This window comes from Triturus cristatus, chromosome 6 (genome assembly GCF_964204655.1).
Source record: "Triturus cristatus chromosome 6, aTriCri1.1, whole genome shotgun sequence".
Lineage (NCBI taxonomy): Eukaryota > Metazoa > Chordata > Amphibia > Caudata > Salamandridae > Triturus > Triturus cristatus.
The window spans coordinates 286,635,705-286,707,793 of record NC_140589.1 but is presented as its reverse complement, the minus strand read 5'-3'; positions in this window follow the sequence as shown (position 1 = coordinate 286,707,793).

The window sequence follows — 72,089 nt, the reverse complement described above, 5'->3', positions numbered from 1 at the left end:
TGAATGGGAGAAGCAAGAGTGACAGGGTGGGGGCTTGCACTTTTGACAATGGTCGGAGTAGGAGTAGGATAGACTATGTCATGTGTAGTTTGGAAATATGGAAGCAGGTTAATGATATGGAGGTTATGCACAGGTTGGAAAGTGACCATGACCCTCTGTGTATTTGTCACAGATGGTGGACCTTGCCTAGCGGGAATGTTCGAACAGAATGGGAAGGTCTCCCCTTACCAGTTCCTTCCAATGATACAAGCCGGTTAAAATGGCCTCGTGTACTGGCCAATCAAGATTCTATGGCTAGTATAAATATGGAGGTGGATAGAGCAATTGAGGCCTTGGAGCAGGTTGCCATTGTTACCCAGGGGTTGCAGGAAGCGACAACAATTCACAATATTCTCTTTTTAACTATTAAGTCACATTTCCAGAAGGTAGGTAGGAATAATAGTAGGTCCCTAAACAAGACTGCGAAGTGGTACAATGCACAGTGCAGGATGGCAAGGCTTGCTTTGGGCAGTGCTATTAAGACTAGGGATCTGGCGGTAATTCGTGGTGCCAGAAGTAATTATAAAGATTGTATAGTCGAGCAAAAAAGGAGTGGGATGAGAGGCACTGGAGAGAGCTACTGGAAGCCTGCGGCTCCAAGGATTCCAGGCTTTTCTGGAGTATTGTTAAATGGGGGAGGGGTGGTGAGCCTGACTGCCCTGATAATAATGTCCAGGAGGAGGATTGGGTCAAATATTTTAAACCTCAATATGCCGAATCTAATCCTGCCAGGGAGATGGACGGGTTTAAGGTTGTCTATCCCAAAGAGCCATCTTTTAGTCTCAAAGAGGTCCTGTTGGCGTTAAGTGTAGCATCGTCGGGTAGAGCCCCGGGAATGGATGGGGTCCCGGTAGACCTTTTTACTAATGATAAGGAACGATGGGGTAGATACATCCTTCTCCTCGCTAATGCAGTCGCTCAAGGAGCACCGGTACCGATGAGTTGGAGGGGTGCAATCATTATTCCCATATTTAAGAAGGGCGATAGGGGGTCGCCTGGGAACTATCGGCCAATTAGCTTGATAGCGACCATACAAAAGGTTGTGGGGAGGATGGTGGTAAACAGGCTCATGGAATGGGTTGATGAGCATAATGCACTATCACCCTACCAATCAGGGTTTTGGAGGGCTACCAGCACGATGGACCAGGTGTTTCGATTCACCCTGGTACAGTGGCGGACTGTGGTACTTGGCGGTGGCAGCTTGTACGCTGCTTTTGTAGATTTGCGGGCTGCCTTCGACCTGGTGCCTAGGTCCAAGCTGTGGTTTGAAATAAGAAGCCTGGGTCTGCCTGACGATCTACTGACTATGGCTATGCGGTTACATGAGGCAAATTTCACCAGGATACAGTGGGGTAGGCAGGGTGAGACTACTGCTGATTTTCCGGTAGAACGGGGTGTGCGACAAGGGTGTGCGATGGCCCCGCTGCTCTTTTCACTATTTATTAATGGGGTAGTAGCAAGAATGCTATCCGCGAATGTGGACGCACCCTCGTTGGCGGGCATCAAGATACCGATCTTGATGTTCGCCGATGATACGCTGATCCTGTCAAAGACTCCCAGTGGTCTGCAAAGTGCCCTCTGTATTTTTGACGATTTTTGTAGGAATAATGGTTTGGATGTCAACGTGGCAAAGACTAAACTCATGTTTTTTAACCCTCACCGCAGTGTCAGATCCCAGTTGTATTTGAGCCAACGCCCCCTAGATGCAGTTAGAGCCTTTACTTATACGGGCATCTACATAACTGATGATTTAAGATGGGCTCAGCACATTGACTTGGCTGCTCTAAAGCATAGGCAAGTGGCTGGAGTCCTCGGGCTCGAGCATAGGAAATCACAGTCGAAACCTATTGCACCAGCTTTGCAGGTGTATGAAGCAAAAACCCTGGGATCTGCACTGTATGGTGCAGAATTGTGGGGATTTGGTAACCTCAATTCGATGCAGATGTCTGAGAATACGTTTTTTAGGTCATAAACCGGTCTCCCTAAAATCACACCTCTGATCCCCCTCAGACATGATTTGGGAAGGAAGGCAGTAGGTGACCTGGCAAGGTTACGCCCGATTTTATATTGGAGGCGGCTCTGGACTACACCTGAACTTAAGCATTATGCCGAGGGCTTTGTAGCAGTGATTAAGGCCGATGTCTTCCATAAGATCCAATGGTTGAGTAAACTTAGAACATTGTTATGTGTGCTTGGGCTAAAGCTGCTATGGGATACCCCATTAGAAGCATCCTTTCCAAGCAAGCAAGCAATCAAGGAGCTGTATTGGGCCCATGTGTCTGGGCAGGCATGGAGAAAATCTGATGCTGGTTCTATGTCTGGTTGTTTCTTGGAGGTTAAGCCCCTCCCTACACTGCAACTATTCTGGGACATTATAACTAACCCAAGGGATAGGAAACTTTTCTTTCAATTGAGGATAGGTGCCCTCCCTTTAAGGTCTTTAACCGGGTGGTGGAGGGGTTCTACCGATACTACCTGTCCTGCCTGTGGAATTACAAAAGAGTCCATTGGGCACTTCTTGTTTTCCTGCAAAGCCTATGCAGCCCCACGACGTATTTGGTTAGCACCGGCCTGTAAAAATTTGGGTGCTCCCAGCAGCTCTGTAGCTATGAGAATTATTTGTACTAGCTCCTGTCTTCAACTGACTGTAGCAATCGCTAAATTTTTGGGGTGGGCATGGTCCATTAGGCAGAGTGTCACTGTTTAGGAGCTATTTAATTAAAAGAACGTAATATTGGTTACTGTGCTAATGCATTGTGTTTATATCTAGCTTTCCGAATTTTGATCGTCTGTACATTTTATGAGGTATGATTAAACAATGTTTTCTAAAAATTATCATTATGTGTACTGCTTTTATGAGAATTTCTCGAATAAAGCCTCTTGATTGATTGGTTATTTAAAACTCATATCAATCCCACAGTGCAAAGTTGCTTATACTATGAAGCAACTAATATTGTGCTTTGTAGAACAATTAAATTTATGCTAAACCTCTGGTGATTCTCACATCTCAATTATCAAACCCACACATTTCAATATATTTATAATATCACCATACAAGTGACACACCTGATCACATACAATCATCTATGCCCCCTGCTGCAAAAGCAGCTATAAAGGTTGACCCACCAGAAATTATGATGATTTATCTGGCCCACCTCATGGGGTCCGGCTCCTCAAGGTGAAGCAACAACAATACAATTTTTTGTTGTATCCAAAAAGATTAAAAAAGACTCTCTCTGTGAACCTAAAATTGGATATAAATACATATTTTAGAATTTCACCCTATAGATTTAAGGTCTGTAATACATAAAGTACTTTCTTAAAAACGCTACCTTAGATCAGATGATGGAAGCAAATGTGCAAATTTTCCTCACGATATTCTGGGATTAAAAAATCTCAAAATTTGTAGATCTTCTAGCTACAAGGCTCTTCTTTAGATAGAGACCATGTCCCTCCGTGTACAAGGAGAACATATATTGCTGGCAACAATTTCTAATCAAAATGTTAACCTACCCCTTCCTAATTCTCTCTCTCTCTCTCTCCCTCTCTCTCTCTCTCTCTCTCTATATATATATATATATATATGTATATATTGCTTCCATTTGTGGCCCACTGTCCCGGTTTACAGGCGCTCTTTGACGGTGCACTGAGGTACGGCAGAGCCTCGCCGTTACGTCTTCTTGAACTTGTGGTTCCCAACTGGGATTCCTCATGCACTCGCAGTTATTTGTCCATTAATTTACAACACTCCGTCATGCTTTTCCATAGATGTTTATTTAAAGCAAGCCAGCAACTGCAAGTGCATGAGGAATCCCAGTTGGGAACCAATATATATATATATATATATATATATATATATATATATATATATATATATATATATATATATATATATATATATAGATATATATAGATATATATACACAACATAAAAAATATCTATGTTTGCTTTTTATTCCTTAATTTTAGAGAACTATATAATATATGGGGCCAAAATATTTTTATATCTCCTTTAAATGAGCAGAAAGCATATATATGCCTCTAATTCTTGCTCACCGACATACAGGTCAGGTGCTTAAATCTAGTATGCAATCATATTGCCCTAGCATTCAGGTATATCAAAATAAATCCATGTTCTGGTGCCTTTGTTACACACCCCATAATGTTCAAACAGTGATGTGCCATATCTTCTTTAGAACGAGCTTCCTGCATGCAAAAAAATCGCACACTGACATTCTCTCTATACACCTCCCAGTGGATGTAACCTCGGTCAAAATGACGCCCTTGTGTAGTGCTAGCTACAAATAGAACAACTCGACATGGGACTCCCCAGGGCCTCACTAAAACAGATTGTATTAAGTTTATGAAATAATACCTATTACAATAATTCATGGCGCATAACCTCCTATGTTTTTAATACTCAATTACCGAGCCTTATTAATCATTAATAATATCACCCCATATACTGAGGGAATGGTATCACAACATTTTTTATTCTTCAGTACTAAATATGTAAATTATTTTAAACATAGGGTTCGGAAGTAATAATTCCCCTTTTGTTTTTAAACTGTCTCATAGCTAGGTAATGTGAAAAGTCTATGGGGGTAAAAAGATTGTTGTACCATGGGGCTCATTTGCTCAATTGGGCCATAGGGGTTCTCCTTAGTGCTAATAAATCCCAGAGGTACCCCAATCTGATTACCAAATTCTTAATAATTCACCAATTTCTCCCATTCTTCTCTTGAATTCAATGCTTTCCCTATTGTATTAAGGATTGAAATATACCATTGTTCTCTGGCCTTCCTCTTACCTTCCATATTGCCACCTCTCTTCCCCACCATCACCTTCTCTAAAATAAACCACTCAAATTGAGTTTCTTTGTGGCAGCACTCTTGAAATGGGAAACTAAATGGGCATTCAATGTATTGGTCTTAATCAATCAATCAATCAATCAAACATTTGTAGAGCGCACTACATACGTGAGGGTCTCAAGGCGCTGGGGGGGGGGGCGCTACTGATCGAACATCCAGGTCTTGAGCAGCCTCCTGAAGGTCAGCAGGTCTTGGGTCTGTCGTAGGCTCAGTGGGAGGGTGTTCCAGGTCTCGGCGGCGAGGTCTTAATAGCCGATTTATGTTCTTGTAACCTGATTCTAAGTTCTCTGCCTGTCTCCCCCAAATAGCCCAGTCCACAGGGGCATTTTAAGAAGTAAATTATATTTTTGCTGCGGCAGCTATTCAAAGTATGTGCCACTATTGTCCTATCATTATATGTGTTATATCTTTTGATATAATACACTGAGAGCACATCGAGCAATTGCCGCAACTTGTATTGCCCTTATCCACAGTCCTATCAAAAGTTCTTTGTCTCTTCCCGGGCTCTTCTCTGTAGGTGTGTACTAACTGGTTACGTAAATTTGTATTTCTTTTATAAGCAAACAGGGATCTTTCTGCCTTGATTTCCTCTGCCTCATTTAGAATATTCCAATGTCTTGATGACATTGCGGGGGTGGGGGGATGCACATGGGGGTACCTATGGTATACCCTACATTGTCACGGACAAGGTGACAGGCACCGTGCGGTGCCTGTCACCTTGTGCATGACAATGCACAACATGCATTCCCAGCATTGTAAAGGGCGGTGCTGTGAGCACCGCCTGCCACAATGCAGGGATTAGAGGATGCCACCGTCCAAGTGGCGGTGGCATCCTAATTGCCGGGGCGGGACCACCGCACCACTGGCGCCGGTCCCTGCACCTCTAGGGTGGCTGGCAGACTAAAGTCCACCCACCATCCTAATAGGCCCCTCAATGTCTAGTTACACTATACATTGTGTCCCTTTATACAAATATACCTCAGGAATCTGCAGTTCATGTAATTGGAAAGATTTTAGAAAATATTGAGATTGAGGAAGGTAATAAGGACTTTATTGTAGAGTGCACCAATATGGTCCTAAAAAACAATATTTTTTTATTCAAGGACCAGTTATTCCACCAAAAGAAAGGGACCGGTATGGGGGCCAGATGTGCCCCCAGTCTGGCCTGTTTATTCTTTGGAGAGTTTGAAGAAAGACATGTGTACAATGAGATGGCCCAGTTTTTTGAGAATGTGCGAGAATGGCATTGTTTTATTGATGATGTCTTTTTTATATGGGAAGGATCCATAGACCTCATCTTGCTATTAGAAATTAATTGTTTTGGGCAACCAACACCGTCAATTGGGCATACAAACAAAGGATAATTAGAGTATAATTAACATGGATTATAACGATAACCGTGGAGGAGATGCTTTTTGATTTATTTAACAACAGAAAGAGTGATAGTGTTGTAAAGCAAAATCCAACAGCAGGTAAAAAGGAAGGATTAAGGAGTAAATTCATGCGCCTTGAGAAACTAAAAAGTGGTTGGATGGGGTCATCCTTAGGAAGGACATAGAAAATAAATGCATACCGAGGGGTTTAAGAATTTTAATCTTTCCCAACTATGAGGATGTGGACCCAGATCTTCTGGAAGAATAGTAAGAGGGCCTGTATGAAGCTTCATACAAAATGATGGGGATATTAGTGACTAGCTCCGAAAGGAAAGTGCACAGGATAAAAGTGGAAATGTTCGTTTTAGAGAAAGAAAGTAATGACACAAATTTAAAAGAAGCTATAAAAAAGAATCTTGATATTCTGAAAAAAGAGTTAAATAACTATCAGCTCTATCTTAAAGACAAAAAAAGCAGAGGAAAATACTGAGGGATGAGAGTGACTATAGAAAGGGACGCATATTTACTTTTGCGAGAAAATATGATGACGTAGTGACCAAACCTCAGATTTCTGAAAGTAAGATTGACAAAGAAGCCAGTGTCGCTTCTTGCAGTACCTCACTGTCCTCATTTGAAAGTGATCTGGGGGAGGGTACTAACAGTGGCCCGACTACCAATACACCATCTTTCTTTTTACAAGAAGTGCAGAGGTACCGGCTAGGGAATCGCAAAAAAGCCACAAACGAAGAACTTGGAGGGGTGGCAAGAAACACAAGAGCTGGATTAAGAGCCAGACAGCAGAATGTGAATATGAAAAAATAGGCCGTGTAGATTGTCACGCCTCAAATACAATCAATACTCTCTCAGCCTCTACTGAATTGAGTGTAATCAATCTGTCGTCTTAAATACTTACTGCTCAAGAAATGTTGGTGCTATGCAGGGGCCTCGGTTATTGTCCAACCAATAAGTGTGACTTTGTAATTGTTCATATAGACCTGTACAAATTTAGCAAAACCAAAGGGGATGATGGATGGAGGGTTGAAAATTGCAAGCACTCACCCCCAGTCAACTGATCTGGCTAATCAGCCGTCAGCAGCCGTCATCAGCCAGGCTAGCTTGAATCCAGTGGATTCAAGCTAGCCTGGCTGATGAAGGCTGATTAGCCAGAAAAATGTCCCAGGATGCTTGTTTCTGGTCCAGGGAAGACATGGCTTTGCAGTTCGGGCTGGACTGTTCCCATGAGGCACAGGGTCAGACTGATTTGCATATGGCCATGTCTGAACTGGGGTGGCAGAGTGAGCTAAAGAATGATGATGGACTAAACCCAGATCAGTTGACTGGGGGTGAGTGCTTGCAATGTTCAACACTCCGTCCATCATCCCCTTTGGTTTTGCTCTGTACAAATGTATACACAAGCTAAAAATAAAAAAAAAACATTTTGAAGAACATCCAGTTGTCCTACGTGTACCATTACTTGGTTGTAATAGTGATACTACTTTATCGAGTGAGGACATATACAATAAGCATTTGCTTGCCACATTATATGATGAGGAAGAAATTGGGAATGTTGTTCAGCTTGCAGGCGAACTAGGCATACATGAAGATTGTACCACTGACAGTGGTTTACGTCTGAATTCTAAATTCATGCCTTCTCAATTGCAGGAGACAGTTATAGATGAATTCTATAACAAAGTCACATGTGATCTTTACAAGTTAGAAGATCAACATCATGGATCAAGAATGTGCAAATATAGCACTAACTTGACTAGAGAGATTGGGATCTTGTAGAAGCACTTAAAGATGATGACAATTTGGTAATTAGAGAAGCTGATAAAGGAGGAAACATTGTCCTTATGAATCATACAGATTATTTAAGTGAAATTGAGAGACAATTAAATGACATCTTATGCTATGAGAAATTTAAATCCAATCCCATATCTCATATTGAGAACAATTTCAATGCCAAACTGTTAGATTGGCATGAATCTTGCCAAGAGTATAGGTTTCTGCAGGCCCACCACTCCAGATACCCATGCATTTATATCTTGCCTAAGATTCATAAAGGGGGTTCATTCCCCTGGGTAGGCCAATAATCTTTGGGAATGGTGGGCCTACAGAACATATTGCTGAATATGTAGATTGCTTTCTTCAACCGGTTGTACAAAATCTCCCCTCTTACTTAAAAGGTAGTGGTGATTTGTTGTGCAAATTAGAGGACTTTAAACGGGATCAGACTGACCTATTATTTGTGACCATGAACGTCCAGAGCTTATACATTTGTATTCAGATGGAACAAGGATCACAAGCCCTAAAACACTTTCTGTTTAAGCGTGGAGCACAACATCTTGAACATACGTTAATGCTCTTAGACATGTCAGAGATGATCTTAACGCAAAATGTTTTTCTGCATGACAACACGTGGTACCTACAAAAGCACGGTACAGCGATGGGCTCCAGGTTTGCTCCATCCTATGCAAACCTTTTTATGGGTGTGTTGAGGTGGAGCATGCCTGGGGTCCAAGAGCTCACATGTGGAGTGACCATATTATATTCTATGGTCGCTACATAGATGACGTAGTGATCATATGGAATGGAACCTTTGAGAGCATAAATGACTTTCATACATATTTAAATACCAACAAGTTCAATGTCAAATTGACTATCAAATATTCTGACAGTGAAATTGAGTTTCTAGATTTTAGACTATTCATAACGGACACAACTATATAAAAAGACCTCATGCAATAGTGTTCTGCATGCAACAAGCTCTCACCCACGTTCCACCATAAATGTTATACCATATGGTGAAATGGTTTGCGCTAGGCACAATTGTAGCCAGGACATAGATTTTACTAACAATATCAATAAAATAAAATAAAATTTCAGCAGAAAGGGATATGATAATGTTTTTCTGGATAATGCGGAGAGAAGAGTTTTGCAATTAAATAGAAAGGAAACACTAAAACCAAGTGCCAAAACGAACAAAAGCCAGAAACAACATACTACAGAAATTCTATTCACTACTGAATATAATTATTACAGTAATCATATATATTACATGCTAAGAAAAAATTGGCATTTGTTAGACTCAGAGAGCATTCCTAAAGGTATACTATGAAAGAAACCGAGAGTGGTATATCACATGGGCAGGACGTTAAAGAACACTCTATGTCCCAGTTATATCAAAGCCAAAAGTAAGATCAATGTGAACGTAGCTGCTGGAGAAACCTGTGGGCTTTTATACCTGTGGGAATTGTTGTATTTGTAAATTCGGACAGAACAAATTGCTGAAGTTCAGTTACAACAGATCCAAAGAATACACCATTGAGATTTTTATCAATTGCAATACTATGTTCACTGTATATACCGTCATATGCTCCTGTAAAGAAGTATATATTGGTAGTAGCACACGCAGTCTCAAATTGTGAATACAGGAGCACGTAAGAGCCATAAGGAATAATGATATGAAATATCCAATCACAACTCATATACACCATGATGACCATCCAAATGACAGGAACATTACGCTTCATGCCATTGATCATGTAGCAGCACAAGAAAGAGGTGGAAACAGAGAGTACTCTTGAGGCAGCTTGATGCAAGATGGATTTGCCGCTTGCGTACTGTCAAATTTGGATTAAATATTAATCATGAGTTTCATCATTTCCTATGATCTGTATTCAATGCTGCCCGTATAGATGTACTCACATTTGATTCTGACGAGTTACATGTTAACAACTAATGAGTCTAAAATATCTGATTTCAGTGTATACATATATATGTTGTTTAGTAACATCTGAATGAATATGAAATTGAGTAATAATCGCCTGGACTGGCCAAACTGTATTGTATTTTGTATTTGCTTTCAAGTATAAACAATTTTACCCAGTTACATAAATTACTCCGATCGTGATAAAAATGTTTTGGACTGCAGTGTATTTTCCACAGTGCTAGATGTATAAATAACTCCATCAACTTTAGTTGTATGCATCACTTAGATCATGTCATAAATGTTTTGGACTGTTGCCACGTTCTGTCATATTACATTTTCTGACGTGATAACGGAATAGAACCAGGAGACTAAGGTGTATTTCGCTCATTCAAAGATGGTGTGCAACATATTAGAATTGGTCTCATAACATAGGATAGATTTTTGATACTTTTCTCACTCAAAAGCTATGTCCTGTATATTAGAAGAATAACATTGATTCTCTCTAACGAATTTTCATAGGGTATATTTAAGCTGAATTGATACACCGCAAATTCAGCTTTAGATATGACCATGAGAACTACTTAAACTATCACTGGTCCATATTGAATCAAATTGTCAACATCCATTCAAAGATGGCGCCTGTTTTTATTAGATCTAGTCGCGCCTTGTGAGAGCATTGTTTACTTTTACACCATTAGATGTTTGACTTTTCTAACTGCCGTATACAATTTCTTAACATTTGGCATTCTGTTTTGAAACGGACGCACTAATAGTTCATCAGTGATTAAACTGCATTATTAGTAGTGGGCAATGCAATGTGATAGGAGTAAAGACTGGGTAACACTGATTTAAATTACAAACATACATTCAAAGATGGCGCTTGTCCTACTAAACGTAGACATGCCCTGTGTGAACGTTGTTTATTTTTACATCATCAGGTGTTTGACATTTCAAACTAACATATGAAATGGCCCGTTCTGTTTCAACACTCTTAAGCAGACGCACTGACGGACCATCGGTTACCAAGCCACGCTAATAGTAAGTGAGATACACAATACGTTAGTAGTATATAGCTGTGTGCCCAACGTATTATATGTTCGTTTTCACTCATTGTATTTACATGCATGAAAAAATCGATTTAAAGTGTCCTTCTTAAAATAGTTTATCTGCTTTCTCTGAGTCTAAATTAATTATGCTGTTTTCCTACCCATATGTCTCATCACGTGTGATGCGCGTCTTAAGATGGCATCTGATTACATATAGTTGACCAATGTAATTTAATTTTCCAGACTCTGCTAATGAATACAAATTTGTATCTTGATCTTAAGAGATCTGCTAGTGAGCAAGGCATTGTAACAAATACTCGTAGAATTTAATTATTAAATGTATTTAAAACGGATGCTCATAGCCGTTATGTTGTTGTCCAAAACATGATGCCATTGCATAGGCGATATTTGCTAAATAAACCCGCAGACACAACACTTTTTGGAGTTTAAACATAACTGGTTCTTTGCACATCAATTCTGTTTATTAAATACATGTATCAATGATGTTCAGGTTCCAGTGTCTTTGAGTATTTGGATATGCACACTTTGTAATTACATTTGCTATGATTTTAAAACAGTAACTGGGAACTATAAGATATTTGATGACACGTGTAACCTTTGTTGTCCTAAACCTCTGGATTGAAGAAGATTGTGTGTCTTTTAGATATAATGTGCTCTTTATACATTAAATTATATTCAATCAATGTATGTGGTAACGAATCTGAAGTCCTCTTTTCAGTGTTAGGATAAAGACATCTGTGAAAGCATACATGCCATAGTTATAAAATTGCAATTTGATACTATATGACGTGCGAGTAAAAGATGTATATTCTGTTATTCTAGGAGATACACACTATACAAAATGTGTGACCTCAGGACTTAAGATTTACCAAAAGAAACACACTTTTATATTGTAGAGGTATGTGGTTATAACAGTATACTCCAAACTATTATAAGAGTATGTTAGTATGTGTTCCCCATTGTTATAAGAAAAAGAACTAAGATGACAATATGTTCAAACTATTTTAACCAAGAAAAATAATGAATTGTTAAATAGGAATAGCTGACTCCAATACAGTTTAACATGTATTATTATAAGAGGGAAAATGCATCAGCGCGTTTTTTTATATGTGTGTATATATTGTATACGCTTCAGCTACTGGATTTGATCTGATCAACTTATCTTGATAAAAAAGAAAGTCCAATAAAGAACGCTTTGAAAAAAGAAAACAACAGTGAATTGGAAGTTCTTCAATGTGCACATAAAGACTGTCTTTTATTTTTGATTCTCATATGATACATTGTTGAGTGCGGAACCTTCTTGTGTTATATGTTTGTTTGAAAAAGAAATTCCAAGTTCAGGAGTAGAGAGAGGTGTACTCCTTGGTTTCCTACACCACTAATCACTTCCCATACTTTAAATTGACAGGTGCGGACTGCTATTGCCTCAACCCTCATCTTGCTATTAGAAATTGATATGAGATGTTACACAATTATTTATTCTGATAAAGTAGTTTCATGATGTTTTTTCAAATAGATTGAAAGATTTGGGAGATATAAAGTTTTTCTTCTTGAAGAAGGTGGTTGGAACAATTGAATCCACCGAAACACGTCGCACTGCTGCAACAATTGAACTAAATCAAATTTGTCCTGGTCAATAGAGGAATATTACATATTAATGGTTTGACCACGGAATGCTGTTGGATTAGTGCCATAAATGACAAAATTCGAATGTCTAAGTATGCTCTCCAATAATGTATTGTATATGTATGATTATATCATTTTGTGTATGTAATTTTTCCATATTGGAAACCAATCCACGGTGCTATATTTGATGTGTTTTTATTTTTATGTATTTTATATGATCTTTTAAATTGGAATTTTATTAATAAAACATTTGTACATTTGTATATTGGCTTTGCTGAACTGGTGACATTTTCTGGTGATAGTGGTATGTCTAGTATGAGTGTGGCATAAGTTACAGATAGTGTGCTTTGAATCCTGACCAGGGGAACCTTTGTTTTTACTTATTGTAATATTGGAGTCCTGTCTCTTTGGTTTAGGAGGACCCCTCTCTTTTGTTGGAGTATCGACATTACAAAGCCAGAGGTCAATCACACCAATTGCTGAATGGTTTACCCAGGATTACCCTGGACTCAGGAAAGTGCAACCTAACTAAACAGTAGTGAAGCTAATCTAAACATGTACTTAACTGCAGAACATAATCACTTGTTCTTGAGCATGACATTCCAAAGAACAATGAGAAAAATCAAACTACATATGTTCAGTCAAATCAAATGTAACACTCCTCCATCATTTATCACCATCAATTTGAAAAGGACTTCATCCTTCACACATTCTTCAATAGAAATGGATCCTGAATTGGCAACATTTTACCAAACGGAAATGGATAAAATGAAAGCATTGATGCCCAAAACTGCCAATATGCTATTTTAGAGAGGCATCAGGCGGGCCTAACCTAGTCTGCAAAAGAACATGCAGATAACCATTAAACTCTCAGGCAAAGTTGGACCCATATATTCCCAGCCCCTTATATACTGCCATAAAAAATTGTTGTCAAGAGATTTTCATTTTTGATGTGTGTTTTTTTATCATTAGAGAAGTAATTTAGCTTGGGTAGACATTGCTGATCCTAGCCGAATTGGTTGGACAACGTTTTTAAAAATGGCTGATGTGTTGCAGTGATATTGTAATATTTCAGGAACCATCATTTTGGTGTCAAAACATAGTTTTTTTGGGTCAAATAGTCCAATAGAGAGAAAATAACTCCTCAGAGCAACCCTTCCACAATTTTTCAAAACAGCGGCTCTATAATGATGCATTTTAGCTATCATATTGGTAATTAATTATAATATTGTTTTTGTTTCAGGTTTTCTGTTGATTCAAATTCATAAACATGAGCATAGCAGGTGGTAGCAGATGATCTTTACCTTCTGACAGAGAATTGCTAACTACAAAATTTGAAGACTCCTTCAACAAAGAAAAATGTGTCATATGCCAAACTATCCAAAAGAAAAGCTAACATCAACTGTGGCTGGACAAAAGAGAGTTTGAGATGCTGCAGAAATACGTCAAGACACAAAGTTCACAAAAGATTGAAACTGGTGGTTGAAGAGGATCAAATATTCAATCATTGTAATAAGTTGTATACAATGGAAAAAAGCCTGGAAAAATTAGTCAATAAATTGCAGAAACCAATGAATCACAAGAAGAATCTGAGTCTTCTGAGAAAGCGACGACAACCAACTCCAATGCTCATCCGCTTTGAAGGATGGCTACCCCTCGTCCATCTCCAACAGCTGATCACAAAGCAGAGGATCTTTAATGTGTTATCTGTGGTTTAACTAGAACAAGAGCCATAGGGATTGACAAAAGGACAAAGTACCGAGTAGGTGAGTCTCAAAGGGCAAACATGTTTATATCTGCAGCTAGTTTCTTCCAAGATAACTCTTTCAGCCGCATAGCTGATCTGAACATTGAGGTGAATGTATTTGTAGTGGATTTGTATGTCCACCTGAACTGCATGCATGCATATATTCGAAGATATGACTGTACAATGAGCTCCCAGTAGCAATGTAACAGCCAGCCTTAAGTTAAGTTGCCACTCTTTGAAAAAGCAAATGAAGTTTTAAAGCCACTCTGGAGTGCTGGCTACGGGTTCACACTCAGTGAGATCAGAGATATACTGGTCAATATTGATGAAACTGTATTGATCCATAATCTTGAAGCATTCCTTCTCATTTAGGTCTTTCCTGAATTTTTAGACAAAGATAGTTGATGTTGCAACCTAAAGGAGAAGGAATGCTTTTTTTCTTTGAACAGTCAATTCATTTAATCCTCCAACACTTCCCTGAAAAAGCATGTGTCATCAATCGAAAGATGAAGTCATTGATTTCTGGGCTGCCCTAGAAGCTCCATTGGCCAAGGCTGATGCTTGCACCACATCGAAAGTGACTTCTGATAAGCACTTAGGGACATCTTTATGAAATAGTGACACAGTGCAGCACAGCAAGTCAAATTGCTGCACTGGACGGCGTCAATGGGAAAGGGCAGGAATGCACCGTATTTAAGGCATATTGTGCATTCCTGACTTTTCCACCTGCACTAGTGCACAATGGGCAGCCTAGCGTGAATGCAGACATCCTTGCACCATGGTGCAAGGGTGCCTGCATTGCATGCAGTATTGTTTTTGTGCAGGAAGTGCTTGATTTGAGCCTGTGGTGCTGGTTCTTGGCACTGACACTTCATTGTTTCCAGTGCTCAGCACCGGCACTTAATTGTCAACTGTGCACTAATGACGGTCTGCCACATGGTGGCACTGCTCTTCTTATTTAGAGATGAGCAGACAAACGGTTGTTTATGAATACAATATACATTAAAAATAACTAATACCTGCCTCCCCAGCCAATCCATTAGCTTTGGGTACCAGAAGTTATTGGAACTGTCGCAATTGCAGGCAAGGGAGATGGTTAGTAGTTGTTTTGGTACCATCACTGGCAGCACTGAAAGGGGCAATGTGTGGTGCAAGATGCAGTTGACTCCTGGTCAGGGCCCTGGCACGTATTATTTTACATGTTAAGCACTGACCTTCCCGCACAAAAACAATCCTGAGAGACATATTTGTCAACCACTGTGTGCTGCAGAACGCTGCACACATAGAAAGAGGAAGAAACAAGGAGAAATAAAGATCTTTCTCCATGTTATGCCTCCCCTGGGAAGGCATATCTTTTTGGTGCATTCTTAGGTTACAAAATCCTGTTAATCTAGGAATGCATCAAAAAGCACCGGAGCCTTCCTAGGGCAGAGTAACTCAATGCAGTGTTTTGAGCTGCGTTGTGTTACTCTGGTTTTTTGAGCCACGCAAAGTAGCTTTGCGCGTCTTCAAAAATACGAATGAAGGTTTGCGTCACTCTTGCACCACATTGCATGGTGCAGGAGTGACACAAACAAGGGTCCTAAATATGGCCCTAAGGATTTAATGATCATTTAAGAGAACACATCTCCGCATAGGATTATTATGGAGAGGTCAGTGGGAAATAGTGCATTTTGAGACAGAAGTCCATAGCAATTTACTTTTTTTCTAGGATTTAAAGATCATTGAAAGGGCTATTATGTACCTCCCTCCAAAAATAGCAAAAATAATTTGAATGATAACTTGGTGTCATGCTACACTTCTCAGCACTTTCAATAATGGACGTTACTATTACGAAATGTAACAATATTTTGGAAAAGTTAGTGTAGTTCTGAAAGAATGTGCAGCTCACATCAAGCAGGCCTAAAATGCATGCAGCAAGACATGCAGGATGCAGCAAAACATTTTGCATTTGTTAAATTATGCAACATTTTTGCAAACATAAGGAAAAATAAACGTTATTATGTAAAATACATCTGTCATTTTGCACTATATTTTAGTAGAAATCCGTCAGTTTTGATGCAATGACGCATTTTGCGCTAAGAACAAAGGTAAAGCGAACAGCATCCACTTGCGCTCTGTTGTTCCTGTGCATTCGCAGTAAACTTATACAGCAACTGTTGCATTCGGGGTAACTTTTTACAGTAAAAGGCGTGCAATTAAGCCAAGTAGTGTAATGGCTTAATTTCAGGAATTTTGCATAACAAGCATAATGCAAATTTCCCAAAATTACGTGAATTACACTGGCATAATTTAAAATGTTCTCAGGTCTAATACTCAGCTATCCTGGGTAGCGAGTTTGCCCTGTGAAATGCTGGGTGGGTCTCAAACCAACTTAGGGGCATATTATCAAGGACAGCGTTAAAAATTATCGCCGGTTATGGGCAGAAAACTGCTGCTAAAGCGGCGATAATGGGCTTGATAATATGCCCTTGAGAATTCCTATAGAAGTCCATGTTCTGGTGTGAACATGGGCTTCTATTGGAATTCTCCAGGGCATATTATCAAGCCCATTATCGCTGCTAAACCGGCGATTATTTTAACGCCGTCCTTGATAATATGCCCCTTAGATTCTGTTATTATGTCGACTCATGAGAAAAGGACCCCAAGTGCTATCAGGCACAGAGGGTTTCTCACTAGTGGACACCTTGGAGGCATTACTATTTAAGGGGACAAGGCCATGTCTTCAGCATTTTGGAGTTCTCCCTTGGAGTAGCAAATAGACGTTGAAAAGATTGTTTTCTTCCTGTTCTTCCTGCTTATTCCTGCTCCAAAGGAATAGGGTGTTTTTTTCAAGGAGTGCTTCCTTGATATCCTTGAAGTGTGTCACTCTAGATTGGGACACCAAGGAACCACTTAGGCAAGGCAGTGGGATTGGCGTTTTTGTTATTCTTTCCTTGAGTTTTTCCAGCCCAGTTGTTTCAGTTAGTTCTTGCTGTTAAAGCTTGCACACATTGAGGCTTGCATATTCTGTTGCATTCTAATTTGGCATTAACACTGAACACTTAATATGACATGATAATTTGCATTCTGATTGCATGCTACTGTTACTTGTGGCAGTGTGATATTGGATACTCTATATTTCAAGAGACTTGGAGACTGATTGGCCAAGTAAAATCTACGTACAGATGTGTCCTCACGCATAGATTTCTGCCTATTTCTAGGTGGAGATCTTCACCCAGATGATATTCACCAATTCCAGGCAGAAATCACCTCATGATAGTTGACTTACCCATCTCCATGACTTCACATGAAAGGGAACCTCCTAAACTACTACAGTAAAATGGCTAGTATTACTTTACAGCGGTAGTAATATGTCATCCCTATTGAGACAGGGAGCTCTCCTGCCACAGCTTAAAACACTGAATGAAAATTAATATGGAAACACTATAAACCGGACCCAAATCTCACACATTTGACAACCATTAAACCTGCAAACATAGGAATATAGGCCACACACCATGTTCTTTCCTAAACCCCTTGGACTATTTAATAAAATGCCACCCACCAGCTCCACACTCCAAGATGAAGCCTTCCCTACTCAAGTGGCCGAGGAACATAATGAGAGAGGAGATAGACCTTGTAGTTACCTTTATTGTAGACCATTACAGGCAACTTCATAATATGCCCCAAATCCTTCAGTGCAGCAGGGAAGGCAGCCATGTGGCAGGAGTTCATTCACTGGGTCAATGCTTTGGGGTTAAGAGTGGGAGTATGCACTAGGGGGGACCTCTAAAGTGAGATGACAAAAGGATATTGATGAAGAAGTTTATAAGGGATCAGATGGCAATGGCTCTTCCTGGAGATGGACTTGGATCCTGAGTCTGCCTCACCCACCTTTATAAGCGTCTTCTCTCCACAGTGCACCCTGACCTGCTATATGGCTGGCAAGTTCCATGAAATCTCAAAGTAAGGCTAGCTAAGAACACTAGGGGCCTGATTCACAAACTTCACTTTGAGGAAGTTCACACCTATGATTAAGTGTACTTCGTTTCTCAGTGCGCAAGCTACATGAAAATGCCCGTTGGGACCGGCACCTAATACTGCCCCGGAGTTTGAAAACTGTTGCTTGCCGGATGCTCCATCCTTTATCTAAAGATGATGTAATGTGGCCCACTTCGGACCAGAGGAATAACCACCCGTGTACCTGGTGTGTGTGCCACAAAATCCTACCGACTTCTACATTACCCTGATAAATCAGAACGTATCGCTGACCACTGGGAGCTCAACTCCCCCACATTTTGAGTGGCTTTGTCCTCTATACAGGCCAGTTATTCTGACCCGGGCCGCTTCTCAGGTGCCCCAATTCTGCTGTTCATCTCCACCTATTTATCTCCACCTCTGCGCTCTGAAGAAGGTGTGACCCACCTCGGGTCACCGAAATGAACGTAGGCGCGGCTGTCCCCTGACTCATACATCTCCATCTTTTAAAATCTGAGAACTGCACACTTCAGAGGCTAACCTGTAGCTTCAAGTGCATTATTCAACCATTGGCCATTTAATATCTATGGGGCATATTATCAAGAAAGGGCGATAAAATTATCGCCGCTTTAGCGGCAGAAAACTGCAGCGAAAGCGGTGATAATGGGATTGATAATATGCCGCAACGAATTCCCATAGAAGCCCATGTTCTGGTGTCAAGATGGGCTTCTATTGGAATTCTCTGCGGCATATTATCAAGCCCATTATCGCTGCTTTAGCGGCAGTTTTCTGCCACTAAAGTGGCAATAATTTTAACGCCGTGCTTGATAATATGCCCCTTGGTCCATTATGCGTTTGCAGCATATCAAGCTAATTATTGTAAAGTTCTGCATATTGAGATGTATCTTTTATACCATTAATCTCTTAGGAGTTTCTCGATGGAGTCAGTGGATGGCCATTGAACTACTTTGCTGTGTGAAGGAGTTTCTGTGAATCTGTGGTAGGTATGCAAGGATCTAGTGAATCTGTTTTGCGCCTGGGTACTGTTTTCACCTATAGCATCTCCTGTGCATAGGGTTGGTTTTTTATTGTGATATTTATTCAATGTCGCCCTAATGGGAAAAATGTTGATACATGAAAATGTTGAATAAAAATTATGTTATTGTTATATAATCCAGGTCTTTTTTATGTTATGTGTTTCTGATTGTTTGTTCTCACATGGCTCCCTAGTTTCTTCTCTTCCAGGGGACTGGATTGACAGTTACCCTTGCTTTTTTATCTCCAACATACTGCAGATCCATTAAATAATTCAGGCAGTGGGTTTTTGTTTTCGGTTTAACTCAGGGGCATATTATCAATGACGGCGTTAAAAATTATCGCCGGTTTAGTGGCAGAAAACTGCCGCTAAAGCAGCGATAATGGCTTGATAATATGCCCTTGAGAATTCCAATAGAAGTCCATGTTCTGGTGTGAACATGGGCTTCTACCAGAATTCTCAAGGGCATATTATCAAGCCCATTATCGCCGCTTTAGCTGCAGTTTTCTGCCGCTAAACCGGCGATAATTTTAACGCCGTCCTTGATAATATACCCCTCACTTCTTTTTGGTAAACTGCACTTTTTTCGTAACTTACACTTTTGTAGTAAGTCCGGCACTGCACATAGCCAGCCACAGCAATATGCTGCCACAGAAAAGAATGGAGGTAGGGACTTAAAAATAATGTTAAATTATGTTACATTTTTTAAAATAGTTCAAAATATTAATAAATATAAATGTAAATGATTTTTTTTAATAAAAATAGTACATACATATTATTCAATTATGGGGGGGCGTGGTTTGGACACCGATCGGGATGGCGGCGTGAGCCTGCAGCTCCGAGCCAGATCCCGTTATTAATCCTGTTTTACCTGCCACAGGGTGCTGCTCGCAGTGCGGGCTGGCAGCGTGGAGCACCGGGGCTGCAGCGGACGGAGGCAGCAGGACCGCAGGGGGCCAGGAGCGGTGCTGAAGCACGGTATTGGAGCTGCAGAGTGCAGCGCCAGGACGGCAAGATGGCGGCGGCCCCGACCACAGAGGCCCGGATGGCGACGGACGGAGGGTCGCGGCCGGAGTGAGGGGGGGCTTGCCCCTGCTGCACTGGGAGGAGACGGTTCTCCGGTATTCCTGCTGTCACGGACACGGTCTCAGTGTCAGGAGCTTTCCGCCGCGTAAGAAGCGAGAGACTGCGCCGCCCCTTCCCCATCGCTGAGCGTGGCTTCCTCCTGGGCTGGGCCCTGCACCTAGCTTGGGGCCCGGGGCGGCAGGGTTGCCGGGGCACGGCCGGCATCGAACAGGGGAAGCCGCGCACGGTGGAGCATAGCGGTGACGGGGCGGCCGGGAGAGTGATGGACCCCGCGCCCGACCTCAGGGCGGATTGATTGTCTCCGCCAGCGACTCCGGGGTAGCGCGGATCCCTGCACTGGGACGTGGCTGGCTGGAGGGGTGCTGGATGCGCTCGGATCGAGGAGCGCTGCGGGCAGGCGCACTGGACTGCCGCGGAGCAGCGCCCCCCGGAGTACAGTGCTGTCCCCTCTGGATGGATAGCGCTGGGACTGACTCGGCGAGGGCCTGTTAACGAGGTGGACCTGCGCTGTCGGCGACGCTGTGTGGGGTGGCGAGAGCGGCCAGCGCTTGGAGAGGGAGGCGTCGGCCAGTGGGCGGCCATCTTGTTGAATGAGGAGGGCCTACAGGCTGTGACTGCGGTGGCCTTCGTGGATGGCGGCCGCGCCTTGAAGCGGACATTGGCACAGTTGAGTGGGGGTCCCTCTCGCCCGAGGTGGTGGGATTGTGGTATAGCCTCATCTGTCAGAGGTGACCCGGCTCGGGCGCTAGCACCGGGCGGATGGTGACTAAGGGTTCCGCGCCGTCGCTGCCTCCTGGGCATGGCCGGGCGTTGGCGCCGGCCACGGCTGGCGGGGCCCAGACTGATTCAGAGGGCTCAGCGCAAGAACGGCGCTTGAACAAACGGCTGGATGGAATACTGGAGGCGATCACGGCGACCAAGGAGGCTCTGCATCAAGATATAGCGCAGGTCGCCACTGGACTGGGCCTCTTGAGGGCGGACCATGCTAAACTGTCGGACCGAGTTAAAGACAATGAGTTGCTGCTACAGGAGCTCAAGCCAGCGGTGGTGGCTGCAGACCACAAACTCACTGATATCCTGGGCCGCCTGGTGACGCTGGAGAAACAGGCGGAGGACGCCGAAGGTCGCAATCGAAGGGTAGTGGGCCTGCCGGAAAATATTGAAGGGGATGATGCGGTGGCCTATATGGAGAACTGGTTTCAAACGGTGGTGGCCCCGCAGGGTCTTTCCCCCTTTTTCTCCCTGGAGCGAGCACATAGGGTCACAGCCCGACCGCCCCTGCCGGGCCGCCCACCCAGACCAATGTTGGTTAGACTCTTGCATTACAGGGACAGAGATCTGTTGATCCAGAGGGCGCGCTCGGCGGGCCCATTCCAGGTGGCGAATAGCCCAGTCACGGTTTTCCCCGACTATACGCAGGAGGTCCAGAAAAACAGGGCTTCTTTTCTGGCTGTGAAGAAAGAACTGAGGACCGAGGGCTTACAATACTCCTTGCTGTTCCCGGCGAAACTACGAGTGATTGTGGGCGGCACGACCCACTTCTTCCAGACTCCTGACGAGGTGTGGTCGTGGCTGGAGTTGTATCGCGCTGGCACAGACCGCACAGGGAAAGGGGAGAAGGAGAGGCGGAAGCCGGTTCAGGTGCGGAAATCTCAACGCATCCGCAAACGTGATAAACTCAGGAGAGAGGTGTGGAACGATCAGATGGCGGATGACAGGCGGGGAGCGCTGGCTGCGACGGCGATCATCACGGGCTCACCACAAGGGAGGACATCGGTGGGCTCAGACTCTGGTGAGGAGGGCGGGCGGTCCGGTGGTGAAGTCTCGGAGGCTGATAGTTCCGGAAGGCCGGTGGTCACCCCACAGACGGCTGATGGCCTCTTTAACGAATGACACTGGGAGATGTGGCACTGGATAGGTCGCATCCGCCCTTGGCCGATTCCCCGGTGTGCCGGTTAGCGGCGCACAGGGCAGACTGGCAGGAGAGGTGGGGCCTGGTGGATGTGTGGCGGGAGCAACATCCTGGAGTTAAGGACTATTCTTTCTTCTCCGCTTTACATGTGCTGCATGTTAGGATAGACTCCATTCTGTGTAGCGGCTCCCTGGCTCCCAAGATGGCGCACACGGAGTATTTAACTAGGACTATTTCAGACCATAACCCGTTGTTGCTGACGGTGCAGTGGCAGAAGCCGAGGTCGGCAGTCCCGACATGGAGGCTGCGACCTGATGCATTAGAAGATTCGGTGTTTAGTGATGCAGTCCTGCAGGGCATCGAACACTACTTTAGGGAGAATGAGGGCTCAACTACCACGAGAGCGATAGAATGGGATGCAATGAAGGTGGTGACTAGAGGCGTTTGTATGGGCCGGTTTTCGAATGTACGGACGACAGTCCTGGCAGACCTGGCGAAGGCGGAGGGGCTGCTGCGGGACTTAGAGCGGCGCAGGCCTGAGCGACCGGACTTACAGGATAGGCTGCTTGAGGAGAAGGAGTTGGTTGCGACTGAAACGGAGCGGCTGCGGTGCTTTGATTATAAGTTGTATGCTACCAGAGTGCATGCGGAGAGGGATAAGGTGGGAACACTACTGGCTCGGCTTGCTAACCCGGAACCTAGAGGCTGTCCGGTCATGAGCATTAGCACACAGACAGGGGAGGTAGTCTATACGCAAGCGGCGGTATTGGAGCGCTTCCAGTCGTATTATACGGGCCTCTATAAGAGCCAACTGGGGGCGGAGGGCTGCACAATAGCCGGCTTCCTGGAGACTATTCATCTCCCGAGGTTGGAGGTCGAGACCGCGAAAGAACTGGGTGGACCCGTCACGCTATCGGAGATTCGGGTGGCTATCAAGCAGATGGCTAGGAACAAAACGCCAGGGGTGGATGGCCTGCCGATTGAATTTTATGCGCAGTATGTGGACATTTTGGCGCCCAGGCTCCTGCTGGTCTACGCTGAGGCCTTGACGCTCGGGCGACTACCCCAGTCGATGAGGGAAGCATTAGTGGTGCCGCTGCTGAAGCCCGGCAGGGAAGCTTCCGATGTGACGTTATATAGACCTTTATCTTTGTTGACGGTCGATTATAAAATACTGAGTAGCATCCTGGCCACTAGGTTACTGCCACACATGACCCGGCTGGTTCATGAGGTCCAAGCTGGATTTATTCCCACTAGGAGCACAGCCATAAATATTCGGCGCCTGGTCCGCATAATAGATAGTGTTTGGGACCCTACCCAGAAGCCGACAGTTTTATCCGTGGATATCGAAAAGGCCTTCGACAGTCTAGAATGGGGATACCTAGACGAGGTGCTGGAGAAGTTTGGCCTGGGAGATGGGTTTGGGCGTTGGACGAGGGTCCTTTACTCTTTTGCTACTGCCAGGGTACGCCTGGGATCGGTTATATCCTCAGATTACCCGGTGTGCAGGGGTACGAGACAAGGCTGTTCGCTGACTCCCCTGTTGTTCGCCTTGGCCATGGAACCTTTGGCGGCATGGGCGAGGACGGGGAGGATGTACGGTGGGGTTCGGTGTGGAGAGACGATGCATTATATTTCCCTGTACGCTGATGACCTCTTGTTGTACCTAGAGAATACCGACGAAGCTCTGGTGGGGGCTATGGGGATGCTGTCGGGCTTTGGTGGGCTATCGGGCCTCAAGGTCAACTGGACTAAAACTTGTGTCTTCCCGCTGCGGGCGGATGTGCCGTACCCCCCGCTCACTATGGAGGTGGTCTGGGAGGCGACGAGCTTCACTTATCTGGGGGTCCGTATTTACCACGACGTCGTGAACCTGTTAGAAGGTAATATAGCGCGTAGTATACGGGCCCTGAAGGGATGTATGACCTTTTGGGCCTCTCTACCGTTGTCGGTGCTGGGCCGGGTGGCGCTATTGAAGATGGTGGCTCTGCCGCGGCTGCTTTACTACTTCCGCACCCTGCCGGTCTGGATCCCACAGCGGATCTTGAAAGAGTTGTGGACAATGGTTGTTGGCTACCTATGGGGGACGAGACGGCGGAGGGTGGCCTTGGCTACTCTGGTGCGGGCCAAAATTGAGGGAGGGTTGGCAGTCCCTGATTTTGAATTGTACTATCTGGCGACACAGCTACAGGTTTTAACGCAAAACGTCGCTAAAGTGTTTAGAGGCCCGGAAAACGAGAGGGGGACCGGCATCCAAAGACACATTTTGTCTTACATAGTCATGCAACAGAAACTAGACTTGAGAGACCTCTCAATAGAGGAGAGAACTCTCCAGCAGTGCTGGCACAGGAGTATGAAGAGAGCGAAAGCGGCATGTCCGTATGCGCCGGAGATCCCGCTGGGGATGCTGACAGCGTTGCCGCATGGAGGTGACTGGTCCCCGTTGGCGGAGTGGGAAGAGCTGGGGTTGCAGATGGTGGGAGACCTTTAAGTTGACGGGGCGCTTGCCCCCTTCGGGGTGCTGCAGGAACAGTTTGGCCTCCCGGATGGGAGTTACCTACTGCATGCGGCAGTGAGCGCGGCGGTACAAAAGCATTGGAGGGAAGGATTGGCGGAACCTACCGTAACTCTGACCTGCCAGTACGTGGTGATGGCGGCAGGAATGATTAAGGCGGTAACCTGCCTCCACTCTAGACTGCTACGGGAGGGACTGGAGCCGCTTACTGCATTGAAGGAGAGATGGGAGGACAGCATAGGCAAACCCATCCCGGACACGGTGTGGAGTCATATTCTGCGGAGGACGTGGAAGGGAAGTAGGAATGCCCGCTTCCAGCAGGTACACTTCTTCGTACTCCATAGGGCCTATCTGACCCCGGGGAGGATTAAACGATATTTTAAGGTGCAGGATGCGGCGTGCCCGAGATGTCTAGTGCTTGGGGCAGAGCTGGACCACCTCTTGTGGGAATGCCCGAGACGAGGGACGTATTGGGCTGAGGTGGGGGAGCTCATGAATGCAGTCACTGACCGGGAGGTGGAGTTCGACATGGCGGCCTGTTTACTGCTCTGGTTCCCTCACACGGCAAAGACGAAAGTGACGAGCAAATTCATTGACTTAGGCCTCATGTTGGCCCAGAGAGAAATTACATGGCACTGGAAATCCCGGGAGGGCCCGTCGTTTGGGAGATGGATGGCTGAGCTGCTGAAGTGGGCTAGCTGTGAGAGTGTGCTTCGAAGGCGACAGGCAACCAGGGCAGGGGACGAGAAGGGTTTGGAATGGGTGAGGGCATGGGAGATGATAGTACAGGCTCTGAAGGACTACCGGCTGGAGAGTACAGAGCACGATGGTCCGGAGGGCGGGGTTCCATGAGGCCTGCGAGGCTGCATGCAACAACTGAGAACTGGAGAACAATTGCGTTAGACCCCACAATCAGGGCCCACATCAGCAGCAGTTGGGGGGTGGGTAGGGTGGTGGGGAGTTACTGGGGTGTTGTAGTAGTGTTCTGACAAATGCAGTTGGGATGGATTGTTGGGGAATAAGGTGGATGGGTATAAAAGCAGATACTATATTGGGCTGTTGACCTGCCACTTTGTGAAATGATCGCTGTGATACTCAGAGTCTCTGTACTGGTATGCCGCCCGGCCTCCGGGATGTGGGCTGAATGGCTGTGTGCATTGCTATAACGATGGGTGTGCTCTGAGATACCAGGTGTGTACAGGTTGGCATCACGGATGCCTCACTCCTAATTCTGCAATAAAAACATTAAAAAAAAATACATAATATTCAATTATAAGCATACTTAATAACCTATTTTGAATGCAAACAAAATTATTATTCAAAATAATCAAATTAATTTTAATTAATTATATACAAGCCATGTCACCCTGGATCGCATGAACACTCTCTCAAATGTGGAACGTTAGTAACCTATAAGGTAATGTTTTTAACATGAATTTTCTTAATTTTCTGACATTCATTCAGACAGTCCTTGTGAATGGGCTGAATGAATTAATAATGAGATATACTTCAGAGAGGCAATGTCAACTTAGAGAGGGGTGGGCAACAAAAGGAAATACTTTCAGAACATTAAGAGACAAAACTATTTAGATCATCAAAGGATGCCGATAGAAAAAAAAAGTTTAAAATATCAAGGACAAATAGTAAAATGATTATTTCAAATGTCCTAAAATAAAGTACATTTCTAAACAAAAAGTCTAAAGGCCAACAGAAGAAAAAGTAATTTTCCAACCCAGATGGTGTGTCTGAATTGTTCACAGATGGTGGTAAATGTTTACGGTCACCCTCAGTCTTGGATGTCACTGGTGCAACAACCCAACCTCAGATGCTGACAGGTGATCTCCCAGGGGAGGACCAGATGCCCCCTGAGATACTTTACACAAGGGGGAGGTGGAAACACAGAAGACAAACATACTGAGTGGCATTATAACAGTGGGTGGGGTGGGATGAAAGATGAGAGGATTTATCTTCTGTCCAAGAGTTCAGGAGCTACAAAGTTCATGATGCTGGTCAGCTTGCTCCTTTCCAGTTGCACTCAACTTATAAATATACTCTTTGATATCCCAAGAGAATGCCAACTGACCAATAATCACCAGCCTCATGACCTTCTGGAAAGCAGACATGGTGCCTTTCTCTGGGGCTCCGGATAAGGTGGGGAAACAAGTTAGAGGGTCAATTGTGGCTGGGTGAATGTTTTCCCGCATACTGTTCTTCTGGGCGGATAATTTTTCACTATTGTCATAGGGTAACATGGGGATTGCCTTGAAATATCCTATAAGTATAATTTCCTATTGGGAGCAGATAGAGATTTGGAATTTGAGGTCTCTGAACTCACAATTTAAAAATACATATTTTGCTGAAGTTGATTTTTAAATAACTATTTTGAAAATGCTGCTTTTAGAAAGTGGGCATTTTTTTGCTTAATCATTCGTACCTCTGCCTATCTGTAGAATTCACGTCTGGGTTGGCTATCAGTTGGGTTCTTGAGCATGCACTCTAGACAGTCACACAAAGGGAGCTGAGGTGTGCCGTGCATATCCTGATGAGCCATCACCAGGCTGATGGACCTTCTTGAGCTACAGTGGTGGGAGGAGTTGTCACTGACACCTGAATAGGGCTGCGCCTGGCCCTCACACAAAGGTGTCCTCACCGTCCTGTAGTGTGTCTGGAGCCAGGTCAGGGAAAGGCAGGATCGTGTGCACTATTGTTTTCATTTATTGTTTATACATTTCTCTATATTATCCATTTCACTCTCTTTTTCTATCCTTATCTCGTATTTCCTTTTCTTACTTCATCTCCCTTGGTCCTGTAACAATATAGCAAAAACCAAAGGAAATGATGGACGGAGTGTTGAACATTGCAAGCACTCACCCCCAGTCAACTGATCTGGGTTTAATCCATCACCGTTCTTTAGCCCACTCTGCCACCCCAGTTCAGACATGACCATATGCAAATCAGTCTGACCCTGTGCCTCATGGGAACAGTCCAGCCCGAACTGCCAGTTTCCGGTCTTCCCTGGACCGGAAACAAGCTTTCTAGGACCGCTTTCTGGCATTTCAGCCGTCTTCAGCCAGGCTTGCTTGAATCCAGTGGCAAAGTGAGCAAGGGACTCATGTCTGAGCATACCCTGCCAACTTATGGCAAACAAAGCAAATACCAAAGGAAATGATGGACGGAGTGTTGAACATTGCAAGCACTCACCCCCAGTTAACTGATCTGGGTTTAATCCATCACCGTTCTTTAGCCCACTCTGCCACACCAGTTGAGACATGGACATATGCAAATCAGTCTGACCCTGTGCCTCATGGGAACAGTCCAGCCCGAACTGCCAAGCCATGTCTTCCCTGGACCGGAAACAAGCTTTCTAGGACCGGTTTCTGGCATTTCAGCTGTCTTCAGCCAGGCTTGCTTGAATCCAGTGGCAATATATTCATATACCTGTAACATAATGTAATTTATTTAATTTTGTTTATGTCACAGAATATTACTTTTTTTTATTTCTTTGAATCAGCCTAATTAATTTATGTTATGGTATTTATCGTATTTTATCTTACTTTATCTTACCTCATACATTTATATATATGTACATCAAATGAAATTACTTAACCCTTATATTCACCTTTTACCTACTCTCATTGCTTTTCTAGCGTGCCTTTTTCTCCTTGGAACATACTCATATTGTATTATGCTTCATATTTGTACATTTTTCACTTCTCAAATTCATTTGTGATCCCTTCTTTCTTTACCCCTCTCTTCCCCCTCTTCCATTAATTCCATCTTTTATGGCCTCAATATAAATCCAAATATTTGTCCTTGCATTTATATGTTTATGTATTTATTACATTATATAATATGATTAATTATTCAGAAAGTTTTACTATATGCTTATATATAACACTGTTCTTATATATTTATTGTATGATAACACATTGAGTTATCATAATATATGTATTACTTCTATTTATAAATTTCAATAAAAAATTGAAACACAAAAAAAAAAAATTGAAAGCCAAAAGAGGCAATCAAATCTACCAAGGGATCAACATAAATATCAAAGAGATTGGAACTGAGAGCAGACCCCTGAGGAACACCACAGTCAATATCTGTCAAATCTGAGAGAAAAGTTGCCATCTGGACTGCATGAGTTCTATTTTCAAAAGGGATTCAAACGATCTGAGTAACTTGTCTCTCAGGCCAATATCAAATACCCTTTTCAGTAAAATTGTATAAAAAAAGGCATCTAAGGTGGCTGACAAATCAAGGAGGATGAGGACCGCCAAACTTCATCTATCCAAGATCAGACAGATGTCTTTGGTAGCCGCTGGATGTACGGTTTCAGACAGGATCTGAAGCCAGCTTGATGCTTCTTAAATACATCATTTTCATCACTGTGAGAAGCTAGCTCTGTATTTATCCAGCTCCTCAGGATTTTTGCAAAACAAAAATGCAGAAGAAGCGAAATAGGTCGGTAATTAGAGGAAATGCTAGAGTCTAGAGCTCCCTTTTTTAAGAGCGGAGTAACTAATGCTGATTTACAAAAAGCAGCTACCACACCCCTCTCTAAGGAGTTATTATACACAAAAGTTATCAAAGGAAAGTGAAAGGGGGCTTTCTCTTTACAAATCCTAATAGGATAAGGGTCGAGAGGAGAGCCAAACTTGATTATAGAAATTTTAGATTTTACCTCCTCCTCTGTGATAATTCTACAATCTGACCAACAATTAAAATGGTGAGCACCTTTGTTCAGTCTATCTTCAGATTCCACAGTTGGGGTGAATGTTGATAAAAATTAACAAAAAGAAAATTCTGAAAGAAATCCGCCAGTTCTGAGCATTTGCGTTGGGGGAGCCTTGGGTGGATTTTGAATACTTTTTACCAGAGAGCTGTAGAATGCAGAAAGTACTTTTATAGGGTTGTTTGCAGAAATAATTTTGTTATAATAATAGCTACTCCTAGAGGCTTCTATAACCCCTTACTAAATTTGAAGTTCTATTTTGTGAGCTTCTGTCCCTGCCTCAGAATAATCTTTTCTCCAAATCTCTCTAGCCTTTTACATTTCCTTTTTGCCCGAGTAAATTCTTGAGAATACCAGGGAGCTAATGCGTTTTATGATGTGTAATCCCGGTTTGAAGAGGCAACATCTCATCTAGGGTCCCTTCAATCCAGAAATTTAACTGATTAATTAATTATCACCATTAGTATTTGACTGGATATCCAGTTTGGAACTTTCTAAACAATCCCTTAGTTCTGTGCTGTCCGAATTTTGCCCAGTCACAATAGATTTTTTTTATGGCTGATGTGTGCCTCCAGCCGTATGCCAGCGTTAAAAGATCACCTTCTGATCGGACCATAAAACCTCCTCAACAGCATCCACAGCGATAAATCCTACTCTGACATAGATGTGATCCAATATATGCCTTGCCTGGTGGGTTAGCGGTTGGATAAGTATTTAGAAGTATAAAGTAACAACAAAATCTATAGTTGCTTTAATATAATTAAAATGATCACAATGGGTACAAATAATTTAAAATACATTTGTATTTATTTGTTAAATATGGCCATGTGCCAATAGTGCTAATATTTCTTTAAAGTACACATTCATTCTCATTATAAAGTTCCCACATCATAAAATATTACTTTTTAATTATTAATAAATTTTTAAACTAAATTATAAATAAATAAAGATTAACACATTCTTTTACAGCACACAAATTTTACAGGACAACATAGGGTACCAGAGCTCTCAAACTGTGAAATTGCATTAGCGTTAGGTTTTTACTTTACATGCTGTAGTCCTGTTACTATAAATTTAAGAATGCTATGAAAAATAAAACCTGGACTAGATGAGTTACTTACACAACAATCTGGGAATATTGAGAGATGTGTGGTACAGTCAGCATGCAAAACACCTACAACAAGAGGCATTACTGGACAGCACTTTCAAACCAAATATGCACTTATGTTTTCAGATACAAATCTTACTGCCTTTCTGCTGTTCTGTGAGTCCAGCTGAGCCTGGGGGGTCAGTCAGGCTGTTTTAGGGATCCACCTGTGCAGTGAGTAGGCCTGGAGTGCCGTGTTTGTAGCTAGGGGGATACCCCCTAAACACCCTGTGCTTTAAGGTGTGTACAGCGACAGAGGTCCTCCCTGTACTTGCAGCACTCCTTAGCTTTCCATGTATGGACAACCACTGCACCGAAGGTGAGTCCATCCACATTTGGGCCCTCTTAGCATGGCTCAATTTGTTGTTTACACCCCTACACACATAGCTGAGGATCATTTTGGAGAACCCTCTCTCCAATTGTTCTGCACCTTCACACTCCTGAGAACATTTGGGGAACTTAAGCACCAAAAGGAGCAGCAGGATGGAAGCAGATTTTGATCACAGTGAATGGATGGCTTCATAATGACCTACTTCCTTTTTCTGCCCTAAGTGAGGAATGCATTCTGTGCCCTGAGTATGGAGTTATCAGCCCCAAGTGCTTATTTCTCCACGTACGTAGTGGAGGAAGAGAAATATGTAATTAAAGTTATGAACATTATAAAATACATTTAAAGGGAAAACATAAATATGAAAAATAAATAAGTAATGTGTTAGCATATTACAATGAGACTTGCATATTGGTTATGACATCATGGTAGGTCAAGTGTCCTGTCTCAGAATGGAATATGTGGATGATGTCAAAGTCTACCATTCATCATGGACTTAATATTGACCAACCACTAGAATGCAACAACCAAAGTTGTTGTTAAAATAAAAAAGGAAGCCACTAGTTAGTCACACACCTGGAGAGCCTGACCTCTCTTCTGTGTCTCACTCCAGTAACTGGATGGGGTCGTAGTTCTCAGGTCAGGTCCCTTGATGATTTTTTGCAATGCATAGGCTAGAAAAATGTTGCACACACCTTCTGAGGAATACCGCAGCATGCTCCCTGTATGATCAAGTTACCTAGTGCAACCTGAGGACAATGATGCCTCATGTAGTGTCCCTCTATTGAGGCTGTTTTGGTGATATTGGAATGGAGTTAAGAGATGAGGAGAGAGGGTGTACCCATCATTACCTCAAATAAAGACGTTATAATTTTAAAAATGCATTTAGCAAAAGCAGTAGGCGTTCTATATAGGCATGCATACAATGTGAAGAGTGTGTATAGTGATTGGGTTATGATAAGAATGACTATATTTAAAATGCCTTTGCATAGGTATGCATACAGACCTACTGTGAGCTAGTAAACTTTACATAGTAGCCATTTGTCACCAAAATTGTGTACTCTACGGTCGGGTGGCTGAAGTTCCTCTTGGGTACAGTCAACCAGAATTACTAGAAAATCAAAGATTGTTTGATCCCTATCTTCTTCAACGTTGTCATCCTCATTGAGCCTGCATCAAATGTAAGATTTCTTCACAGGGCTTAACTTGTTACGAGCCTGTTAAGTTTTAGGAAGATTCATTAAACCACACCAATGTTGATAGTACATGAAAATATCTGTGCTGTGCCCCATTTTTAATTCTGCCTTTCCGTGATGGATCCGAACACTAAGGTACCGATTCCGATCCGGGTCAGAAAGCACTCTGACCGAATCGGATCCGGAGTGTTTTCCGGGTGAGCCGGTCCCCTACAGTCCGACCGAGCGAGTACGATGCGAACGTATGATATCGGACTCAGTTTGGTCAGACTCCCATAGAAGTCAATGGGAGCCAGTTGTACGACGTGTACATGCGCTCCCATTGACTGACTGGGTACGTCTCGAACAAGTGCACCCCCTACAGTGGGTACGTGTCGGTGCCATCCGCGCCGTACATGCCTGTGTGGGGGAGACCTATGGGTCTCCCCCTGTGTGAGTCGTACGGCTGCGGGTGTCGGGGGGGGGGGGGCTGACGTGGACCCCCGAAGTCCGACTCCAGTAGCTTTTGCGAACTGGACGCTCCGACTCGGTCGAGCTGTACGATTCGAGCATCGCACTCGTTTGGTCGAGAATCGTCTCCATTGAGCGCGTTGGTTTGCGTGCGACCGAGTTGGACGGATCAGGTCTGAGCCGGGAATGAATCGGTCGGAGAATTTGCGCATCTTCGCATCGTACTTCATCGTCAGGACCCGTGTATGGATTGGTCGGAAAAGGAGCATCGGAATCGGATCCGCTACGGCCGAACCCGATTCGGTGCCCTTCCGACCGAAATCGGAATCGGCCCCATAATATGATAAATGTCTACCAGATTTCAATTGAGGGGAGAAGGAGGCAGGGGTGGCTCCTCTATGTGGCTGGAGGAGCGTCGCCCCACTGCTTTCTCACAGTGAGAGAAGCAGAAACATAAAATGGTATTGTCAATACCATTTTATGTTTCTACTTCTCACACTACGGGAGAGCATAAGGGTTCGGTTGGGGGCGGGCGGATGGCCGGGTCTGCTCTAGGGCAGGGGAGGAGTGGCTTGCCCACTGCCGAGGGGCCGACCAAACCAGGTGAGAAAGTCCCTCACGTGCGCTACACCAGAGGAGCTACTGACAGGTTCTCACCAGCTTGCCCACGTTTATCATCATTGGTAACTTTCTCACCTATAGAAAAGAAATTGTGTCCAGTGTAAAGATAAAGAGGTGAAGACAGTGATAGATGTATCAAAGAAAAGACCCCGTGATATGTGGGATTTAATAAATATCTTAAAATTGAGTTAAGACTCATGTATATAGCTTAACCCGTTTTATTCAGAATCATGAGCTTACTCAAAAGTAAAAACACAGCATGTTGCAGACCAGTTCAAAGTAGGCCAACATGTTTCATTGCCTGTACTTCGCTGTGGCAATTTCGTCAGGGCTCGAGGTCGGCAATCACCTCACTGGACGTCTGACTTTATGCATAGAGTGACAGGTGGTAGCCGGCGCCGGAACAAGACAACGCTTGAAATACGCGCGGACGCGGTTCACATAAAGGAACGGATGGTGCTGTAAAAAAGGGGTTTCACGGTATAAGATATAGACCCCTTGGCATGTTGGGATCTGGTACGAGGGCCCTTGGCTAGAACCTGCCAGTAGCTCCTCTGGTGTAGCGCACGTGAGGGACTTTCTCACCACCACACATATTTTTCTGTGGGTTGCATACACTTGTCTTAGTTTAGGGTATGTATGTGTTGAGTGATCTGACTTACATTTTAAGTGAAAAGGAGATAGTGGGTAATTAGGACTGGATCAGACTGGGAATTGTTCAGATACCCCCAGCACCAGTTCTATGTAAAAAAGTGGGTGTTTTCCCGCATAGGCAGATCCTTTTGTTGTTTAAATGATTTATGAGTGGAGGGTGATCTGGCTATTTTGTTCCCTCTAAAGCTCCTTTGTGTTTTTGGCCTTTTCATAAGTCCTCCAATGAGAGGAGAACCTTTCCTTACTCAACACAGAGTGGGATGGGGTCAGTGAGTCTTGCTAACCCCACTCAACTCTGTGACGAGGCACCACTGATGGACAATCATTACTGGGCACTTCAGGGATTAAAACTGAAGCACCCAGGTCTGAGTCCATCGGTGAAAGGAGGACCGCACAGCATTTTACCGAACTAAGTGAGTCATGCTCACAGGACTGTGAAATCTTCAGCTCGGCAAATTTCGGCCCAGGCAGCGAGATGTCTGTGCATATAGCACAGCACCTGGCTGCCTGACCTGAATATAAAAAGTGTCTGTCAGTATGAACTTTGCTCAGCCTGACATCCACTTTCCATGTTTGAAAAATTTGGGAATCCCAGGCCCTTCTTACCTTAACGATGGGGGCGTGCCTGCATACGTCATATTGTTTCTGTTTACATTACATCATAACAATCTACTGCAAGTTAAAGTGCTTCACGTTGTATAAATGTTGTGATATGAATGCTGTTAGTTGCACTGCCCCATTCGGGGTGGTGTCCCTCTATGCGCACAACACTGTGGGGTAACGAAGTTACCAATCTTCACAAGTATAAGTTTGAATCAAAAGTTCATTTATTCATGATGAAAAGTATGTTGTCATATTATGGACTTCAAATGTTAAATCACAACGATATCAACGGATATCCTCTATGCATTTCGGGTAAAACCCTTCATCAGGAGGAATCCTGTAACAGAAATAGGAGAACATGTTGCTAATCCCCTTAAAATACAATAATTAAACAAAGCATACTAGAAGGTAAATGACATTGCCCTTCCATAAAAGGTCAAAATTAAGCAAAATAGAGTTACTCGAAAAAGTATATGTAACGGTGTTGCAGTAAAGAGTGAAACGTAAAGAAACACAGTAACGGTCACATTTAGAAGATAATGACGGTGAAAAGTGAAAGATGAATGCAAGGAAGCTTAAATGGTGAGAGACACCACGCATTGTAATGCGATAGTACCTACAACATCTATGCGTGAAAAATCAAACTTTGAATAAACCTGGGACAAACACAGGTACGTGAGTTAATATGTAAAACTACGTGTGTAAAGTTGTATGTTTGAAGCGCTGGGGTAAACGCTAAAAATAGTGCTCAAACGTTGTACCCAAGCTAATCACCGTGATGGAATCAAAGATGCGGGGTCAAAAGAATCAGGGTTAGAAACGAAAATTACCTCGATTCGTCGTTGAAATGGGCATGATGAGAATGTGCCGATCCGGGAGATCGTAAATTGTAACGGTCACCAAGTTAAATAGGAAATTGGGTGATAGACAAAAAAAGAGGACTCAAAGTACGGCGGCCATCTTAAAGATGTAAAGTGTGTTCGTAGTTGTGCTGCTAGTCGGCAAATGTAAACCAAAGAAAAAACAAAAGATTTACGTGATGAATTGGAACGGGAATGCTGAAAAGAAAAAGCATGTCAGGAACAATAAAGTTAGGAAAGTAAATAAAGTTGAAAAGGATAATAAAGTTCTAGAAAATAACGTAAAGTGCGGAAAGAAGTGTTAAAAACGTTAAGAACGAAAGTATGAAAGTATGAAAATTAAGAATTTAAGAAGATTAAAAGAAAAGAAAGCTTACAGAAAAGAATTACTAAAAGGCATTGACAGGTAATGAAAACATTGTGAAATTGAACGTAAATAAATAAGTTTTCGCACAGGCATCAGTGCAAAGTCAAATAAAGCAACTGAGTTCAAGGCGGTCATTCAGACCATGTGGTACCATCGAGTTCATTTTATATATCCAAGATGTTTCTCTTTGGATCAAGAATTTTCGATTGTCACATCCATCTTTTAGTGGAACTATCTCGCACACCAAAAAGCGTAGTTGACTGACATTATGTTTGTGTTCATTGAAGTGTACTGCTACTGCAGATTTGAGATTGTTGTTTCGGATGTATCTCAAATCTGCAGTAGCAGTACACTTCAATGAACACAAACATAATGTCAGTCAACTACGCTTTTTGGTGTGCGAGATAGTTCCACTAAAAGATGGATGTGACAATCGAAAATTCTTGATCCAAAGAGAAACATCTTGGATATATAAAATGAACTCGATGGTACCACATGGTCTGAATGACCGCCTTGAACTCAGTTGCTTTATTTGACTTTGCACTGATGCCTGTGCGAAAACTTATTTATTTACGTTCAATTTCACAATGTTTTCATTACCTGTCAATGCCTTTTAGTAATTCTTTTCTGTAAGCTTTCTTTTCTTTTAATCTTCTTAAATTCTTAATTTTCATACTTTCATACTTTCGTTCTTAACGTTTTTAACACTTCTTTCCGCACTTTACGTTATTTTCTAGAACTTTATTATCCTTTTCAACTTTATTTACTTTCCTAACTTTATTGTTCCTGACATGCTTTTTCTTTTCAGCATTCCCGTTCCAATTCATCACGTAAATCTTTTGTTTTTTCTTTGGTTTACATTTGCCGACTAGCAGCACAACTACGAACACACTTTACATCTTTAAGATGGCCGCCGTACTTTGAGTCCTCTTTTTTTGTCTATCACCCAATTTCCTATTTAACTTGGTGACCGTTACAATTTACGATCTCCCGGATCGGCACATTCTCATCATGCCCATTTCAACGACGAATCGAGGTAATTTTCGTTTCTAACCCTGATTCTTTTGACCCCGCATCTTTGATTCCATCACGGTGATTAGCTTGGGTACAACGTTTGAGCACTATTTTTAGCGTTTACCCCAGCGCTTCAAACATACAACTTTACACACGTAGTTTTACATATTAACTCACGTACCTGTGTTTGTCCCAGGTTTATTCAAAGTTTGATTTTTCACGCATAGATGTTGTAGGTACTATCGCATTACAATGCGTGGTGTCTCTCACCATTTAAGCTTCCTTGCATTCATCTTTCACTTTTCACCGTCATTATCTTCTAAATGTGACCGTTACTGTGTTTCTTTACGTTTCACTCTTTACTGCAACACCGTTACATATACTTTTTCGAGTAACTCTATTTTGCTTAATTTTGACCTTTTATGGAAGGGCAATGTCATTTACCTTCTAGTATGCTTTGTTTAATTATTGTATTTTAAGGGGATTAGCAACATGTTCTCCTATTTCTGTTACAGGATTCCTCCTGATGAAGGGTTTTACCCGAAATGCATAGAGGATATCCGTTTATATCGTTGTGATTTAACATTTGAAGTCCATAATATGACAACATACTTTTCATCATGAATAAATGAACTTTTGATTCAAACTTATACTTGTGAAGATTGGTAACTTCGTTACCCCACAGTGTTGTGCGCATAGAGGGACACCACCCCGAATGGGGCAGTGCAACTAACATTTATCTACCGACCTAGGTTCAGAGGTCGCTCCTCTAGCTGCACGCAAATTACCTGTTAAGGATTGATTTAATATTTTGACAAACAATTGGTGTGCGTGATATATATCTCGTGATATGAATGCTGACAGCATGTCTTTTTCATGCATTGTATTTAGTAACAATGGTGTATTATTAAAGGAAGATTATAGGCAGGTCAGGTTAAGGAAAATTCTGCTGATATTTCTCTTTCCGAGTTGCTCCTAAAATACAGATTTGCTGTTATGTAAGTTATCACTATGAATTCGAGGGTGATGGCACACACATCACAAAGACAGAAATCTAATCTTACATGAGCATTTTTAAAAGTGGCAATCAGTATTTTATACATACAATATTTTTTACACCTAATTTCTACCAAAAGATTGAAATATAATTTTATATCTTGTTATGTATGGAGGGATTTCTTACAGTCGACATTTTCATGTAGACCCTTGAAAAGTAATTTCATGAACTATTTGTTTCATCTCCTGATGCAATCAATATTTCTACTGGTGTTCAGATGCCATTTTGATATCTCTTGTTAAGAGCTTAGTGCTTGACCTTCCTCACTTCAACTTTGTTCACATTATAAACATTTTACATGTTTTTATAACCTCCCTTTGGGCTTTAAAAGCAATCCTGGCAGGACTGATGCCCTGTGACTTGACCCGGGTTTTGTTAAAATATCAATGATGATGTTAGACAGTGATAACATGTACAGAAGAAAAATGTACAGTTTCTGAAAACAGAATCTGTTAACAGCCTGCTGCATGCGGTGTTCCAGCTTTGTGAAGCTCTTGAAGTAGAAATACCAACTATGAAAGGAAGCTGGCTTATTCAACCTTTTATTCTAGAGAATTCATTAGTGAAGCAATATGATATTCAGCAGTTTCAGAAAGTACCAGAATAACAGTAGAAAGACAAGAACAAAGGAAAGTACTTTACTCATAGCCCACATTTTTCACAAAATCTATGCCACAGCCAATGGTGTGGATGTGCAAGTTTCATTGTCATGTGGCAACCCTTGATGATTTGGATAATTATTTGGACAAGGTTATGTACTTTGGAACATAAGGAATGGTGATTACCACTTCCATAAAGCGAGTAAGGCATGAGCCTTAGGGCACCGCCACTAGATTGCTCTGGATTAAAGAAAAGGGAGATCAAAAGGACCTTTAATCTAGGCCTGGGTGGAACATTTAATTCTGCTTTCGGAATTTGCGGAACGTGGGCAGCCAAATTGGTAAAATCACTATGTGGCAGAATTTTGCGAGCTGTCTAGCCAAAGCGAGCCATATTTGGCACCTCCTAGTGCGATTTCTAGTGGCTAGGAGGACTTCCAGTGAGATGTTCTAATGCAGGCGGCCAGCTGGAATGGCTGTGCGCTCAAGTGCACCGCTTAGTGCTGTTCGTGCGGATTTTTCAGCGTGGAACGCGGTTCCAGATCTAAATTGTAACATGATATACATATTTCTGCCTATTGGCAGAACTCCATGGAATCTTTAAGAGTTTTTATGTAACCCTGCTGAATTCCGCAGAGTGAAATTTGACGAGTTGCACCCACCCTTACTTGTATCATCAAGAGATATATAGGTAAAATGTGCCGTTTCGGTATGATCAAAATGTGTTCCCCTACACTTTATGTTTAAGAGGTATTTGAACAAAATATTGAGTTTTAAATATCAAATTACAGAAATAATGAAAAATAAATATTGTGCTACAAAATAAGATTCAGGATGCAGAAATATCGCTGTCAAGAAAATCATTTTTTTCAGGTAAGATTGTTGTCAAAAATATTGTTGTTGATATAATTTTCAATAATATAGTTGAAAAATATATAGTTGTTATAACTATCTTTCTGTGTTTTAGTTCATATATTAATTTTATGTATTATTATTGTGTGCATAAGTGTTAATAATATTTTTAAGTACAGTTTGTAAATTTAAGTGATTTAAAATCTTTAATATAGCTGCTAATAGTAATTTATAGTGTTGTAGCAATTTGCTAGGTTTGTAGGGGTATGGGATGGGATGTTAATTAACTATTATTAATGATTCAATCATTAATTTTATTATTCTTTATTTAATTAATTATTAATTATGTAACTTCTGTAATAATTATAATTTTTAAGTTATATATGAGATGTGGGCTACTGGATTTGTAGGGTAACAATTAATTATTAATGCATTATGAATTATTTAATTGATTATTAATTATGTTAATTGTGTTATACATGTTCATTTTAATTATATTTTAAGTGTGGGCTACTTGGTGTGGGAGTATAGTGTTGGAAGATAATCAAGTAAAAAAATACATATAATTTTCTTAAATTGTTAATTAACTATTACATTGTTTAATAATCATGTAAATTGTTTAATTGTTTTTTATTTTTATTATACATATTTTTGGGTTAATTAATAGTGTTACTATTAAAATGTTTATATTTATTGTAAATTAATAGGGTTATTCAAATATGGTATCTGTTTGAATGAAGTACTTTCCCTGCTTTTACACACACTGGATGGGAATAGTAAATCTAATCCCTCTGAAGTCCAATTTTTCCCTACTGATGCAAAGACTGGAGTAGAACTAGTAAATATTGCCCCTACAAAGTCCAACACTTTTCCTACTTTTGCACAGACCGGAGTAGGAATGGTAAATATAACTAGTGGGAATAGTTAATGTAACCACTCCGAAGTCCAACGTTTTCTTCACTGTTGCACAGACTGGAGTGGTAATAATAAATTGAAGCCCTCTGAAGTCTAATGCTTTCCCTACTGCTGCACAGACTGGAGTGGAAATAGTAAATTTTACACCCTCAAAGTCCAGTGCTTTTTCTGCTGTTGCACAGACTGAAGTGGAAATTGTAAATGTAATCCCTACGAAGTCCAACGCTTTCCCTACTGTTGCACAGACTGGAGTGTGCATATTAATCTTACTTCTCTGAAGTCACATGCTTTCCCTACTGTTGCACAGACTGGGCAGGAAATAGTCAATTTCACCACTCTGAAAGTCTACACTTTCACTACTGTTGCCTAAACTAGAGTGGGAATAGCATATCTATGATTCCCAGACTTCAATTCTTAAGGGGTGGTGCGACATGCCGGCGGAGCACACCAGCGTACATTTCAATAGACAGAGATGAATGCATACTTGGGACACCCTCATCTGTGCAAACAAATGTTACTGCATAAACTCACAACGCATTTCAACTGTCTTGCGGTCTTGACAAAGTGGTCAAAACGTATCATGAGTTTATGCAATAAACTTTTGTTTGCACAGCTGATGGTGTCCTGTGTGTGCATTTATCTCTGCCTGTTTATTGATATATATTTTTAATAAATGCCTTTTTTAAATTTATAGTAGTAAATGTAAAAATTAACCCCAAAAATGTATATAATATAAGATATATATTTTTAATAGTAGTGTTTCCCTATATAAGTACATATGAACATACACAAACATATAGATATATGTGTGTGTGTGTTTGTATACGTATATATTTATATATAGTGTTAAATATTATTGACATTTATTTAAAATACATTACATTAATTTTATATATTAAAATGTTTAATATTATTTACTATTTTAAACTATATATATATACATATATTAAAAACCAATATTTTTTAAAGTTTTTAATGATATTAGTGTGAAACTAAATATTTGTTTCAATATTTACGTACTTACAATTTTAAGTTTAGGGAAACTATATTTTTGTAATTGATATTTTTGACACAGTATTTATGATTCGTGATATTGATGTTTTCGATATTGTGTCAGTGATCCTGGTTAAGAAGCATGAGAGATCAAATAGGAATTTATTTTTGTGTACCTGCGTAATGGGGATTCACATTTCCACTATGCTGATGCTACATGAGTTCTGCACTGGAATGTATTGTTAAATGGATTTACTTATGATAAGAGAAGACATATTACAATATTTGATAAATATATTGTCATGTACTTGTTTCTTTTCTGAGACATTTTGAAAAGATGTAGCAGCATCTTGTCAGGCTCTAGCTTTTCAGATTCTGAACCAGCGGATCTTGTCATTTCACCTATGTTCCTATAGCACTGTATTGTTCTCCCCAGTGTCAAAGCACTGTACTCATTAGCTCTAGAGTTCTAGTTCCAACACCTAAATACCAGTTATTGATTAGCTACCTGCTGGGAAATCAAGATCCAAGTAAGACTAGTTAGTCAGGTAGGGATTTAGTTTGTGCACTGTTAGAAATTGGGTTTTTTTTGGCAGAGGTATGCACCCAGTCCTGGCAGGAACCACAATCCTAGCCATGGTAAGTGAAAACACGCCTTAAATTGTCCTGTGCTCACGCTCTGGTAGCTTGGCACACAACAGTCAAGCTTAACTTAACAGGCAATATGTAAAGTATTTGTACAACACCACAAAAAGACTCCACACCAGGTTAGAAATATACAGCTTAATTATATAAATAAAACAAGACCAAACAGCAAAAATCCAATAAGTAGAAGTCGGTTTATGAATTTCTAAAGAATAAATGTGAAAATAGCGCTTAGAAGCAATGAGCGCTGAAGTGATGTCGGACTGAGAGAAAGTAAGAAGTTCAGGTTAATTGTAATTTAGCACGGGACAGTACAGGGATCCAGTTAGGCCCACTAAGCAAAAGTATCTTGATCCAAGATGCAAGGAGCAGCTGAAGCGATGCTTCGGTCTTTGCACTGGTGGTGATGCGCTGGTCCAGATCCACACAGCAGCGGCGATGCATTGGCTCCGGTGAGCGCAGTGATACCGAGGACATGTTGTTGTTGTAGCAGAGGTGATGCATCAGTTCTGGTCACGCAACAGGGGCGATGTGCCAGTTTATACTCACACAACGGCACCGATGTGCCACTTCTGGAGAGAATGCGTATATCTGGCTGGAGCAGCACTTTATACCCACTTGCAAGGGCCCAGGACTGGATTGGCAACACTTGGCAGTGCAAGACTTGCAGCAAGCAAAGTCCTGGTGCTGTTGCAGGATGATGTGAAGTCTTGAATGTCCCCGAGACCTAGAACGGGAGCAAGCCAGAATGCCCTTGGAATCACTTTGGTTTGGATTGAAAAGATGCGTGTCACTCTCAGGCATGGAGGGCATCCTTCTTCCTGGCAGAGTATAATCCGGTCGAGAAGTATACTTAGTTGAAGGTGTCTGAGGCCCAGCACTTACACCCGGTTGTGCCTTTGAAGTGGGGAGGACTTCAAAGAGAGGCCTTTGAAGTGCACAGAGTCCCTGCTGTTCCTGCCCTGGCTCTAGACTCACTACCGGGGGTATGCAGTCCTGTTTGTGTGGACAGGACACAACCTATTCAGGTTTAAGTGAGGCAGTTCTCAGTTTGGCCCCCCATCAAGCCAGCCAATGGCCCATTAAGCCCTATCAAGTCACACCTAAGCTACCATTGCATGTGGCTGTCTAGAGGGAATGCCCAAAGCCCATCTGTCACCCACCCCAGATGTGTATTCAGCAAAAGGAAGCAGAAACCAAATGGCCAAAGCAAGAAAATGCCAACTTTCTAAATACATTCTAAAATGTGACTTCAATGTTAGTTGTGATTTTAAATTGTAATTTCAGAGATATCAATATTGGTGGTTCAATCTCTGCCCAATTGAACATTACACTCATAAAATGTAATAAGGAAATCCCAATGTGAATCTATAGAAGAGATAGACCTTGCAGTAGTGAAAAACTAATTTAAGAGTTTCTCATTATCAGGACATGTAAAACGTAAAAGTTCATGTCCTAATTTTAAAAAACACTGCAGTCTGCGCCTGGGCTATCCAGGGCCTACCTTAGTGGTGGCTTATATGATTTAAAAAGGAAGGTCTGGGCCTGGCAAGAGAGTTTCGAAACTGTGCACACAGGCTCTGCTGTGGCAGGCCTGAGACATGTTTTGAAGGCTACTTAAGTGCTCCAGGCCCACTAGTAACATTTAATTTAAAGGCCCTGGGCACATGTAGTGCACTTTAATAAGGACTTCCAAGTGAATTTAATATGCCAATTATGGATAAGCCAATGTTACCTTGCTTTAAGTAGAAAGCAAATGCACTGTAGCACTGGTTAGCAGTGGTAAAGTGCCCAGAATCCTAAAGGCAGCAAAAACTAATTTAGCAAAAGGGGAGGAGGAAGGCAGAAAGTTTGGGGGTGACCGTGCAGAAATGGCCATTTCCAACACTAATATTCCACAGTTTCACACCTGAATACTTTGTTTGGGACTAGTACACCAGCTGCAATCTTTTACCTGATGTTAACAGTACTGAAATCTTGGCCTTGTGGTGCAGCGTTTAAGGGTCCCCTGGTTCCATGCAAGCTAACAGTTGTGTATGTATTATAGATGCATCTTTTGATTCTTAATTTTTTTTAAAGTGCAGCACATGGCATTATGCATTAAGGCAAATAGGAATTCAAGAACCTTGAACATAAGGTGAATGTTTACGTATGTGGTTTTCTTAATAGCTTCAATATACCGATGTTTAGCCACCTTTTATTGTGTTTACAGCATAATTAAATATCGATAGACAAATAGAACTCTATACCATGCTCTAAAGAGAGAGCAGTACAAGCTTATTTCCAAGTATATAACCACATATGAAATCCTAGGTCAATTGTGAAATGTAGATTGATCTTTAGTAATGAAATGATTGCTGTGTAACCTGCTGCCTTTTGCACCATAGCAATCTTAAGGACAATACATCACTTCGACATGGCAAGTGTGGGCCAAGCAACACAATAAAGGTATTCTCTCTCTGTGTCTCTCTCTCCTTACCCCTGATTGTGTGATCCCTCACCCGGCAAAATTAGTTGTGGGAGTCACAAGAGAGTGATAAGTTGTGGATTCGCATTACAGGGCATATTTACAAGAGGTTTGCATTGTGGTATATGTGTGATGCAAACCTCTAAGTCAGATTTTTCAAGTCATCCAAAGCCACTTTGCATGGCTCTGAGTGGCTTGAAAATCTGGAGTAACATAACGCAGTGAGTGGTGTTCCCATGCAGCTCACACGGATTTGGACCCATTCCCAGATTTACAATCACTTGTAAACCTGAGAATGCATTCTGCAGCACACATAGAAAGTAAAATTTGCCTCCCAGGATTGTTTTTGTGCAGGAAGGTGAGCCCATCATGAAAAGGGTGGTGGAGAGGCAGCTAAGAGGGCCATAACAGGGTGCACTGCCGCTCCTGGGCCAGGGGGGGGCATGCAGGGGAGCACATGTTGTGTTCCCCTGGAATTGCACACCAATTCCTGCACAGTGTAACATACATGGCATGGTGGTTGCCACACCATGCAGAAACATGCTGCAGGCACTCTCACTGCAGTGGTCTGCATGTTAGGCTCCCCTATGAGCCTAACAGACCATCACTGTGAGACCGTCGCAGCAGCGTCCCCCCACCATGGATTAAACTCATAATCCAGTGGAAAGGAGAACCACAACTTTGACAGTCCTCCTGCGGACGGCGCACTGGCAGCACCGCAGGAGGACCACCAAACTCATAATAAGGCCCTAAGATTCTACTATACCAAGATATCTTGTGGAATACTTATTTTTTCCCTGATAAATGATGGTATAGAATCCATGTAGAGCAGTGTCTGGTGATTTTGAGATCAGCCTCTCTAGGAACAAGAGAAGGTAGATTTAACCCAGTCACCCTGCAGCATCTTTTGGTTAGACCAATAATAGAAGTTCTCAAAGCCCAGATGCTATCAGGTGATGCACTAACCATCTGCAAAAGGTCCAATGGAAACAATATTCTTTTCCAACTATCTCCAGAGCCACCAGTCACCACTATATTCTAGAACATATGAGACAGTGGGAGAAGCTGGGGAATGGGAAAGGGTTACGAGAAAAAAACAGAAACACATTACTTCACTCTTTGCCTTGGTACATCTAGAGTCAAGTAAGACTGTAAGTAGTAGAAGACAAAGAGACATCTTAAGTCATTTGTCATTGGATCACTGAACACAACTGTAATTTTGAAATAATGTAAGTTAATAATATCTCAGTATAACCAACTCTCTCTGCTTTGACATACAGAACATAAATATCTTGCTAGATATATATCTATATCTATATAGTCAAGTCAAGGCAAAAACGTCTTTATTGCGATCATTATGATCATAAAAGACACATCGATTATATACATTTATAACATTTTGATATAAGAACATTTAGCAGTAAAGTGCATTATTAGAGACAATAAAAATTAAAAACATGTCAATAAAAAAAAGATTTCATCCCATTCTAAAACTATGTTAAAAACCGTACATAAAATGAGAAAACTGTATTACTTTCCCCCTGGACCTGTAATTAGTTAGACTTAATCCTAAGGTGCCAACACATATTCAGATTGTCTTCATCTTAATCGCCCTTATTTTCAACACCCAACTCAAAAATTATGTTAATATACGGAGAGCAGTGGCACAAGATCGAGTGCCCATATTAGAGCATAAGGCTTTAATCCATTTAGCTCTAGGTGATTTATACGCCGGACAGGTGAAGAATATATGGGGGAATGTCTCTGCCTGCTCAGGACAAAAAACACATGTGTTGCCCGGTACACTCTTCCATTTACAGGTGAAAGCTTTGACCGGAAGGGTACCTACTCTAAACTGAAAATAAAGAATTTTATCACCTGGTTTTGTTATAAAATCCCAGTAGTCCTCATATTTGGCCACACTTTTATGGTCCAGAAATAAATTAGTCAAAGAGGTATTCGAAGAGAGGAGTGTTGACTTTGTTCTAACCATGTTCCAATATGTTTCTTTAAAGATCCTCTTAGTGGGGAAAGAATTACCAACAGGATCCTCCCATAAATGGCTTAGACCCATATCCTGTAGTCCACTTTTGACCTTTTGTAGCCAGAGAATCTTGTGGGATGTATCAGCTCCAATAACATCTTTCAATGCGTTAGCATAAACTACCAGCTCCGGGGTAGACCATAGTCTTCTCCAGAAGGCCACTGGTCTAAATGGTGCTGCCTCCTCAAGTGGATGGCACCCAAGATCTAAGTAAAGGGGTTTCAGGGGAGTATATTGGGTGAGACCGGTAAGAGCTCTAAGACATGTATTCTGTGCCACAGTTAAAGGGGATATGTTGTCAAAACCCCATAACTCTGCACCATATAGAACTGACGCTTTGACCTTGGTATTATAGATCTGAAGTGCTGGTCCTACCGGCTTGGTCTGTGATAGTTTATGTTCTTTCCCCAGCACACCAGCTAATTGGGCGTGCTTAAGGGCCATCAAATCGATCTGGGGTTGCCAATTTAATTTTCTACCCAGGGTTACCCCCAGGTAGGTGAAGACATCAGTTTGTTCTAATTTGATGTTATTCAAATATTCATCTCCTCTAATTAATTTGTGTTTGTGCAAGACCATGAAATTGGTTTTGTCCACATTTATCAGCAACTCGTGGTCTGCACAGAATTCCTCAAATAGATTTAATGCCCTTTTCAACCCTTTTTGTGTTTTTGAAATAATCAGGGTGTCATCTGCAAACATAAGCAAACATAAGCAGAGGGACCTTCACACCTGCAAGAGATGGAGCGTCAGTTGGAAACGAAGTGAAGTAGTTAACAACCCTATTTATAGACTAAAGAATCTATATATCTATATATCTCTATATATATATTATCTACTGGCGGTCGCCAGTAGATAGTTATAGTTACAACCTAGTTTCCATAGGAAATCTCAAAATTCTATTTTGAATAACTTTGGCGCCGGTTGACGAATCCTCATGAAATTTTCAAAACTAATGGGGCGCTCTGTTCAGCTCCTACCCGGAAAGTCTCAGGGTGATTCGTCAAGCGGGGGCCGAGAAAAAGGGGGGGTCCCAAAACGCGTTTTCCCCATGCATTTTTCCATGCGACCTTTAGTCGCAGCTACAGCCCAAACGGCTGAACAGAATTACGTGAAATTTGGCAGAGAGGTAGCCATAAGATCAAGGAAGTGCCTTTTGCAGGTCTGGTGTAAATCTGTTCAGTATTTCCTGGGAAAATAGCATTTAAAAGCATATCAATATCTATATGCGCGCAGCGTGCGCACCCTGCTGTGTATGAGCGCAATTCTGATTGGTTGTTAGATGTCGGTAAACATTCGAATCGGTCGAAACCAGGAAGTGGCGGCCGCCATTTTGTCTCTCGCAGTCCGAGGGGGTGAAAAAAAAAGATGGAGAACGTGAAAAGGGGGCAGAGTGGACAGTTCCTGACCCCCTAGCCTTGGTCAGGGGTCACAGAAGGACCCCCAAGGGCGAAAAAAACAATTTCGATTTTTTTTTTTAAATCGCGCGGTGCGCGCAAGGAGCGCGCACGGCGAACCGTGGGTGCTCGGTGCGCGAATCGCACCAAGTGCCCACAGCGCGCCCACGGTGTGCGAAGCGCACGGTGCACGCACGGTGCGCGCACGATGCGCGCACGGTGAAAAACCTGAAAAACATTTTTTTTTATAAATCCATAACTTAGCATTTAAAAAAAACGTACAAATTCACTGAAAAAACCATAGGTTTCACACACGTTATAGTTACGAATTAGCATTTAAAAAACCTTGCAAATTCACTTAAAAAACCATAGGTTTCACACATGTTATAGTTAGCTGGACATTTCCCTCGTAAAAAACCAATGAAATTCCCCCGTTATAGTTAGTGCAGGCAACTATAACTCACGCGACCGCAATCCTCTGCTGATGACGTCAGATATTACATCACTGATGACATATGTGTCTTTATGAAAAATAAATATTTGTAATATATGTATAGCTAAAGATTAATGGAAGAAGACATGGGTAAATAAGTGTCTAAATACAGTGATGTAATATCTGACGTCATCAGCAGAGGATTGCGGTCGCGTGAGTTATAGTTGCCTGCACTAACTATAACGGGGGAATTTCATTGGTTTTTTACGAGTGAAATGTCCAGCTAACTATAACATGTGTGCCAGTAGGTAGTTATAGTTAGGACCCTGTTTCCATAGGAAAACCGCAACATTCTATTTGGAATAACTTTGGCGCCGGTCGACGAAGCCTCGCGAAATTTTCAAAATAGGTGGGGCGCTACGCTCCGCTCCTACCCTGAAAGTCTCGGGGGATTCGTCCAGTGGGGGCTGAGATAAAAGGGGGGTCCCAAAACGCGTTTTTCCCATGCATTTTTCCATAGGACCTTTAGACACAGCTACAGCCCGAACGGCTGAACAGAGTTACTTGAAATTTGGCAGAGAGGTAGTCCTCAGGTCAAGGAAGTGCCTTTTGTAGGTCTGGTGTAAACCTGTTCAGTAGTTCCTGAGAAAATAGCCTTTAAATCAATATATATATCTGAGCCAGCTTACGGTGCGCTTACGGTAAGCTTACCGTACGCGTACGGTGACGTGCGCGAGCGCGAATCTGATTGGCTGTTAGATCTTAGTAAACATTCGAATCGGTCTAAACCAGGAAGTGGCGGCCGCCATTTTCTCTCTCGCACTCTGAGAGGGGGTTAAAAAACAAAGGGCAAAAACATGTAAAGGGGCTGTTTAGACAGCTCCTAAGCACCTAGCCATGTTGAGGGAGTCCCCAAAGTTCCCCTAAAGCCAAAAACGGAATTTTCATTTTTTCGATAATTTCGGCGATTACGCTTACCGTACGCGTACGGTAAAAATTATTAAAAAATTATTAAAAAAAAAAAATATATCCATACTCTCCCCACACCATGTGCAAATGGTGCCAGAAGGGCACCATTTCTGCATGGCTTATAAGATAAATGAAAAATGTAAATATTACCTTTCACAACGAAGCGCATCATATGTCCTCCATGTGCGCACGGTGCGCGAAGCGCATCGTGCGTACATGGCCCATCTAGCGTAACGTGGGCACGTGGTGCGCGTAGCGCACCGCGTGCCCACCGTGCGTGCACGGCACTAACTGCGTAAAGTGGGCATGCGGAGTGCACCGCGCGCGCACGGAACGAACTGCGTTAAGTGGGCGCGCACGCCACGAATGGCGTAAAGTAACTTAGCATTTAAAAAACCGTACAAATTCACTGAAAAAACCATAGGTTTCACACACGTTATAGTTAGGAATTAGCATTTAAAAAACCTTGCAAATTCACTGAAAAAACCATAGGTTTCACACATGTTATAGTTAGCGGAAATTTTACTGATAAAAAACCAATGAAATTCCCCCGTTATAGTTAGTGCAGGCAACTATAACTCACGTGACTGCAATCCTCTGCTGATGACATATGTGTCTTTATGAAAAAAAATATTTGCAATATATGTATAGCTAAAATTTAATGGAAGAAGACATGGGCAAATAAGTGTCTAAATACAGTATTAGCATCAGCAGAGGATTGCGGTATATATATATGTTTGCAAAAGGAGTTACCCAAATGGCTGGCACACCCAAGGAGAGTTACGCTTCTGAAATTCAGCAGCAAAGAAAGGCAAACCTCTCCGTTGTACTTAGGTCCGACGCGTTTCTGGCATGTAGCCCTTCATCATGGACCAGAAGAAAGGTGACAGGTAGCAAGGCTACTACTAATGAATTCCTTCTTTTATTTTCAATTTTGGCAGTTGAAAATTCAAACAAGCATAAATGCATCTTGGGATTAGTAGTTTACAATCAGACCCTAGTGGGCAAAATGCGATGCAGCGCGCGCAACAAAATTTGTTTTATTTATTTAAATGTGTACTTACCTCCGTTCATCCATATTCTGGTGTTTACATATCCCCACCCTGCCCCACCATCGCCCCGCCTCACCTCCCCACGGAACTCCCTCCACGGACCGCTACTGATTACTACGCAATTGCTACATAGCATGCTTTTACTTCACAAATGACTTTAGTATGCATTACTTTACTACCAGCTGTGAGAGTTACAATGAGATGGGACGTGCAAAGAGGAGAGAGAGGTAAGAGGGAGTGTGTATTTTTTAAGGGTTGGGGTTTGAGGAGTAGTTTTTTTAGTTTTAGGGTAGTGTAGGGTAGTGTTTTAGGGTTTATGGTAGTGTTGGTTGTTTGTGCAGAGTCGTGTTAGAGTATAGGGGACGGACTCGTAGTAGGGGTAGGGACGTGTTGGGGTAGTGATTTAGGGTTTAGGGTGGTGTTGTAGTGTTTGTGTAGTGTAGGGTGGTGTTTTAGGGTTTAGGGTAGTGTCGGAGGGTTCTGCAGGGTATTGTTTCAGTGTAGGGGATGGACTGGTAGTAGGGGTAGGGTTATGCTGGGGGTAGTGTTCTAGGGTTTAGGGAAGGGTTGTAGTGTTTGTGTAGTGTATGGTAGTGTTTTAGGGTTTAGGGTAGCGTCAGGTGGTCTTGTAGGGTAGTGTTTCAGTGTAGGGGACGGACTGGGGGTATGGGTAGGGTCGGAATGGGGGTAGTGTTTTAGGGTTTAGGGTAGTATTGTAGTGTTTGTATAGTGTAGGGTAGTGTTTTAGGGTTTAGGGTAGTGTCAGGGGGTCGTGTAGAGTAGTGTTTAAGTGCAGGGGACGGACTAGGAGTAGGGATAGGGTCATGATGGGGTTAGTGTTTTAGGGTTTGGGGTAGTGTTGTAGTGTTTGTGTAGTGTAGGGTAATATTTTAGGGTTTAGGGTAGTGTGAAGGGGACATGTAGGGAAGTGTTTGAGCGTAGAGGCAGGACTGTGGCACAGGGTAGTGTCGTGCTAAAGGTAGTGTTGAAGGGATTAAAGTAGTGTTGAGAAGTTTGTGGTGTGTAGGGTAGTGTATTTGCATTTAGTATTTTGCATAGTGTTGGGGAGTTTATTAATTTATTAAATGTATTTAAAAAATGTAATACCTTTCTAAGTGTTTGGGTGTTAATTAAAAGAAAAAAAGTGATGTAAAAATATGCGGCGTATTAAATTACATACCTGAGTATTAATTTTCCAAATATATTTTAAATTACTCCCCCACCCAAAACCCCTATTTCACTGCAATCCCGTCCCAGGGTTTAGGCAACGACCTTAAAAAAGAATATTAAAAATGGTTCATCTTTGCGTAGTAGTGGTATGCAAAGTAATTAACAGAGCATTAAAAGCAGATTCTTATATTTTAAATGCTTTTGCGTTGTAATGGTTTGTGCATTAAAAATATGCGGAGTAATGGTAGTTGTGATGTAAAAACATCGCACTAAAAGCATGTGTAGTAATAGCATGCTAAGTAGCGTCATATGTTCGCTTTTATGCTATAGAAATGCAGCAAATAAAGATTTTTCGATTGATTGATTAGGTGATATGCCTCATCTTTTAGCTGTACCTATAGTTCTCCCAAAATGCACCAGGAAGACTGGACGCATTTCAGCATACCATCTTGCAACTGATTCAACACCTGCCTACCAGCCTCTGTGAAACAGAACTGTTAGGGGGTACATTTTTCTTGTTTTTATTTTTGGTTCAGGGTTTCTTACAGTGGCCACTTTTGGGAATGCATGTAAGTTATGATGAGTTTTGTAACCCTCATTTTTGTTATTTACTTATAGACTTTGGTTATTTTGGTCTTAGTTTAATCATTACATTTATTTTATTTTCAATAAATTAGATCAGCTTGGACCCAGCCATAAGCAACACAGTCTTTACCCAGCTTTAATAGGAACAGTCCAGCCCAAACTGCCAAGCCAGAACCTCTCTGAACTTTATTCCAGTGGCACAGTCAGTTTGGGACCCATGTCTGGGCACACCTGTCGCACTTGGGGTGTAAACTGCAACAACAACAAGGTGATGGATGAGGAGTAGGGTCAGTGCTGATTCACATTACACAGGCTTTTGTCTAGAGTGGCATGATGGGTGAAAAACAGTGGACTGGAATGTAGCCATGATCGATTGCCAGTAGCTGAGATCAATTCAAGCATTCCATACATCCAATTGTTGTTTAAGTGTATGCCCTATGTGCAACAGGTATGCCCAGATGTGCTTCCTGTGCACACTGTACAACAAGAGTCAACTGATGAGATCTAAGTATGTCAAAACCGGTTTAGGTTTGCTTGTGGTCCCTTCTGTAGGAGTCTGCACTTCTGTAGAATGTTCCCATGAGAAGCAGGGCTGGTCCTGGTTTGAACAGGGCAGGCTTTTGACTAGAGAGGGGTGTAGGATGATAAAAGAAGGGCTGCAAAGCAGCATTGAGAGATAGTGGCTGAGATCAATATAAGCATTCCATGCATCACCTTTTTGTTGTTGTAATGCACTCACTGTGCCATAGGACTCAAGTTATACCTCACTTCAGAGACCTAACCAGGTCGAAGACGATCTGGAGTTGCTTGTGATTCCTCCTGGAGGGGCCTTGTTTGGCATTTTGTGATGGATTGTTACCATGAGGAGCTGGGTCGGTACTGATTTGCAAATGGCAGGCCTTTATCTAGAGTGGCATGAGTGGCATGGTTGGTGGAAAATGATGGGCTAACATGTTTATTTCTAATGGCTGAGATTAATTCAAGCAGTTCATCCATCATGTAGTTGTTTTGGCAGCTAATCTAAATTTAGTAACTTGAGCTTCAAAAGATGTATGACAAAATTTAGGGGTCTCCAACTAGTAGCTCGTGAGCTACTGTAGCTCTCCAGCTACCTCTGAGTAGCTCACATGTGTGCACCCCAGCTTTTTAAATTAGAAAGCTTTTGCTTGGTTGAATAATATACATATAATTTTTTTTATATTTTACAATACTAATAATATTAGTAGCTCTCAATGCGTTTCATCGAACATAAGTAGCTCTCGGTACAGAAAAGGTTGGAGACCCCTATATCAGCAGTTTGGAAAACCTACAAAGCTCAAATGTAGTATGCAGGGACTTTGGCAAAGGGTTCCTGGCTTTGATTGTGATTACCAAAAAGGCTCACCCTCCAACCTTTGTACTTACAAATTGTAGAAATGTCACAAAAATGGCAGCGTTGGAGTGACGATATCTCGAAAGGAAAGTAGCATATAAAATGTTTACTTACATAGATGGGTGAAAGCTTTATGACAAGGAAGAAAAGATGTTTTTTAAAAATGGGTACCCAATTGAAAGAGTTGACATGGATCATCATAGCAGTAAAAGGGTCCAATTAGATTGAATGTGAGACCATATCAAATGCTGCTGGAAGATCCATCAAAATTAATGCGGTGTTCAGAGAACAAAGTTCGAGTGACAACCTGTTAAGAATTGCCTTTTTTTTTTAAAGATGTCAGACATGCAATGCGTTGGAAAACCTGGCCTGGTCATCAAAACAAAAGCGCCCCATTAGCGAATCAGATAGCTAAAAAAAGTGGCCCATATTTTCAAATTCGGTCAGTTGTTCAGTTATAAGTGTTGCAGGGATTCTGCTTATGCACAGAACTATGCACAGGAAACCAGGACTTCAGTGAATTGTGGTGTACCAAAAACTCACCTCAGAACCCAGAACCCCTTATCCGACCAGCATCAGTGTCTCATTCGTTATCCGAGGTTTATCTCAGCGGTCCCAATGTATAGACAACCCAGAACAAGCGATTTAGGGTATTCTCAGGAATGGTGGGAATCAGAAATAGCTGTCCGTAATTATTCTCATATCAGTCCACAACAGAATAAACAGAGACACAGTAAAGTTTAAAGAGTTTATTTTATAAACCTCATGTCCTAAGATGCAGTACTTTGGCTAACATAAGCAGACAAATGATTAAAATCAAAACCATCAGCATAGTTACAATACCATAGAAAATGAAAGGAGTAATCATACTAAAATGACAGTGGATCTCAGCCACCTTCCTTTCGCTAGCAAACTAATATTATTATTATACTAGTAAAAGGTCTCTAGGCTTGAATGGGGAACCCCATACTGTAAAGATCAGCTCAGTGAGATCACATCACAGGATCAGCTAGGCTCTGCTCCTGGGAAAGCTCTTCTTCCGAATGTAATGAAAAACATGTAACACTGCAATATTAAAAGCACCCGACTTTCAGGTATTTGCAGCTGAATGCGTGTTATGGCTAAATAGTGGACCGATCAACCTGAACCCAACAACATGCACCGTCTAGCGACCCAGACTGTTTCTTTACACGATGTGCAGACCAAGGTCGCTGCTCACTGTTTGGGATGTGAACAACAGACAGTTCTCATGTGAAGCAAAGTCGAGCAAGCATTTCTCAATTAATAACATGTAACTACAGTGTCGTGTGCAAAAGCAGCAAAAGCAGCAAGATGGCTTTCTAACATCTAACGCGGTTGTGCTAACTTAGCATTGTACGTATATAGATAACGATCTTCACTACACCCCCCCTTGATCGGGCCACTAACCAGTAGGGGCGCACTTGCAAGAACGCAGAGTTCAAGTTTGATAGAACGGAATCAAGGGCATGGACTGTAAGTCCATATAAGGTAAGTGAAAAAGTTTGAAGAGAAAAACAAAGAAAAAATAAAAAAGGATTGAAAAAAACCATTGAAAGGATAAAAAAAAAAACATCATTGAAGGACGTATGACGAAATGAAAGTGCAAAAAAGTCAATCCATCAATGTATAAGCACAATAAGTTGCAACAGCTTCCAAGAGGAAATCATTGGAACGTTCTGCAAAATTATGTGCCATCCAGTTCAGCATGGGGAAGGAACATACATGCTCCTCGACCACCGGAGCCTCCAGCACCATTCGAGGACAACTAGCGTGCTCTTCAAGATAACTTCTCGCTAAGAATTCAGTTGCAGCCGTTCCGATGTCCCAATTCCCAAGGACTCCATGTGCTGCTCCACAGGCCATAATCCCAACGCCAGAACAGTCCAACTCATGAGCCACCAAGGGGCTCATCAGCCGATCATAATCCGGGGCAGGAGACACCGAGTTCGACAGACACAAATCCAGAGCCCATTGGAATGGACAATCTAGGCAATGAAAGACGGGCTGTACACAAGTAAAGTAGGGAAACCGGAAGGACAATCCATAGGCTATGCTTAAGGTCGCCAGTGGTAAAGTGCCATAGTATTCAAGCATCCGGTTACGAAGATGTAACAGCCGGGACCTGCTGTCGTGAGACGCAAGTTGTGCATCCATAGCGTAGTGCGCAGATCAACAAAAGTACCCCAGCTACGAGGGCCAGAAGCAAAGGGAGACCTCCGAAGACGCTGGAAAAAATAGAATGAAAAAATGCCGGGATCACACCAAAAATAGTTTGAAAGGAGGTCACAAGGCCGGAGCCCACAATTTAAAAAAAATGAGCCAGGCCACTTGTTGAAGAGGCATCAAAGATAGTCTGAATCAGGGTCCCAAAATGAAGTGGGAGATCAGTATTCAAAAGCGCTTGCACCTCTGTGCGCGTGTTTGCTACGTGAAGGACAAATGTTTCCCGGGAAGAAGTCAACGCGGCTTCTTTTTGAGACAATAGAGCCCTTATTCTGCTCATCTTATTGAACTCTGCTTTCAAGGTTGGAATGGAAGGCCAGATGGATACATCGAGCCGTCCATGCGGGGGTGGGAAAAGGACGTTATTACAGCAAACTACTCTCTGTGATACATTCACTATGTAGGGAATTCCCACTAACATCCCACAGCAAGCTTCATTATTTAATAGCAAATAACTACCTTTAGCAAGCAGCGTAAAAGACGGTGTTATAACTGGCACAGGGATCCCTTTCAGGACGCAAGCTAAATTAGGAGCGTGCACATTACATGCACCATGCAATTGAATGTGCCTACACACTACAGAGTGATCCGGAGCGGAAGTTCACTCTTCACTTTTTAAGTATACCTCTTTCCCGTCCCGCACACATCTATACGTGAATGGGAGAGACCAAACATTGTGCAGGAAGGCAGTACCAAGTTGTTCATATCTGCCAAGGGCATAATGCTTCATGCACAAACTGAACTTAAACAGGGGGAACGGTAATGTGATCAACCCGTGCATAAGCCACACAGCGGAGTTTAATTCGGCAAAAGAGAAAGGCAAAGGTTCTAAATTTTCAATGTGTAGCAATGAATATGTCGCATCTTTCATGGACATGAACTGTTGTTTTGCAGTGGAACAAAGATGAAGTATTCATGTAATCTCAAGGGACTTTCCCAGCCTTTAACGTCTGCAGTGTCCATGCAAACTGCATAATAGAACGCAATTGATTCTGACCATGATACAAAACAGACAAATCATCCTGCACAATGTCTACCACAGATGAAACAATATTATCTAAGGTATAAATTCTGGAAGACAGGGAGTTAATGCTATTATCTATTACAGCCAATACTTTTCCATATTGGCTTGATCAATAGCACGTAATCTGGATGCAGCCTCAATCTGTGATAGCTTCCAAACTTCGTTGTAAACAGCATACACCCATCTTTTGGACCTGCCAACCGCAGGACCCTTAACAAAATTATTCAAATCTATTTTGTCGTTTAATCGTGCTAAATGAAGTTTAACAGATGCTAAGGTGGAATGTTGCAGCCAAGATTGGCATAACTTCCCTACTGAGTAGGTAGTTACAGTGTGAGAAGACTCAAAACGGGGGTCTACACGAACTTGTGTATACCCCGGTGCTAAATCCAGAAACCGATGTTGACAGGAATCCGAACCCGTCTGCCACACCAACCACCCTTCTGGATTCAATTCAGAAATATTGAAGGATGTGTTGGAAACATATGACTGCAACGTAGCAAGGGACAGATCCATATGATTACCCCAATTAGGATAAGCACCCAGACCCAGAATGGAGGGAGAATTTAACTTTTTAGAAGTAGCCAATCCAAAACAGGTGGTCTGAAAAATTGACGAATTTAAAAATAACATGTGATTAGGGATAAGACAGGCACGATGCAAAGCTTCTGTTCCCTGTACCTGCCACTGTTTAGAACCCCAAACCGATTTAAGATTGATAGTAGCTTTCCACAGATCATAACCTCCAATTGCCAACTCATCCATAAAGGACTTGGAATACAACAATTTGGTGTGTGTCAGTCTAACTTTAGAAGCAGACTCAGGCGCAACCTTAAAATAAAAGGAGGCCGGATTTGGCACACTGAAATCAGAAAAATATGTGAATTTTTCCACTAATGTGGTCTAGCTGCCCAGCCTAGGGGCGGGACAGTGTTCCCATTGTGTAAAATTTACAAAATTTCGAAACATATTTGCTTTGTGTAGGCAATGCGTGCCATAATGTTGATAGCAGAATTGCTCATCATAATTAGCAGTATCTAAATACAAATCCTCAGCATCAAATGCAGCATAATATTTCAAATCAGAAAACAGTGCTTCTATGGCTTGAACATCCCAGTCATCCGAGTGGATGTTCTGCTTAACTACATCACCCATAGAAACACGAAATACATTTGGCACAATAATTACTTCAGTGGGGCCATGAATTTGAAATTTTACAGCATCCCAAGCGATCCCATCACGTACAGGCCAGGCAGTAATGTTCACAAGAGTCTGGTCCCTTTTCATGATATGTGATGAGGAGTGGGGGGCCAAAGTTCCATCAATTAGTCGAATTGTAGATCTTTCTTTCAGGTAGCGTCCATTGATAAGTCTAAAAAACACCACCACAAAGCCAATGGACATAAACAAAAAAATACCTATAAGCACCAGCCAAATGTAAGTCCAAGGGGGAATTAAAAAATGTCTTTTTAACCAGGCCACAAAAATCGAAACCTTGGAAGGGGCAATGGAAGTCATTGAATTAGAGTCAAAAGAGTATCATGACTGGGTAACTGTGGTGGATTGTAAAACAGGCAATGAAACATCCGCAGGATAAGCATACTCAACATCTTCAGGTAGACCACCAGTTGTCGGCGGAAATAAAGGACCAGTAACTGTATGCATCTCGACGGCAACTTCAGGCAAGGTGTTAGAAGCTGGGGCCACAACAGAATTTCTCAGCATTGAAGGGCAAGAAACTGCCGGTGTCATACTAAGAAGAATCGGCCACTCGCTTTAGCTTGACATTGTCAATAGAGATGTACCTGTTATCCTTTCGACCAGGAAGTGGAGGTAAAATGACTGTACGTGTACCCTGTACTCCAAGCACCGGAACTGGTGCACGATAAGAGGGGCCGAACTCCTTCTTGTTCTCCACCTTCTCACGGACCAGATCACCAACTCGAGGTAGCCAGCCGACTACCGGAACCTGAAGCGCAGCATCAGATGAGGAGGGTACGTGTTCCTTCGCTAGACTGTCTCTGGCTTCTTGAAGATTCTGCAATACAGCACAGTGATCATCTACGTCAAAGGGTGCGGCCGACGCCGCCATGTCTAGACCATCAAGGTCCGGGATAAACAGTCGTATGCCAAAGAGCATCATGTATGGGGTCCGCCCACCCAGAGACCTTCTAGGGAGATAATTAAGTGCACGTTGTACGTCATACAAGTGGGCTAGCCAGTTCCGGCCAGTACCTAAAACCCTGGCTGTCAAAGATTGCTTTAAGTCACGGTTCATTCGCTCCACTACACTATTACCCTCAGGTCGGTATGGAGACGAAAATTTGCCTTGGACCCCCAAATTTCTCCTGGCATCTTTGTACGCCTTAGAGGCGAACGCAGGGCCCTGATCAGAATGAAAGGTACCACATCCAAAACTTCCAACAAAGACACGCAAATCCTTTATGTCAGTACGGGCATCAGCACTCCTTTGTGGCCACACCCACAGAAAACGTGTGCACGAATCCACTGCAACCAAGATGTATTTGTACGCAGTATCAGAGGTAAATGGACCGCAATGATCTAAATAAACACAACCTAGTGGTTTATTAGATATGTACAACTGAGTTTGTGGTGGGCGCGCCGCAGTTGAAGGTTTTATCTGCTGGCAAATGTCACAATTAAGAACATAAGCTCGGGCTTGTTTATATAAATCGCACCACCAGTAACGTTGTTGCAATAGAGATACAGTAGCTGCAACGCCGGCATGCGCGGACGCCATGCCCTCGTGAGATGCTAATATCAAAGATGGTCTGCAGTCCGCGTTGGGAATCAATCTGTCATCAACGTCATTAATCCTCACTAATGGGACGTTATCAGGACTTAAGCGATGGTAAGGGGAACCTCTTGGAAATTTCGTTCCCAGCAATAGCTGCCAAGATGTCATCATCGATCTTACTTTCGGATCTTTTAACTGCTGCTACTAAGTATGTTGCCACTGCCGTTTTTGCTGCCTCGTCAGCCAGGCTGTTGCCGACAGCATAGACACCAACTCGTTGGTGACCAAGAGTGTGAATAACATTCAGGAGAGGCAGATGTTCTTTAAGTTCTGCCGCTCAAATCCAAAGCGTTTTATACTTAATCGTGCTACCTTTGGAATCATGGTAGTCATTCTGAGACCAAAAATGTAGATTGTCGTTGTATGATTGGACACAGTAAAATGAGTCACTCACTATAAGGGTAGTGACTCGGGGATCAGCAAACTCTAGCACTAGAGCACGAAGCTCCGCCAACTGTGAGGTACAATCACCCAATGACTGCGTATGCACGACATCGGATTGGAAATCACCATTTACGAAAGTACCGACCACAATTGCGCAGGGCGCTGAATAGGCATGCTTTGATCCAATTGCCGGTTGAGCAGAACCGTCAGTCTAGATGACACAATGGTAATCCTCGAGCGGGCGCAAAGACAGAGGAGCTGGATGAACAAATTCATACTGCAAAAACTCCTGAGTCTGAAGTGCCGCGTCAAAGATATATGTGACGTCAGGCGATGTCAAGCAAGTGGCCCATTGTATCCACCTTGGATGCAAAGCCTTAGGATTTGGTACACTTGCTTTTGTCACCGCCTCAAGGGCAGGATATGGTGTTACCACCAACATGCGTTTTCCTTGCGATAGCGCTCGCTCTTTCAGAATCGCCATCTGTACTGCCGTCAGAACTTTCTCGACAGTAGAAAATCGCAATTCAGCCGAAGTGTAAAAGTGAGATTTGTAGGCAATGGGAACGGTGTCGCCCTCATTGAACGTCAAGTATGTGAAACCCACTGCGCCTGGCACAATTCTTATGACCAGGTTAGTGTGGTTATCACGCGTTAGTAAGTATTTTGAAGCAAGAAGATCAGCTTGCAATGATTGCAATATAGCTGAATGCTCTGGCAGCCAACATGATTTGGAAAAAGTAGGTTGTATCAAGGCATAAAGCGGCTTGATACGCTGGGCATAATCTGGAATGTAAGTTCGACCGAAATTCAGAAAACCCAGCAGAGATTGTAATTTCTTCAGTGTCGTGGGGGCACGTAGGCATGCGCATTTCTCTAGGAAGTGCGGAGCCAACCCTCGACCTTCATTGTTGAGTTCGTACCCCAGGAACAACACTGTATACTCCGCAATGTGAGACTTCGCAAAGTTGAATTTGTATCCGAAGTCTGCAAACAAAACAATAATGCGATCAACGCGACTGAGATGCGGTCCCAACTCGTCATCTGTGAGATAAATATCATCCACATACGAGTACGCATCAGGGTCTATGCTCTCTAACAGAGAGACTACGCGAGCGGCGAAGACACCAGGGCTGTTTTTATAGCCCATCGGTAATCTTTTGAAATGTTTTTGTTTGCCACCCGAGGTAAATGCCGTCCACTCACTACTAAGAGAGGACAGGTTATGGCTGTAAAAGCCATTGGAGATGTCAAGTGTGGTTTTAAACCGTTTTCTCACAAGACTATCGACGAAAGCCGAACTGTGGGTATTTTGTACTGCGCATGTCCGGCAATGAGAGTTTAAATGCCGGTAATCCAAAACTAAGCGGTACGACCCGTCAGGCTTCGTCACAGTGAATAAAGGATTATTCATTGGTGACACACAAGTTTCAATTACCCCTTGATATTCCAATTGTTCAAGGATAGCCGTGACGTGAGGTCTTGCTTCGCGACGCATGGGATATTGGGGTTGTGGCTGGGGCGTGGACCGCAGCGGTATTTCATGGCTGGGGGACAATTTATCCCAGCCTACCTGATTACGATACAGAGCAGGTGCAAGCACCAGAGCCCACTCCTCGGTGAACTTTTTAGCTTGGTCCTTTGGCACTGTGTGCGCAAAGGACGGGAGGATCATCTCCTCCCCTCTAGGAGCATCTAAAACGAAAGCCGGGGGCCAATCTACCTCCGCCAATAGAATATCATAGGAGATGGTCAGATTATCCCCAAAAAAAACTTGAATTGTACGTTGTATGTCACCCTCAATTAAAAGGACTATATTATACAGTCTATCAGGGGGAGCCACTCGAGTGTCATCAGTTTCAATATTCACGAATGTATCAGTTGCTGTCGCCACCAGATATGGACGCAGTGCTCATCGCACTACTGTAACTTCTGCCGCGCTGTCGAGCAACGTTAGTGCCCACGTCATGTTCTGAAGCTGCGTCTGTACTATCTGTGGCATACCTCGCTGTTAGCGCAGCAAATTTTTTCTTCTGAAACGGGGGTCTTTGACGTGCAGACCTAACCTGCTTGCCTTTGCCGTCAGTCTGTCGGGGTTGCTCACGACCTTGGGCACCCCTTCCTTTCCCACGGTTTCCGCCACCGGATTGTGAAGCCGATGTTTCCTGTGAAGAACGAGGAGAGCGTTGTTCAGAAACCTGAAATCTATCAGGTGACTTAATACGAGATCGATTGCGCAGATCATATGTGCATTCGTTAGACGACTGGACGGGTGAGGCAGGACGAGACCCCTGTTTCTGTTGCTGCTTCCCCTGTTTTTTGCTCTCCAACTTTGTTTAGGAAAATTGGGGCGTTCGTCTTTAGTAGACAAGCTCACCTTAGTTTGCTGTACTATATCAGGAATGATTACCGTTGGTTTTACACCCAAAGCACTACGGCCCACGGTCCTGTATGCTTTCGCAATTATTTTAGCGAAATCCTTGGGCTTGTCGAGTTCATCCACGAGGTCCAGCATATTAGCTACTTGGAACTGCATGGCATCTCCTTTGAGGTTGCTCATTACCATGGAACACACCACATCGAAGCTTTCGACAAGCCTCATTCCTAATTCAATAGCAGCCTCTGCACCGTGATTGTCTTGAACTTTTTTGATGATGGAGGGTAGTACAGACATAGACGGAGTGCCATAGCACTTCGAATAGGTCGCGGCAAAGACCTTGCCCCAGTTAGTGCAATCAGCCATATCTGGGACCAGGTCCTTCGGCAAACTAATGGTGAGAATCCTGTGTTTCTCCACAGGAGTGGTATGCGGAAAAACCGCCTCCAGTTGGTCAAATTTCTCAGCAAGCCAGTAAGGAAATTCATCCTTACTCTGGGGGCGCTTGCCGACCACCGAATTAACCATAACAGGACTAATAACCACCGCGTGGTGGTCCGTTGGTTGTCCCGCAATAGCAGGTGTCCCCACCTGCACGTTGCGTGACACGTACTGCACTAAAGCCCTATGGACTGTAATCAGGGCTGTGCGTAGTACTCGCAACTCAGCCACTGCCACCGTGAGATAGCGGGGATGAGGCGTAAAGCCGGCCAGCACCGGACATGTGGCCCCTGCAATGGACAACGGGCCCATTCTTGCCGGTGCAATCGCATGGGGAAGGGCGCCATTAAACCAAATGGTACGCTGCCAGGCAGAGATTGGAATTTCTTGTGTCCTATACGGGGTATAGACCGCAGGTAGCTGCGTGGGAGTAAAGGAATGAAACGTATCGTCGTCACCCATGAGTAAAACAACTCATACGGGTAAGACGCATCAGCGCTCACCACAAAAATAACAGCCATCCCATCATCCGGCACCCCATACGTCGTCAAATGACAGCGCAGAGGGGCTTGACTATGTGCGGCTATTTCGACCGCCATAAGGACACACTAAAGAGTATCAATGATATCAACAGTAGCACTGGGGTTCAGTAAAAATAACCTTTTTAATGATCAAGCTTGAAGGAACCTATTAGTCGAAACACAGGTAGGTTAAACCCGTCACTCCCGTTATCCGGAAACAAGAGTGAGGGTGTTGTGGACTAATATAAGCACTACTAAGGCGTTTCAAATCAATAGACCAAACGTTAGGTGCGCCATGTTGCATGGATTCTGCTTATGAACAGAACTATGCACAGGAAACCAGGACCTCAGTGAATTGTGGTGTACCAAAAACTCACCTCAGAACCCAGAACCCCTTATCCGACCAGCTTCAGTGTCCCATTCGTTATCCGAGGTTTATCTCGGCGGTCCCAATGTATAGACAACCCAGAACAAGCGGCTTAGGGTATTCTCAGGAATGGTGGGAATCAGAAATACCTGTTCGTAATTATTCTCCTATCAGTCCACAACAGAATAAACAGAGACACAGTAAAGTTTAAAGAGTTTATTTTATAAACCTTGTCTCCTAAGATGCAGTACTTTGGCTAACATAAGCAGACAAATGATTAAAATCAAAACCATCAGCATAGTTACAATACCATAGAAAATGAAAGGAGTAATCATACTAAAATGACAGTGGATCTCAGCCACCTTCCTTTCGCTAGCAAACTAATATTATTATTATACTAGTGAAAGGTCTCTAGGCTTGAATGGGGAACCCCATACCGTAAAGATCAGCTCAGTGAGATCACATCACAGGATCAGCTAGGATCTGCTCCTGGGAAAGCACTTCTTCCGAATGTAATGAAAAACATGTAACACTGCAATATTAAAAGCACCCGACTTTCAGGTATTTGCAGCTGCGTGCGTGTTATGGCTAAATAGTGGACCGATCAACCTGAACCCAACAACATGCACCGTCTATCGACCCAGACTGTTTCTTTACACGATGTGCAGACCAAGGTCGCTGCTCACTGTTTGGGATGTGAACAACAGACAGTTCTCATGTGAAGCAAAGTCGAGCAAGCATTTCTCAATTAATAACATGTAACTACAGTGTCATGTGCAAAAGCAGCAAAAGCGGCAAGATGGCTTTCTAACATCTAACGCAGTTGTGCTAATTTAGCATTGTACGTATATAGATAACGATCTTCACTACATAAGGACACACTGAATAGGTGTTTTGTAGGTTATGGAGCCCGGCATGCATTTGTACTTGGTGCAGGCAGGGTTTGTGGAAATATCAGGGAAATCAACAGTTTAAACCGACTCACCAGACTGTACTGTTTGCGGTGTGTCAGGCAGCATACGCTCACAAACAAAGTAGACATACTGTTCTGGCTTTGTGCCAGCTCACATTCTGTCTTACGGGCCTTTTATTATTTTCTTTACATCATGCATGTCCACGCCGTCTGGTCCTGTGCATTGGGTGTACTGCCCAGACCTGCCAGGCCTTCTGGTAGTCATGGGCTGGCGCTCTCAAAATACTACATTCATCCTCAACTGTGAACAAAATGGACCGAACATACAAAAATGACAAAATGATTCAGGACCATCCGCACGTACTTCTTGGAATCTTGTGTGGAATCCTACCCTTCACATGTGACTGGTCAGGCATGCCTAGGAAATAGTTGATGGTATTCTGTGCTCTGAGTATGTATTCCATTGTGAACAGAGTTGCAGTATCCATTTCTCTCTCCACGGGGCTGGCTGGGAGGCAGACCCAGAAAACAGTGGAAAGACAGGCTTGCGGTCAGTGCACACTGTAAACGGGTATCCGTACAGATACAGGTGGAAGGGCCTGCATCCCCAGTGAATGTAGATCACCTCTTTTTTGTGTGAGAGTATCTTTGGACATTAGGCATGAGCGCAGAGCTCGTGTAGTCCACAGGTGCTCATCCCTGCATGCTATCAAGTACTAACCTGATTATTCCGTCAAGAGCAGTAGAAGTTGCAGGAGTGATTCGGATCAAACCAATACCATGCAGGACACACCTTGTGATGCCCACCAATACTTAAAGAAGCACAGGTGTAATTGTTCAACCAGGTGATAGGGGTGGGGATGATACCTGGTATATGGCTTTGATTGGAGATGTCATGGAATTAGTCTTTCTTCGGCTCTCCATTTGTTCACTGGTTAGTTCTGTTTGGTTCTAATTTTAGTCTGATTGGCTCTTCAGCAGCTTTCAGAGTGCTGTATGACATACTAGTTACAATTAACACAATACAAGGATGTATCTACCACAATCCTAAAAGTAAAAAACAAAATCATTTCAGTCTATGTATTTGATTTGGCTTCTTAGTTTTAACTTATACAGCGTTTCTATCTCTAGGCAATAGTTCTGGGGGAGTGAGTCCTTTGTTGTCTTTTATATTCTTTTACTCCCAGAAAGGTATCATGTGAAACAAGCAAACAAATACCTCTTTGGTTGTTTCACTTGGTTGTCTTTGAGATAAATATTATCAAAATTGTTTTGTTATGGAGGGTTGGAGCTCTACAACCTCTTTTGACTCTTGGGAGTGAGTTCTTTGTAATGATGAACATCACACTTTGTTAATTAACTCTTAGCTGATGCTACTCTGTCTATATCAAGCACGCTAGAAAAACTCATCCTAATTGTCTTTTGTTTGTTTTCTTTCACAGGTCCACATTCAATCCGTACACCATGGTGGTCACTGAAAATTTGGAGAGAGAGGATTCTAAGCAGTTACAGGGTTCAAGTCACCGGATACAGGATTAAGGTAAGCGCAAGTAGAAGCTTCCTTCAAGAATGAAGAATGTCATCATGTGCAGGGCGAGGCTTTTATAGGCTGCCATTCAAAATGACCGCAGCATCACATGACCATGCCACATCTCACCTAATTTATGCACTATTTGGCCTAGCCATATGTTACAAAGTAGGTGGACTGGTCATGGGCTAGGCACAAGGTGTGAGTCACAAACAGGGGCTTATGGGGCTAACCACGTGCCAGATGGCAGGTCACTGGGCAATATCCCACATGTTGAACTCTGGTGTTTCTTGAGACAAGATATGTTGGAGGCAAACACTGGACTCAGATGCCTCCTGGGAAGGGGAGGAACAATGGCTAGGCTGCAAGCCTTGTATGCCACAAAAATGCTTGCTTCTGTGACAGGACAATGTCCAGCCCTGTGGGGCTGGAGCCCTCAGACAACTTTGAGTCCTCCCGTGGGTCAAAGGATGCAAGTGTGGTTTCTTCTGACAGGGCCTGCATGGTGTCCTGAAATGCCTACTCTTGTTTGGGTCTGCAGACGCCTTGCATGCTGCTTTTGTGAGGTATCATAGTGGTGTTGTAAGGGTGGTCAGGTTCTGAAGGAACCTCCTACAGTAGCTGACCATTCTGAGGAAGGTCCAGACTTTTGTCAATGACGTTGGGACTGGAGCTGATTGCATGTCTTTGACTTAGATTGGGTGTGACTTCCAATGTGGAGAAGCAGTATCCCAAAAAACTGGTGTCTTGTTCTGCTTCGTTTACCAGAAATGTGGTTGCTGAAATAATCTACAAAGGCTGCATGTACATACTCTGCATAGGGTCTAAAATAGGACAGGATAATGTGACAGAGAAGAGGAAGAGAGTTGTAATAGTCCTTGAAGCATGGAGCGGTCCACAAAGACAACATTTACTTTTCTGCTTGTTTCACACTTGCTCTATTTATTTTATCACCACACATAGATGTATCTTTAGGTGTGGTTGCTGCATTGTTACAAAATAATTCGTAATACGAATATTTTGTACAGATTTTTGTCATATATCATTGGAAAAACACAAAACATAAGTGATACTCTCTATGTAGCATACTAATTTGTGTTGTGGACTCATATTGGCATGTATAGCTATTGCATCATTGTGTAGGCAACATATTTGTTTCAGGTTCTTAAGTGTCACCATAGATAAAATCCACTTTTTATCCTTGACCCAATGTTGGCCTGCCACTATCAGACAATATCCAGATAGGTGAAGTGTGACTAGACGTGCATATCTAGCTCTCTCCTCACTGAACCTGTAAGGTCAGGGACCTGGATGGACCAATGTATTGAGTATAGATATACAAGGCAATGTTGCGCATTATGCCTGGGAGTACAGTTGGATCCTGTTGCACGATCAACATATCTAAAGGGCATCTTCAGGATATCAAATACATGCTTTAAGTTGATTAGGTGATTGTGCTTGTTCTGTTATACCTCTGTAAGGCACTGTGGTGGGACATCAGCTGGGGAGCAGTCATATGCGCTCTCAAGACATGGATATATATATTTACTCTGTTGACATTTTTCCACATTTCATACCTGCACAACTTGAATCAGGGGTCATGGAGAAGATTGTTATGTGTGTGTGCCAGCCACTGTAATGTAACGTCCTGAAACAATAAGTAGTCCCTATCTATGTCTACAGTGCTTACCTAGCACCACTTTTCATCATAATCATGTAAAATAACAGACATGCTGTTAACAACTGATGCAAGATGACTCTGTGTTGTGTTACACCAGCAAAGGCAGATGCACATGAATAAAGAGTCCTCTGGCATTGCAGAAAGTGTGGATATTGTCTGGCAATGGCAAAGACTGTGATAACTAGGTGTGGCCTGCTTGGGCAGCTAAGGTACAGCATATAGAGGAGGTTGCTACAGGCATACTATTGCCTTGCTACCCACAGTCTGCCCTGTAGCATGTGATACACTGTTGTACTTTACTAATAAGCCATCTTAACATTAGTGAAAGCACCTGAACTGACTCACATGTAAAATGACAACAAAGGCCAAACTGGCCTACTTGAGTGATCCAGTGGCAAGTAAGCATGGGCTGGATGGCATGGAATCTGATTGTTGGCATTTTGTTTTTAAAATGGACAAAAAGATGTTGCATCTCAATGTTATTCTTTATTGATATGAACTTGGCACGTCTTAAGCTGCCCTAAATATTCCTTCCAATGCAATGTTCTTTAAATATCCTTCCTTTCATGCCTTATGTAATAGAACCTTCCTTCTTTTTTCAGGTGTCTGGCTCTTTACCAGGCCAACTAACATAAAGAATTTATAGCTCAGCGCTCTACATTGCTTTTCAGTTAAATTAAAAACCTTGCAATATATCCAACATATTGGGATTTTCTTTTTCAGAAACCAAATTAGATTTATTTTCTCATTATTCTCTCACTTTTCAGTTGCAATTAAAAATAATTTATTATATCCAAAATATTAGGATTTTCCTTTTCAGAAACTAAATTCGATTTCCTTTCTCACTATTCTCTCACATTGTGTCTCAGTTTGAAGATTCTTGAATATAGCATGTTTACCTTATTACTTTGCTTCTCTATTGCCTTATCTAATAATCTTGCCTTCTAAATACCAGAATCTAGCCTGCTTGTGAGAAAGTGGATTAGCTGGGTGGATGGTAGTCCACTACAACAGATAATGTATTATTCTTGGCAGGTACACAAAAGGTTTCAGGTATTAATCCTGAGGTCAAAGTATGGTAGATATGGTGCACAGCCGGCAGGCCTAACTTAAGAAAATGTGTAAAGCATTCAGAAGTAGCAAAACAGGTAAAAATTCAAAAACACACCACAAACAAAATCCCACTCCAATTTATAACAATAGAGAATAATCAAATGAACAACATGGCATGAAAATGCAATAAGGGGAACCAAAGATGTGAATTTTTAAAGCTTTAATTGAAAATAGCACCAAAAAGTGTTAAGCACCGACCACAGTCATCTGGTTGTGCTGCTACCTAGGCATTATTTCGGCTGACTGGGATAGAGCACGGGTCGATTTTAGAGAGCAAGTTTGAAAAATGTACCAATTAAACTTTGGCAGTCCTCCTGCAGAGCGCCCCGCCAGTACTCCGCAGGAGAACCACCAAAGCTGTTCTCACATCGCCCGCCTGATTACAATTAAAATCCTTGGTGCGCAGATGGTGCTGCAGCGGTCCAATGGCGGTGCCTGTCTAAGGCTCATAGAAGAGCCTTAGACAGGCTCCACTGTGGGACCACCGCAGCACGTTCCTGCAGGTAAGTAATGCACCATGTCATGCATTGCTTCCCATGCAGGAACTGAGGGTGCATATTTACAGGGGGCCACCCGTGAAGCTCTGGTGAACCCAACTATTCACGCTACAGTGACCACTAGCGACGATCAGCAAAGCATGATCTGCACGTTGTGCTGTAGCAATGTCAGCCTGTGTTGTCCGGCCTGTTCTTCACGCTACAGCGACAACCATCCGCGACTCTCCCCCATGCGCCTCATGGCCTCCTCCACTGCAAACTTAGGGGCATATTATCAATGGCGTTAAAATTATCGCCGCTTTAGCGGCAGGAAACTGCTGCTAAAGCGGCGATAATGGGCTTCATAATATGCCCTTGAGAATTCCAATAGATGCCCACGTTCTGGTGTGAACATGGGCTTCTATTGGAATTCTCAAGGGCATATTATCAAGCCCATTATCGCCGCTTTAGCTAAAGCTGCGATAATTTTAACGCCGTTCTTGATAATATGCCCCTGAGCTCTTTGCAGCTGACTTTGAGAAGGCAACTTCTTCAGCAGGACTAACCTGTTCCCTGTATCCAACCTGCGTGCCATCCTGGTCGGCCTGAACTTTTGACTCTCTGTTCTAGTATGATCACTGGTGGAGCTTTGTGCTTTTAGGTGTTATACCAACTTAAAACTTTAAAATGGAATCTCTCCGGATCTATTGATGACATTTTATGTCATTCTGGTATTGTTTATTTTATTAAAATGTACTTTATGTTTCTAAATTGGTTAGGGATTTTTCTTGTGTTGTGTTTTCACTTTATAATTGTTGGTGTGCTGCATAAATACTTTACACATTGCCTTTACGTTAAACCTGACATTTGTGGGGGGGCGCTAGAGGGCGCACGGCAAGATGGCTGCCTGTCAGGCTCTGCTAAACTGAGCCAAATATCTTCTGCATTCATTGATCCGGACACTAGCTAGTGGACGGAGGGACCTTCCCCTTGGTTGCTGCACCTGCGCATTCCGTTTGTGGGCCCTTGGGCTCTCTTCTACTGGTCAAAAACACACTGACCTTGCTCCGACGCTGTATTGGGGAAAATGGTGGCTGCCGGGCCGCAGTAGGCCGCACTATCGCCTGGGGCCTGGACGCGACATCTGCTGCACGTCTCCCCCTGCTCCTCTGGGGCCGTAACCTGAGGAGATCTCCGCTGCTATGCGGCTTAACCCGACATCAGTGCAGCTGGGTGCTGCTCTGTGTGACCGCTGCTCGTGTGCCGCGAGGCGACCGCTGTGCAGTGGTGAGCGGCGGTGCCTGGGAAACAACTGGGCGGCTGTCACTATCAGCTGAGGCAGCCCCCCTGCGGAGAGGCGGAATGTCACTGGATCTCATACGTGCCCATTGGCGCTGGTTGTGGTGAGTGGGATTGGGGCCCGGCGGCTGTCTGAGCTGCGGAGGTGGGATCGGGCCTAGAGCCGGGCCACGGCCTGTGAACTGCGGCTGGCACGGGGTGCTTTGCTGGGTCTGCTGCTGGGCCTCGTGGTGACCGGGGCGGGAGCCGTTGCTGGGCCTGCTGCGCGACGGTCTTCTGGGGTCCCCGCCACACTGCCTGAATGGACCACGAGTGACACTACAAGCCCTCCCTTGCTGGTTCACTGACCCCGGCCGCTTGCCGTGAGCCTTGTTGAGAAGACGTATGTCCAGGTGATGGGCATTGCTATGCTGGAGCTACTTATCATCTAGCCCTTACACACCTGGCTTGCTTGGACATATCCCTGGGCGGGCTCATGCCAGTGTAGCGGGGGCTTCATTAGTCTCCAGAATTTCTCATTGCAAAGGGCCTGCTGTGACATTCTGCGCTAGCCATATAGTGCTATGTGAGCCTGTGAGATTTTAGCGGTACACTGCCATTTGGTTTGCCCTCCTCAACTGCGTAGGTGAACTCTACTTTACAAATATGGGGAAGTCCTTCGCTCAATGCTTGTGGTAGGCCGCGAATGCCCAGCCTGGATTGGGCGGGCGCTGGCCCGGGCGGTGGGGGCTGTGGCGTGTTCGCTGTTTGGCCCCCTGAGCGGTGCACGCCTGACTGTACTCCGGCAATTTGAGACACGCTGCACCACTCCTGATCTACCACGCATGACATCTGGTCTACTTGGACGGTCCCCTCAGGAGATATCTGTGCAATTGGGGCCTCTCCCGGTGTAAAGCCTACTTACCTATCCACGGCTTGCACCTCTGCACCCTAAGGCCTGATTGGTCGACGGTTACTAACAGATTAACGCTAAGGTGCAACAGCCAGATTGAATTTCTCCTCACACTTGCCCTTGGCTCTACATTCATTAACAATTGCCTACACCATTTGTGGCGTTACTCAATAATTATGGGGAGGACTGACAAATCCCAGCCGTGCCTTACCTTTGAATCACTTAGGACCCCCAAGACTCCGCAAAAAGCCGCCTCTGACTCGGAGGCTGATGCCGACGTGGATACCCCCCCATGCTAGAATCCATGTTATTGGCTATGCAACGCACTTTGCAGTCTATCGAGGGCACGATGGCTCCTGTGAACCATCAACTAGACCACATGTCATCTCAACTTGAGAAACACACTGCACACATGGGGGAGGTGGAACAAAGAGTTTCGGCGACTGAAGATGGTCTGAGTACGCTCACGGATAGCCCTTATCCAAGCAAAGAACGAGGACTTAGAGGCACGATCCCGGTGCAACAATCTCCGTATTACTGGG